At 47.2% G+C, this 66,293-nt stretch overlaps 3 protein-coding genes and 1 long non-coding RNA gene across 10 annotated transcripts; 3 read left to right on the top strand and 1 right to left on the bottom strand.

Moving 5' to 3' along the window:
- Positions 1 to 2,918: 2,918 nt before the first annotated feature.
- CHST3 (carbohydrate sulfotransferase 3) lies at positions 2,919 to 11,963 on the top strand. Of its 2 annotated transcripts, none has more exons than XM_030488579.1 (3): positions 2,919 to 3,043; positions 9,428 to 9,662; positions 9,805 to 11,963. In XM_030488579.1, the coding sequence occupies exons 2-3, from the start codon at positions 9,526 to 9,528 to the stop codon at positions 11,033 to 11,035; spliced, it is 1,368 nt and encodes a 455-aa protein (XP_030344439.1). In that variant the 5' UTR covers positions 2,919 to 3,043; positions 9,428 to 9,525; the 3' UTR covers positions 11,036 to 11,963. The 2 variants fall into 2 exon arrangements, with proteins under 2 accessions (XP_030344439.1, XP_030344440.1); XM_030488580.1 differs by lacking the exon at positions 2,919 to 3,043 and adding an exon at positions 4,168 to 4,344.
- An 8,236-nt stretch (positions 11,964 to 20,199) lies between these two features.
- AIFM2 (apoptosis inducing factor mitochondria associated 2) lies at positions 20,200 to 26,646 on the top strand. Its single transcript, XM_030486360.1, has 8 exons — positions 20,200 to 20,602; positions 21,451 to 21,566; positions 23,006 to 23,125; positions 23,527 to 23,619; positions 23,933 to 24,041; positions 24,229 to 24,381; positions 25,138 to 25,338; positions 26,187 to 26,646. The coding sequence occupies exons 1-8, from the start codon at positions 20,428 to 20,430 to the stop codon at positions 26,339 to 26,341; spliced, it is 1,122 nt and encodes a 373-aa protein (XP_030342220.1). The 5' UTR covers positions 20,200 to 20,427; the 3' UTR covers positions 26,342 to 26,646.
- A 432-nt stretch (positions 26,647 to 27,078) lies between these two features.
- Positions 27,079 to 55,781, bottom strand: LOC115608120 (core histone macro-H2A.2). 6 transcript variants are annotated; one of them, XM_030486365.1, is made up of 9 exons: positions 55,514 to 55,781; positions 48,818 to 49,049; positions 40,592 to 40,698; positions 39,049 to 39,246; positions 37,346 to 37,456; positions 35,776 to 35,875; positions 34,747 to 34,836; positions 32,632 to 32,806; positions 27,079 to 27,788 (listed from the first exon to the last, which is right to left on the bottom strand). In XM_030486365.1, exons 2-9 carry the CDS (start codon positions 48,987 to 48,989, stop codon positions 27,623 to 27,625), a joined length of 1,119 nt encoding a protein of 372 aa, XP_030342225.1. In that variant the 5' UTR covers positions 48,990 to 49,049; positions 55,514 to 55,781; the 3' UTR covers positions 27,079 to 27,622. The 6 variants fall into 6 exon arrangements, with proteins under 6 accessions (XP_030342225.1, XP_030342223.1, XP_030342221.1 ...); XM_030486363.1 differs by lacking the exon at positions 55,514 to 55,781 and adding an exon at positions 55,208 to 55,421; XM_030486361.2 differs by lacking the exon at positions 55,514 to 55,781 and adding an exon at positions 55,074 to 55,269.
- Positions 54,588 to 56,612, top strand: LOC115608121. Its single transcript, XR_003991442.1, has 2 exons — positions 54,588 to 54,984; positions 55,947 to 56,612. It is a non-coding gene; the product is annotated as an uncharacterized LOC115608121 (long non-coding RNA).
- The last annotated feature ends 9,681 nt before the right edge of the window (positions 56,613 to 66,293 follow it).

Genomic DNA, 66,293 nt, shown 5'->3' with positions numbered 1-66,293 from the left:
TCTCCTTTTGCAGCTGGCTGGTTGTCCCCCTGCCATGCACCATTGCGCCTCTGAGGAATGTACCCAAAAGCAGCTCACCATGGCATGGGCACTTGGCCATGAAAAGCAGAAGGAAAGCTACCAACAGGTTTCCAACTTTCTAGGGAAATAAATAAAGATACAAAGAAAATAAAGGGGGGGTTGGGGGTGGGGGAAGAAATCCGAAATGAGTCCCTGCGGATTCAACCTTGAAACGAAGCCAGGGCACCTTCTCCATCTCATAACATCTGACAGCAGGCATCCTTCGCTGTCTTTCGCTTCCAAGGCATATCATGACCTTCTGGGAAATAAGATCTCCTCCATAGGAAGCAGAAAAGTGGAGGAGAGCTGGGTTTCCCTTGCACTGCAGCTGCCAGACTGTTTCCAGGTGCCCCATCACCATGTCCTTCCTGCTGCCAGATGCCTCCAGGCAGGGAACAGAGGGATGTGGGGACGGAATTTGGTAACATCTAACCCACAGGCAGATTTCTCGACAGACACTGCCCTGGCTTTAACAGAGCAAGGACCAGTGGAGGCTTTTTTAAATTGGAGCCTGACCCGGTTTAACACCACATTATCAGCTTGGACTGGGTGGAAAATGAGCGTCAGATGCCTTTGTTCCCCGAAAACCCAGAGCATCCTCGTTGCTATAGCAACATGTCCCCCTTTCCTTGCTCCTGATGTCATTCTGCTCCCCTGCCTCCTCTCGCATGGCAAGCATATATGCATGTGTATATGTGTACACGCTCATGTGCAACATGGGGAGCAAGGAGAACAGTCTCTCTTATCCCTGGGGGCAGAGGAGTGGGTGACAAAGGGAATGTGATCCCACAGCTAGTGAAGGGCGGAGGAAACACAACTCCCTGCCTTTCTCATTGCCTCTCTCGGCAATTTACAGGAAGGAGGAGGCACTTTGTTCCTCCCTGTGCCAGCTTTACTTATTGATGAAGCAGGAAGGTGATCTCCATCCGGAGCTCCGCGTGTGCCTGCAGAGGAGGCAGGGAGCACACCCCAGGCTCAGGTGGATGGGCTTCAGCCCAGCATGTGCCCCACACCACAGCTGCGTGGGGAAGGGACCCTACTCTGCTCTTGCCACCTCCCTGCTACCACTGCAAAAGGCAGTGACACCCCACTCCCCACCAGCCTCTCTCTGCTCTCATCTGAAAATTATTTACATATTACAGACGTATTTCACCAAGATTTCCTCTGCCCACAACATCTGAGGCAGAATTCCCCATTTCAATTGAAAGAACAAGCGAGGAGCTTAAAAATTCTTCACCGTGTTTCAAAACCCCACGAAACTCCAGCAGTGTGCAACCAGCCAGACTTATCCACTGTTTGATGTGATTAACCTGACAGCCTGCACAGGCCTGACCCTGCAAGCCCTGGGTTTGCCTCATTTAGGCAGAGTTTGCGAGACACTCCACCACTGATGCTGCAGGAGCCAGTGCTGTGGCAGGGGTGTACCGGAGTTACCATGCCGTCTGCGGCTGGATTGTGGAATTACTGGCTGTGGGATACTCACTAAAACCAGAAAAGCAGAAGGATGTATGGACAGATGGAGGCTATACCATAAACATCACACCCAGCCTTTCCTGCCGCTATGTTTGCATACGAACTGTGCCACCAGCTCCACATGCCTCCAAGCAACACCAGGCAGGTCCACGACATCCCTGTGTTAATGTATGTATCTACATATATATGAATACACACGCACGTTTGTGCACACCCACTGTTGCTGCAAGCACAGTGCTGGGTGCTGTCACTCTGTGTAAACCTGTACATACTACCTTTGCTAATAGGAAGCCACTAATGAGCTATGCAGGTCATTGCACATGAATGCCAAGAAAACCTGCATTTTTTGCCTATGCCACATGCGTAGCAGAAAAGCTATGCCAGGAATGTGAAAGAGAGCTGAAACTTTTTATGGGGACTACTTTTTCGGATTGCTCTCTGCCTGCAAAGCCAGATGTCTTTTAGGTCCTTGGTGTCTAACGTTACAGAGCTCTGAGGGAGCTGTGTAAACTTCTGCACGTAAGTCAGAAAAGGCATTTCGATATGATTTAAACCCTACGCCTGCCCTGCGGGGACAGTGACAGCTGGTGTCCCCCAAAGCTCCTTGTGTGCTCCCAGGAAGATGCTCTCACTCCCTGCCCTCACAGGGCACACAGGCACATGCTTACCAGTACTTTGCCACAGTGTATGGCCGTTGCATGGGGCAAACCCACCCGCAGCTCCTGTATGGGGAGAAAACAGAGTTCAGTGATTTGGGAAGAAAGGTGCTGACCCTGGAGCCAGTTTTGGCTGGGGATAAGAAGAAGGAGCCCTCCCACGCCTGCGAGGTGGGCATGGAGAGAGGATGGAGCTAGGTTCCTTAGGTAGTGGAAGGATGAGAGCTGGGACCGGGGAGGTTCAGAGCAGATATAAGGAGAAACATTTTCCCCACGAGCACAGCCCGGCAGTGAGCAGGCTGCCTGGAGAGGTTGTGTCGGCTCCATCCGTAGAGGTCTGCAGGATAAAGCGCTGACCACCCTGATGTAGCCTCGCTTTGGGCAGGAGGCTGGACAGGAACCTACGTCCCGAATCGCCCCACGGTGCCCGTGAAGGGGCTCGCCTTGGCCCTGGTGGGACACTTTCGCGGGATGTTTGTGCGCTCCCGGCCCCGCATTTTCCCCCTCAGCGCCCAGGCGGCCCTTCCAGCCCGGGGCGATCCCGGGGCTGAGGCCGGCAACTCTCGGTTTCCAGCCTCGGTGTGTCGAGGAGGTATCAGGGAGGCAGCGGGGAGGCTGGCCCGGGGACCCTGCCCAGCTCCGCCCCGGGACCCGCGTCCAGGCGCCGGGACCGCTCCCCCCGCCGCCGCCCCGGGAGGGAGGAAGGAAGGAAGGAAAGAGGGAGGGAAGAGGGGAGGGAGGGAAAGAGGGAGGGAGGATGACAGCGCCGTGAAGAAAAGCAGGGGACCCGCTGCCCTCCCTCCTCAGGCACGGCAGGACCAGGCGAGTTCGCCCCGCGGAGCGGCCGCCGCCGGGTAGGTGCAGCGGGGGCCGGGAGCGACGGGGTTGGAGCCGGAGCCGGAGCGCGGCCGGGGGCCGGGAGCGATGGGCAGCAGGAGCCCCGGGAGCGGGAGCCCCGGGCCGCCCGGGGGCGAGAGGGAGGATGGCGGCGGGGGTCGGGCCTTTCTCTCCTGGCGCGGAGGGGAGTTGCGGGAAGTTGGGCGTGCGAGGAGGGGCCACCGCCGCGGACCCCCCCCGGGTAGGGGGAGCGGGGCCGGGCACGGGGCGGCGGGGTGCGGGGAAGCCGGGGGCTCCGCGGCCGCATCCCCCCGCAGGAACGGCCCCGGGCTCCGCCGGCTCCTTTGTGCTCCCTCTGGCCTCGGCCGCTCCTTTGTCTCCGTGCGGGGCCCCCCGCCTCCCGCGCCCGCAGCGGGGCACCGCCGGCGATACCTCCCCGCCAGCGGGGCGGCCGGATCCCAGCGCCTTGCCTTGTGGAAGTCCTCTCGGGACATGACCGCCCGAGCAGCTCTCCCCGTTGCTTGCTTTCGGGGGAAAAAAAGATGAAAAAAATAATAAATGAAATAAGGGCGAGCTCTCCAGCTGCAACGCTGAGCTTCCGTCCGGAGCGAAGCACGTCTGGGTCGAGAAAAGGAGACTTTCTCAGAGCTATCCCGGAGTTGCATCATCCGGCCTGTCAGCCTCTCCAAGGAGCACTGGAAAGTTGTCCTCAGCCTTTCCCCTCCTGCCCGAGGGCTGCTGAGGCACCCTGGCCCTCGGCTGGCTCCGGTCACCAGGAGCCAGCAGCTTTTCTGCAAGAGCTGGGGCGCTGGCACCCTGATGGCCCCAGATGCCCAGATGGGACCTGCCTGGTGTGGGGTTACCTTGCGGGGGAAAGGGCCGCTGGGGCAAAGACCCCCGCTTACTGCCTGTGGGGATTTTGGCAGCCACTCCCAGCCACGTTTGGGGGAGCTGCCCACACCCCACTGCCTTTGAACTGGAGGACCTGAGCCAGGCTTCGGTCCCCAGGGGAAAGTGTCTCCTTTTCCACAGTCAACAATTTACAACACCATGCCAGGACAGAGATCTAACTCAGCAACTTTCCCACATCTGCCATGTTTCTTTGGCATTGGACTTGTTTTCACACCCTCCGTGTCCCTGTGCTGCCAGGACCCAGGCGTGATCTGCGTTTTCCCAAGGGTGGCAGGGATTCGCTATTCCCCCCGTGAACACCTCTCACCACCAGTCCCTCACGGAGATCCCTGAGGGCTGCAGATGCCTGTCTTGGGATGAAGGGAGCGGAGCAGGACACAGAACGAGCAGTGTCCCTGCTTTTGAGGTGGGTTTGACAGAGGAGCTTCCAAAGTAGTGTGCAGTTGTGGGGAGAAGGAGTGTGGGGCAGTGGGGGTTCCATGGGCTCTGCGTCCCAGAGGAAGGGCTCACTGGAGCAGGGACGGGCACCTGCGGTTCCCAGAGCGGCCAGGGTCTGATGGCATGCACAGTGGCCAGCATTGTGCTGCCAGTGCCAAGCAGTCCTCTTGCCCGTCTTGGTGGTCTGCTCTCTGGAGCCCCTCGCTGCTCAGCAGGATGGTTAGCATGTTCTGTCATGCACCTTTACTGCAGGGCGTGCTGCAAAGCCCACCCCACCAGTGTCTGTGGTTTCCAGCAAGGTTGTAGGTATTTCAACCTTGTAGGTTGTAGGCTCAACTGGTCCCACTGACTCCAGGTCTAGATCAAATCCCAGAAGGCCGGTCCCTGCCTGGCAGTGCAGTATGGCATGCCTGCAGATGTGCATGTTTTACCCCATGTCCAGTACTGATGTCTCTGAAAGCCCCATCGCATTCAACAGGGGCTCAGGCAGTGGCAGCAGCCTTCCTCACTGCTAGGTCAGGAGAAAACACCTCTCTTTGGACACTACCCAAGGTGAGGGAGAGCAAAGACTGGTCTGTGCTGGCCACAACGCCTGGGCTGGTCTTGTCACCAGCATTACTGTGTCCTTCACCAGCCTTGAAATCCATTCTGGGCAGCACTTTTTGGGACACGAGGAGCAAGGACAGCTCATCTGGGTCATCTCAGAGCTTAGCTTGCCTCCTCAGGGGGATAATAAATAGTGGACAAAAGACAACCTCGTGCACCTGGAGTTTGAGAGCACATGAAGTGAAAAACAACTAGTGCACGTTTGTACCAACACCCGCTGCTGCCGCTCCTGAGCATAACCTCCTGTCTCTGCCCTCACCTGCATGCTTCAGCTCCTGCGGGTGCCTTTGCCCTGGGTGCCCAGCAAAGAGGAGAGCAGAGGACCAAGCCAAGGCGGGTTGAAGGACTGAGAGGCAGAGCTGGGAAGGGAATGGGGAAGACAAACGAGTGTGGCCCCTGCATTAACTTGAGGGACCAAACACATGGAGGAACAAACCCCGAGGTGTGTCCCCGGAGGGGTGGTCAAGGCCAGCAAGGGGGACAGCATCTCTGTGCCCTTCCTGTCCTCCCTGGGGGACATGGCCCCTGCTCATGCCAGGGTTTCTCTGTGCTGTGGCAGGATGGGCTGGGGCTGCCGCAGGCACTGGAGCCCCATCCCTGCCCAAGCCAGAAGGACTTTGCATTCCCAACTTTCTCCTCTGATGGACAGTTTCCTGACTTCAAGTTGATGAGGCTTGAGGCTATTCTAGGCAACTTTATAAACATCATAGGAGGTGACTTCTTTTTTCCCCACCTTTTTTTAGCCTGAATACACATACTTTTAAGCAAGGACTACCTGCCCGGGCAGCCTCCTTAGCTGCGCCGGGAGGCAAACCAAAGCGATGTGGCGCTTGTGCCATGCCTTGGAGATAAGCCAGGGTCACGATGAAAATTGCTGGGAGATGAAAAGAAAAGTGGGAAGTGTCAGCAGTGCCTTTCCCAAGGCCAACCTCAGGAGGAAGTCAGGAGCGGAAATAGTTGATAGAGTAAATACAGAAAGGGCTTTTTTCCTCAGATTGCAGACAAAGAGCAGGAGGGAGATCAGATAAGCCCCTTCACCTTATCTCTTTGTTATTCCGCCCGTGTTTTGCTGGCCCACGCTGCTGCTGTAAATCTGATGAAGCAAAGCATTGTGGAGGGAATTACTCAGAGCAGCAGTGCCGGGTGCACCGAGCTCAGCCGAAGGTCCCTGTGGTCTGCCCTCCTCTGGGAGCCAGGCAGGATGCACAAGAGCAGATGGGGGGGATGGGTGGACAGAGGGATCTCAGGCGAGGAGGGAGCTTGTAGATGTTTCACTGCCGTTCCTTGTCCGGAGCTCAGTTGTTGCCTGTTGAATCACTGGAGGAAAATGTGACTTCATCCAGTCGCACCTCCAGCTGGCTTCCCCCCACCAGCCCACAGGCGTCTTTCCTTTCCTGGATCCCACCCGGTACATGTTGGGGCAGCTGGAGGAGGGAGATGAGAGAAGAGCCCCAAGGCTTCATGAAAGGCCTTCCCTTTCCCAAAACTGAGCTGGAAACCCCAGCTCCACTCTCCCCGGCAGGCAGTCCTGTGAAACGCTCTGCAGAAGGGTGACAAGAGCTTCCCTTCCCTCCTTCCTCTCACCACAGGGCCTTGCCACCCTTGCTGCTCTTCTCACCCCACCTACATCACCAGTGGGAGCATCTATCCAATGAGCCAACTTGCTGCAGCTGACTTGGATGATACAGCATCTCCTTTACTGTCCGAGTCCTGCCTTCTTGCTGTGGCAGGTTAAGTTAACTTGCTAGTAGTGGCAGATATCCGCACAAGCAGCTTTGCATGGGAACAAAACCCCCCACCACCACCCAAAAGAAAAAGTCCCTTTGCTGGCTTTGACTCAGCTGGGAAATCTACAAAGCCATTTATCATCTCGACAGTGGGAACTGTAGCCATCTCTGCTGAAATGAGAAACATTTCCAGCCTGAGGGATAGGAAAACGCAGGGAGTGGTGCCGGGGGAGTTCTGCCGCCTTCTGGGGCACCTCAGTTTAGTGCTCGTGGAAATCATTCCGCCTGGCTTAGAGATGTGCAGAGTAAGAGGAGAGTGGCTGCCCAGCCACTGCCTGCCATTGCCAGAGGTGATGTCTGTCTGCTTGCCTGCCTGTCTGTTCATCGCACATCCCCTGGGAGCGGATGCTGGCGGTGCACCCCAGGGTGGTCAGCCCCATCCCCGCCGCTCTCCTCGCACCTCCCGGCCTGGCGGAGCCCCGGCAGGCACCTGGAGGGGAGCGCACGGGGCACACAGAGCCCCTCTGTTCCCACTCACAAAGGGACGCTTGTGGCTTGCTCACTGCCCCGGCTGCGCTGTGCCTCGTGGGCCCCAGTGAGGAAGAGCTTTAGGATGCCAAGCAGCCCCAGCCAGCCTCGCCAGGTCACCCCGAGTGTCCCCCAGCCCCATGGCTAAGCCCCGCAAGGGCCCCCATGCCTGTCGCCGCCACCCTGCAGGTCCCAGGCAGGACGTTTGCAGCCAGCTGTTTATTTAATGAATTATGTCTGCCCCGGGCCTGGAATCAGGGTTTTGCCAGCACTGCTGGAAATGGCTCTCTGTGTCATCCCCCTGAATAATTCCAGGTCTGTGGCTCATTTGTGGTTGGTTGGCTGGGGGCATTAGAGGGGGAAAACCCCAGGCTGGCTTTGCCCAGGGATTTTGTTTGAGCAAGTGGTTGATGCCATCCTCCTCTGCATGCGTGCTCCAGGCAGCAAGGGGGTGGTCTCCAGCACCAGGAGGGATGCAGACCGCTGCCACTGCTCCCCAGAATGCCATGAACCCAGAAGTCCTTTGCAGCAGCAAAGATGGCAGCTCTGCCAGGCGCTGAGACATGTGACCACACACCAAGGGCTTTGTGTATTTTACTTCTTCTCTCGGTTGCTCAAATACTCCGACAAGTCCTGTCGTCACAGGGGCACTGAGCAGGACTGAGGAGGGGGGACTCGGGGAGCAGCATGTCAAAAGGCACCTGCCCACCTGCTGGCCTGTCCCCATGGAGCTCTGTGTTGACAAACTAAACTAACAGGACTGTTAAACACACAAGTATGTGTGTGAGGGGATGTCAGTGCTGCTTGCTGCAGGGAAAGGAAGGAGCAGGGGGAATGCCGAGGAAGGGCTGGGAGCTGCCGGCTCTCCAAGGCCTCTGCATCCCACCAAAGCCTCGTCTCCTGGGTGCATGGGTGTGAGTGTGTCTTTTTAGCCTTTCTTGCTGGGAAGGAGATGGCTCAAAGCCAGGCCCTGGGAGCCGAGTAGTTTGCTCAAGCTGGGAAGCTTCTGGTCCTCCCACAGAGAGGGTTAGGGACCGGGCGAGCTGGGATGCTGCCCTGGCTGTGGGGCACATCCTTCTCCTCCTGCTCATGCTCCCTCCTTCCCAGCGGGAGGGGCATACAGCGAGCAACACCAAAAAATGCAGATTTTGGTTGAGGACAGCGCTGGGTGTGACGCAATGCCTGGCAGGGCTTCCCTGCTCCACACCCTGCAAAGGGCTGCGGGCACCGCGGCTTAGCTGGGGCATCTCCCCTCCGGCAAACCCCAGGGGCCTCCCATAGGATGGGGCTCTGTCAGGCTCCCCTCTTCACCCCTGAAAGCAGGGGCAGGATGGGCTGCCAGGGCTGCGCTGGCAGGAGCCAAACCAAAGCTAAATAGACTTTCCCTGAGTCACCGAAAGTCTGGCCAAGAAAGTGGGACGAGCAAACAGCATCACCCACGTGGCCGGATGGATGCTGGGTGTGTGAACCAGCAGCCAGTTAGCAAGCACCAGCAAGCCCTGCAAGTGTAAATCTGCATATGCAGCATGTGCTGGAGACCTGCCCTGGGGTTGTGAACAGCCCCCAAAATCTCCACCATGTCCCAGTTGGGATGTTGGTTTAGTGCATCTCAGAGAGGGTCCTGCCATCATGCTTTTCTTTTGGAAAAAGCCCCTAGGAGCATTTTACAGGACTGGCAGCAGCAGCAGCATTTTCTGTCCCACCGTTGTTTCTGGAAACCCTCTGGGTTTCATTTTCATGGCTGAGCAGCCGCCGCTGCTGTGCTGCAGGAAGGCGGAAGCTGTGCGGCCCCATGCCGGGGGAGCCTGCAACCCTCCTCAAAAGTAGCTCTTTCCAGAGGCTGGGAGCCACGATGCCCCATGGATCAGGATGAAGCAGCAGGTTTTTGGCCAGCGGGGAGCAGGCAGCTGTCGGGGGGTGGGGATTGGGTTTCAGGGCTGGCAGGGGTGGCTGGTGGAGCCGTGGGAAGGGGTCCCATCAGGCAGAGGTATTTTGGGAAGGAGGAGGAGCAGCTGATGGGGGCTTCAGGCAGCTGCTCCTCACGGGTGGCACGGAGCAGCAGGGAGGAGCTCCCCAGTTTTTACTGCTCTTGTCAAGACATTGTTGATTGTCCCTTGTGAAAAGGGTTAGCTTCTGACCCCTGCCCGCTCCCTGCTGCCACCACTGTGCTGACCCTCCTTCTCCCTGCAGGCAGGGCTGGCCCGGGCAGGGCCAGCAGGGCAGAGGATGCCAGGCGGCTAGGCCAGGATACCTCCCCGGCGGGCAGGAGGGACCTGCGTGTCCTCCCCATGGAGCTCCGACGCACTCTGCCCCAGGATTTCCGGGAGCTGCTGCACTGCTTGAAGATGAGGAGCAAGTACGCAGTCCTGCTAGTCTTCGTAGTTGGCCTCATCATCATCGAGAAGGAGAACAACTTCATCTCCAGGTAGGGAGTGGGTACCTCAGCCACCCCATGCTTTCAGCCCTTTCTCTCCCCCACATCCCAAGGTCCTGTGCAGCAGGAGCCCCTCCACCAGGACATGGGGGTGTTCCCGCTGTCCTCCAGGCTATGCTGGGTCTCCCCACAGGGTGTCGGACAAGCTGAAGCAGTCCCCACAGGCACTGGGAGAGGCCAACGGGACGGAGGCCAGCCCGGCGCCAGCTGAGAATGGCTCCCTGGCCTCGCTGAGAGAGCTGGATGCTGCCTTCTCCCAGCTGAGGTCCCGCCTGCACAACGTCACCCTGCAGCTGGCTGGAGACAGGGACCCCACACCTCGGCGGCACGTCCTGCTGATGGCCACCACCCGCACCGGATCCTCCTTCGTGGGGGAGTTCTTCAACCAGCAAGGCAGCATCTTCTACCTCTTCGAGCCCCTCTGGCACATCGAGAGGACGGTGACCTTCGAGCCGGGGGGAGCCAACGCAGTGGGTTCAGCCTTGGTCTACCGGGATGTCCTCAAGCAGCTCCTCCTCTGCGATCTCTACATCTTGGAGAGCTTCATCTCGCCGGCACCTGAGGGCCACCTGACACCCTTCATGTTCCGGCGGGGCTCAAGCCGCTCGCTCTGCGAGGAGCCTGTCTGCACACCCAGCGCCAAGAAGGTTTTTGAGAAGTACCACTGCAAGAACCGCCGCTGCGGCCCCCTCAACATCACCCTGGCCACCGAGGCGTGCCGGCGCAAGCAGCACATAGCCCTGAAGACAGTGCGCATCCGGCAGCTGGAGTTCCTGCAGCCGCTGGTGGAGGACCCTCGGCTGGACGTGCGCATCATCCAGCTGGTGCGGGACCCCCGGGCTGTCCTGGCCTCCCGCATGGTGGCCTTCTCCGGCAAGTATGAGACCTGGAAGAAGTGGGCATCCGAAGGGGAGGCTCCCCTCCGTGAGGAGGAGGTGCAGCGGCTGCGGGGCAACTGCGAGAGCATCCGCCTGTCAGCTGAGCTGGGGCTGCGGCGGCCAGGCTGGCTGCGGGGCCGCTACATGCTGGTTCGCTACGAGGACGTGGCACGGGCGCCCTTGCAGAAGGCCGAGGAGATGTACCGCTTTGCTGGGCTGCCCCTTACCCCCCAGGTGGAGGAGTGGATCGGCAAAAACACGCAGGCACCCCGTGACGGCAGCGGCGTCTACTCCACGCGCAAGAACTCCTCTGAGCAGTTTGAGAAGTGGCGGTTCAGCATCCCCTTCAAGCTGGCGCAGGTGGTGCAGGATGCCTGTGCCCCGGCCATGCGCCTCTTCGGCTACAAGCTGGCCAGCAGCCCCGCCGCACTGGCTAACCGCTCCCTCAGCCTGCTGGAGGAGGCACAGCCCTCCTGGGTCACATAACAGCACGAGGTGATGGCAGCGGGGGGGGGGAAACGGGGGGCTGCAGCCATGCTCCTGGCTGGCCCGGAGGAGACCCGGGAGTCCCTGCTCCCAAAGGTGCTCCTCACTGCTGCCAGGTGGAGATGGGCAGCCCCAGGAGCTGAAGTGTCCTGGCAGAGCCGACCTCAGGGTCCTGCAGAGCCTGAATTACACCGTTCCTCCAGGAATGGGGAAATTGCAAAGGTGGCACCAGGGCCCCCTCCCCAGCTCAGGGGCTGAGCCGAGGAAGAGGAGGGTAAGGGGGAGCAGAGGGCAACAGGACCAAGCACTTTCACATTGCCACCACCCCAGCTAGGACGAGGCAAGGATGAGACCCCCGTGGTGCCAGCAAGGACCCAGCCCCCAGAGGCCTTACTGGTTTAGTGCCTTCATACACCAGCATAGACTGGGAACTGCCCCAGAGGCATGCTAGGGCAGGAGTCACACACGGAGCCCCGGCTGGCACTTGGGCTGCAGTGAACTGAGGTGACTTCGTGGTTTGGTGCTCTTCAAAGTTGGTTTGAGGGGTTTGGGGTTTCCTTTTTATCTTTTTTTCCTGTGTATTTGCATACCAGGGTCACCAGGTGAATTTATTTATTTATTATGTGAAAAAGAGGGGGAGGCAGGTCAAGAAGCTAAGCCCAAAAAACAGAGCAGCACAACGTACCTCACAGAAACTGAGAGAAACCCAGAGCTGAGGTGATGGAGGTCAGATTTTGGCCGGAGTCCACTATGTCCTGCTGCATGATCCCAGGAGTGCTGCCAGGGACCAGCGGGCTAGAACCCCCCATATCCCCAGCAGAGCGTGGCCATCCCGGTGCAGGAGCGACTGTGAACCCTGGCACCTGCTGGAATATGGTTGGACTTATTTAATTAAAAACAAAAATACAACAGCACAGAGTCCAAAGCATCTCCTGTCTCCTTGGTGTTTGTATGTGTCCTGGGGAGCCCCAGGAATACCCACCAGCGGCACCGGTGTGTGACCAGTGATGCCTGGTAAAGGCATGGGGAGTTTCAGGGTGTTTGCCACGTGCAGATGTTCACCCAGCAATAGCCTGGCGCTGAGCTGCCCCCTCCGATTCCCATTTAATGAATGCAAATGCCTATTTTTAGCCTGCTTTGCAGCACATCCTTTTACTCTCCCTGTATTTTGGGTTCCAGCAGCCACCCAGGGGAGAAGCCAGGCATTTCGGTGGAGGGCAGCAGTTGTCTCCATGAGCTGGGGGAGCCCCGAGGGGTCCCTGCTAGCCCCCAGGTGTGGCCAGCAGCCACACATCACCTCCTCCCAGCCAGAGCTGTCAGCCAAAGGCAAAACTAAGTAAGTAGAGCCAGCGGCTGGCCACAGCTGTGCTGTGTGTGCGCTGGCCGGGAGGAACGCGCCGCCACTCTGGCGATGAGCAGTGCCGGGGCCAAGCTTACAAAAGCTGTGCTTTTGACCCAAGAGGGAGAACAGAGGCAGCATTGAGGAGTGCGGGGCCGGCCAGTGGGGAGCAGCCATGCCGGAGCCCCGAGCAGCCGCCTGCCTGTGCCGGCTGCAGAGGTTTGCGAGCGCGGTCGCCTTGTGCACTGGGGAGCATCTGGCCTCAAGGTATGAACGCAGGGTGCCCAACACCGGCTGACTGCAGAGAGTGCGCAGAAGTAGGTTTTCCTTTGCACTGAGCAGCATGGGTGATACCCTCACCCCTTGCAGGCAATGGAGAGCCATCAACACCCTCCTCACCTCACACGCAGCTCTTGGCATCACAAGCAGCCCTGGGTTAGAAGAGTGAATTGGGTTTTGTTTGGAGGCTTCCTGCTGGCGGGGTTGCCGAGGTCGGATGGATACTCCACAGCTGCGTGCTGGAAAAGCCACGGAGCTTGGCCAGCATGAGGGGGAACGTGCTGGACACAGGGCAATGGTAACAGGCAAAGGCTTCTCCTGTGCTTCTGTAGAAGTACCTATTAGTTGGCTTTTTCAGAGCAAATAACGTTTAAACTGTTGCTTTGCAAAACAGCATGAGGAGTAGGTAGCTGCCCTGCTACCAGAGCAGGGACGGGGATGTCAGAAGAGTGCCCAGCATTCCCTTCCCGTCTGACCATGCATGGAGGAGCCTTGGGTCTTGATCAAAGCAGGAACAAACAAAGGGAAATACAAAGTAAGAGGCAAAGGAAGAGGGATCTAGGCTGAGCTGAGCCAGAGGGGATAGTGACAACTACCCATTCTCACCTGCACTCCATGCATGGCCCTAGCCCTGGCTGGCTCCAGCCTGTCATTCCTAGCTAAGCATGAGCAGTTCTTCCTGGACGCCCTCCAGCTTCCTGTCAAAAACATCACAGGGCAGAAAGAAAACACACCCCCAACCCGTGCAGATTTCCACAGGGGCTAATTGCTCCCATTAAACCCACATAGCCATGACCCCCATGCCGTGCCAGACACACTGGGAAGCCACAAAGGACACGCAGCTTCTTCAGACACTAAAACAGATGAATTCTGATGCTGACTGGGGGAGACTTGTCCCCCAGGTTTGTCCCTCCTGCTCACTCTGCTTTGGCCACTGCCAGGCCTTGCCCTGCTCCTTCCCTGTAGGAGGAAAGGCATGGATCTGGGAGAAAAAGCATGCATTGGGAAAGCCTCAGCAAGAAGCAATGCCTTAGAGCAAGGACATACCTGCATTCAAGTGGGCCACACAGGAAGACTACAGCAAAGGACAGATGCAGCCTTGCCCTTCCTCCATACACACCAATGACAAAAAACTCCATCCTCTTTTCAAGGGATTCAAGCTTTCAGAAACAAAACAGCTCCCAGAATGACCAGGCTTGCCTTAACACAAGCAAACAACTTAAAAAAACAACAACCACCCTCCCACTCACACCCCTTGCTTCCCTAACCCAAGGCCCTTCTATAAGCTGCCCTGCATGGGTCAGTGCCTGCAGCTGTGCTGCCTCCGGGCTCACCCACTCAGCCACAGCTGTATCTGGGGAGAAATTTGGGCACGTTGTTGTGATGCTTACTGTCACCAGGGAGACATTTGCTTCAAATGGCCCAAAGCAGTGAGGGGACACGTGTCCTGTGGGACAGAGCAGAAGCCTGCTTCTCCTTAGGGTTATTGCAGGTAACACAAGATGATGTAGCACCACTGAAAGCTTTAATAAATTATGTATGTGCTGCTCCCCTCTAAATAGGATCTTTCTGGTTAATGCTTCCCTAAGCTGGTCTAATCCAGACTTGACTTTGGACGGCAGGTACACCCTGCTGGTTTTTCGCCTCCTTCCCATACACATTCGGCACTCGCTGGGGCCATGCTGGCACGGATGGCCTTGCTATGGAGAGGCAATTCTTGCTTGAGTCAGAAGATGCTGCTGCCCACCAAGTAAGAGAGCACATTGAGACAGGCAGGTCTGAAATGCCACTTTAGATAACATGCAGTTTAATGCATGGCACAGACAGCAAACTGCTACCAGCAGCTGGCACGGTGGATGTCTGCTAGGCCATGAAGCCAAGCCACTGGGCAGGCCCACAGAAATGCATAAAAAAGCCTTTTTCCAGCTTGGCACGAGGTTTGTCCCAAACATCAGGTGTTGAGACTACTCTGGCGGCTGTCCTGGCCCCCCGTCCCAGTCTCCTCACTTGCTCTAGCTCCATTTAATGGGATCGGACAAGCTAATCCCCCGTGTCCCCCCACAGCTCTATCAGATGGGATTTCTGCACCAGAGCTGGAGGGAAACCCATCATCCAAGCAATTGCGTGCCCTCACCCGGCACTGCTGGCTTCTGCTGGAGGCCAGATCTGCCCTTGCCCTTCACTCCATTGTGGAGCTCAGTGTGGTTCCTGCATGGAGCATGGCTACAGCTTCAGTCCCTGAACCCTGGGTTAGTGGTGGGACCCATGGGCCAGTGAGGGACCGGGGGCTACAGCACACATGGACATTTCAGCATTTAAATACAGCCTCGTTTTCTGTTGCATTTTTTTTAAGAGACTGCATGCCTGACCAGACCGCATTTCTTGGTCTGCATCCCATATTTATCCTGTAATTACACCTTTGGACAAAGGCTGCCTGTCTGTGAGACTGATTTTTTTAAGGACACAGTTTTATTATATGCTGTGCTTTCACTGTAATGAAATACGGGGGGGGGGGGGGGGGGGGGGGGGAGGGAAGAGAAAACTCCCCACAATTTGGGAGTGAAAGCTGTTCTTTCTCAAAATCTGCCCCAAGACCAAAGCAGCTTGCCCAAGCCCTCTCCTTTTCTCAAGGAAAACCCAACTGCTGACCTCCTTTCTACTCCACCTGTACCACCCCACAAGGATTAATGCCACAAAGCCCCTCTTCATGTTGTCCCATAGGAGAAAGGTGCCACCTCCTCTGCCACAGGAACAGAGCCTTGCCAGAAAGGTCTTTGCAATCCTTATAGCCAGCTGGCTAAGCTAGGTAAAGCTGATTAAGCTCCCTGTTGCACCTGCCTGGAGCACAGCACAAGCGACAAATTCCCACAAAGCGGGATTTCTGTGGCCACCACGCACTTGGCTCTGGCGGGGTAGGGAAGATTTGTCCCGCATGAAGACCAAAGGCAGCTGCTGGGGATGTTTGAGCAGCAGTTTCTCCCAAGGGGAAGGAGAGCCCTGGCTCTGTCTGTGCTCAACCTGGCCACACTTTGCTTCTCCAAAACCTGCATGGGGCTGAGCCTCTCCAGAGCCCTCAATTGTAGGTGCCTGATGAAAGGTGAAGTGAACCCTGCTGCCAGAGCACGCCGAGCCTGGCAAACTCACACCACATATGGCAGCAGCTTAGGTGGCAAGCAAGATTTTCACTGTGCCCTGCTGCATTGTGCAGGGAAGAGGAGTTAGGGCGTTAGCACAAAGCCCATTTCAACCCCAGGAACATGACAATAGCACTGTGGCATGGCCACGGGACAGGGTGGATGTCTGCTGCCAGCTCCCCATGGCTCTTCTTTTGGATACAAAGATCAGCAGAGACCATTGCATTTCACCTTTGGGGTTTTCCTGAACCCCTTTTCCACGTGGGATCTGCTACCAGTTTATGGGCTGGTATGTACAGAGGCACTGCCTATAAATAAAAGTGACTGGCTGGTCCAGCCTGGCCAAAATAAGGTGACTTTGGTGCTGTGGTTTATGGGAAGCAGCCAGAAGCTAGTCTTCTCAAGTTGATGTCACTCAAAAACTGGACATGAAAAATGAGGTTGGTTGGGGGAGAACATATAAAATAGGACCTAGTTCATTTTTGCTAAATTTTGTTTACAAGGTATAAAATAGTGTTGATGTTTAAACACAGCCAGGAGCTGGTCTGAATTGGTTTTTCCAGGCAATTCTTTGTCCTGAACTGACCTAATTCCACTCTGGCTGGGGCAGAGATCCCTGAGGCATGTAGGGATCACCAGGGAAAAATGGGAAGCCCTGGAGCAGGTGCCAAGGATGGACAATACAGTTTGTCTAGTGAAGAGCAATCCCTCACCTCACCCCTGGGAAGACACAAAATCCCCTTTCCCTGAAGTGCAGCCTGGAGCCGCACGGCTGGAGGGCTGCAGCGATGCTGCCACTGCTGGGCCTGTCGCAGGACGCTGTGCAGGCACTGTCTGCAGGCAGAGCAGAGGGAATGTGGTGCATGAGGCTGCTGATACAGAAGAGGAGGAGCATGCTCATCCTAGGGTTTTGCAGAGCTAGCTGCTAGCCAGACACACAATAACAGTCTCCTTGGGAGCAATTACTCTGCAGCAAGTTTGATGATATTAATTGTTAAGTCCTGAATCATCTGTTTATTTTGTGTTTGCGAGGGACATTTTTCTCTCCAGCACTAAGGCCAGGAAAAGCTGTGGCTGGGACAAGTCTCCTTTGGTTTTACGACAGACACATTGTCAGTGGGGGAACAGATCCCTTCAGCAGCTCAGACTTGGCCGGGAGGAGTATGGCCTTCAGGCTGGTGCAGGAGGGAGAGCAACTCCAGAGGAGAGTGCAGGGAGGGATGTTAATGCTCTGCCAGTCTGTGAGGGCTGCTGCAAACTTAAAAGAGGCTAAACCTGCCCTAGTGTTCATGGTGGCCAGGGTAAGGAGGCACAGGCTTACAGGGGGTTCAGGCAAGCACAGAGCAGGGACACTTGTGGCATCCTAAGGTTTTACCACGCAGTACTGTGTACCCAACCTCTGATGAATCATACTTGAAGGGATGTCTATTAACTCTGGCTGATGTTGGATTAAACCTGATGAGGGGAGGATGCAGAGACAGTCTCAGAGCTGGAGACGTGGGCAGGAGCATCCCACAGAGACCCTTCCCTACATCCTTTTCTTCCCATGGGAGAGCTGTGATGAAAAGGCCAGGGAGCCTGGAAGAAGCCAGGGCAGGCGGATTGCTGCACCCAGCCTCTCCACGTGCCTCTGCTGTGCAGATCAGCAGCAGAAGACAAAACCCTCTCTGAAGCTGATGAGCTTTTACTGCAGCTGGTGTGCTTGCAGCCCACTGGAGAAATATCATCAAAACAACGTATTTGCCAATGCTGAGCACGCACCTGCACGCAGAAAGCTCCCTCCAACCACAGTTTTGAGCATTCAGAGTTTCTTCCTGTTTGCCTGGAGGTGGATGCGAGGTTCTCACAAAGGCTCCTTTTACCCCTCGTGTTTGCTTTGGGCACTCTTCTGGCCACTGACTTGGTCTTGCTCATTGGTGCATCTCCAACTTGCCAGCTCAGAAGTTTTTTACCCTTTTTTTGAAAGGTGACCCTGATCTTGTGTTGTACGACCATATTCACCGGATGGATGCCCTCACTGCCTGGAGGCAATGCTGTGGAGGGCTGCCCTAGCCAGTGATTTTGTCTCGATTTGAAGGCAAGCAGAGGACAACCAAACCCACCGCTAGCAATGCCTGGAATGCTTTGCCTTTGTCTTGGAGGCAGGATGAAGACATTTGCCTTGTGAGCAGCAGAGTTAGAGCAGGAACAGGATCTTTTTCTTCGTGCAGGTCTGGTGCAAATATTCCTGAAGGGGGAAAGCACCACATGATAGGCGGAAATAGAGGAGTACTCTTGGAGTAATTGATTTCTCCCAGCAGTGGGTATGTGCTGTAAAATATATGCAAATGCCTGGCATGAAAAGCCAAAAACTTCCTCTGTAAAAGCCAGAGCTGGACACAAAGGTGCAGGGGAGGGGGGAGAGGGCAGGAACACATGGGAAGGGCGATTCGTCCTCAGCCTGCCCATCTTCTAGGACTAGGCCTTTGGTCCACCTTAGCTCCAGTGGGATAAAATGCCAGGGGAATCATGCAGGTAAGGATAACCCTGCCAGGAAGGGAGTGGGTTGACACACACTGGGTGTGAAGCGAGCCTGTCCCTGTAATTTGAAGGAAGAGCTTATATCAGGATTTGATTGCCGAGTTCATCTCTTCAGCAATGGAAGCAGGTTTGGTTTTTTTACAATTTTTGCACTGAATTATCCTTCCCCAAAGCCAGCCATCGCCAGGCTATCCCAGCAGCCTCCTCACAGATCAGTACCCATGCAGGTACGAGGAGAGAGGACAGGCAGCAGACCTGGAGCACTATTACCCTGGGGATACTTCCCAGCTTCTGGACATTCGAGCTCCCGGATGCCTGGCCAGAATGGGTGCCTCTGTGTGTAGGCACCTGGATTAATCAGAATTATTTTCCTCCATTGACAATTTTAGCATCCTCCAGCCAAGTCCTGTGTAACAAAAAGCACAAACCTGCCCTCAGATTATTTCAGCTGAGGCCATGGGCTTTCCTATCAGGGACCTTCCTCCACTCCCGGCTTTATTGTCGGCTGTTCCATCCCTCCTCTCTCAGCTCTCTTCCAGACTGAAGAGGGTGCAAAACTACTCCTTGCTTTCACCCCCTTTGTCACCCTTCTTCCCCAGTCCCCCAGCCCTTCCTGTGACGAGGGGAGGGTGTCCGGTGCTGCACGCTGGACTGGGACAACCGCATCCCATGTCCCCACGGCCGAGCCGGCTGCACCCTCTGGCGGCGACCCTGAGTCCAGGCTCTGCTTTCCCTGGAAAAGATGCAAATTCCTTCGTCCTCTCCCATCCATGAAGTTGGGGGGAGTTTTGCTAGGGACACCACTGGGGGGGAGGGCTTCGGCACCGGGCCAGCATTTGCTGAAGGAAGAATGAAGAGCAGAGGGCGCCTTTAAGCCATCAGAGGAAGGGAAGTGCAGGGGCAGCTCTACCAGCTCACAACACTGCAGTGTGCACAGCAGCTATATTTATCCACATGGCCGGCAGCTATATTTATTCTGAATGCCACAGGAGCCAAAAGTCTGCAGGGTAATTTCCGTGCTGCAGAAGAACACGATCTGGATGCCTTCTCACTGCAAACCTTCTCTGCTCCCTGCTCCAGCACCCTTCACTACCTTCTCACATCTTCCCTGCTCCTCCTTTCACCCCACTATCTCTACCATGGTGATGCTGGGCTCATCTTCACTCTGTCCGTCTTGCACAGCCCCCTCTGGGCTCCCTTTCCCGCTGCCACTTGGAGCAGACACATCTTCATTTTTCTCTCCAAGGGAGCCGTTTCTCTTGGTGGAGCGGGCCATCCTCAGGTGGCATTATTCACCCAGCCTGCAGTCTCAGCCAGTTTGTGGGTTTCCCAATGAGCCCCTCTAAGCCACAGTCACTGAGGGCCACAAAACATGAACTCTTCCCAACAAGGGCAGGAGCAGGGCACCCCTCTGCTGCCAGCCCTCAGCCGTGCCCTGAAAGAGGGAACATGCACTTAGCCAGCTGACATGCATAGCTGACAAAGGACAAGCCAAGGTGGACGGACAAAGCCATGTGAACTTTCCAAAACAAAACTGTCTCTTTTTTTGTTTGGTTGAGTTTTTTTAAGGATGAGCTCATGACTTTTTAATGCTGGGGTTTGGCAGGACTGACCACATCCTTAGCATTAGCAGAGCTTCTTGTCTCGCGCAGCATCCTTACCCACTGCCAAGATGCAGCTGTGGTCCCCGAGCTGGTTGGCTCAGCTGGGACAGTTTCCCCGGTCTCTGGGTGTTTCCCCATCACCCTCAAAACACAACCCTTGGTGTCCAAGATCCTTACAGCCCCCTTCTCACGTAGAGGATGTATGAGGGGGAACTTACCGAAGGTGAAAGGTGAAATACCCTGTACTTGGACCTCTGCGCCCTGGCAGGAAGCATTGCCCTACTGCCCGGGAGAGCCAAGGTCCGCGGGCTGGACTCAAACCGCGAAACACCCAACCCCTCCCGCAGCTTTACGGCTGTAGCAGCAGCTTATGAGCCGGCAAACGAGACTCCGCCCGCCGCGAGGGGAGGTGGGTGCGCAGCCGTAGCGCTCCCGCTGCCGTCGGGGGAAGGACTTGTCCCACATCGGCCCGGTCCCCCAGCCCGGCCCGGCGCTTTGCGGGTGCGAGGCGGCGCGATGGGATCCCGCTTGTCTGTGGACGACTCAGTGCGGGTGGTAGTGGTCGGGGGCGGCTTCGGCGGCACGGCGGCCGCCAGCCTGCTCAAGTCCTGGGCCATCCCCTTCGTGCTGGTGGACGTGAGAGATGCTTTCCATCACAACGTGGGTGCCCTCCGTGCCGCCGTGGAGAGCGGTAAGGGCTCAGCTCATTCCCTCGACCTTCCCCCTCCGAGGGTCCCTGTTGCTCAGTGCTCTTACCCCCACCAGTGACTGCAGCAGCTCGGGGGAACTCTGGGAGTAATGAGGAACAGTGAAAGTGCTTCTTCCAACCCATTGATGGTGGAATACTTGATGTTTTCTGTCTGGAAAACAAATACTTTGGCTCTGGGAGGACTCACAGACCGTCTGTGTTAAGCTAATTGCATGTCTGTGGAGAAACCTGAGCAAAAACTACTCAGATTGTCCTTGTTTCTTATTTCAAGTGTTTAGAGGATGACTAAGCTAAAACTAAGCAGCAGTTGGAAGGGGTGAATGAATGCCTCTCTGTATCTGGCCCTGGATGATAAACTGTCCGTGAGCTGCTCGGACTTGTCTGGGATTTCACTTGGGAGGCTGTGCTAACACCATTACTCCAGGCGCTGGGGATTTAGGGGGAGAAAATCTCATATTCAAGGCTGGGAACAAGCATCAAAGGTTCTCAAAAGCTTGGTCTGAGGGGCAGATAACGTGGCAAAAAGCCACTGACATCCTGCCTGAAATGCCCCAGACCAGGAAAACTAGTACAGGAGATTCCACATGGGGAGCAGAGACAAAGCAATCTAGCCACGCGTCACTTGGCCTCTGAGGAGATGATCTTGTCAAAACCGAAGCAAAGGCCCTGAAGCTCATTGTTGGGCAGAGATAACGCACAGCAGAGGCCTAGCCTGTAGTCCCAGGTGCATACAATGCTTTTCTGTCAGCAAGGATGGCATGAGGGGATAAGGGAAGAGAGGTCTGTTAGCCTCCACAGAGGGAGATTTCTGTTCTCTCTTCTTACCACAGGATTTGCCAAGAAGACTTTTATCTCCTACTCCGTCACCTTTGGGGACAGCTTCCGACAAGGCAAAGTTGTTGGCATAGACCCAGAGAGACAACAAGTCTTGCTCAGTGATGGTGAGGTGGGTGATGCAATAATTTGCAGTGAGTAACTTGGCTGCCTTATGGGATCACCTGCTGATGTGGCAAGTCAGTCTTCAGCAGGCTGTGTTGTGAATCTCCCCTCCTTAGGGTTTTTCTTCAGCTGTGTTGTGGCTGTGAGAATGCAGTACTCCAAATCTAGGCTATTTTGGCTTTGACTGGTGATGTCTGTTTGGAGAAGTGACTTGGAATTTAGGTTTCAGACTGCTGTCCATGCTTGGAGTCCTCGAGGGAAAGAGAGAGATGAGCAGGACCACAGGGCACCTACAGAAAATGTGGCTCTGAGCAGGAGGAGGAGTGTAACCCTCATCGGCCAGAGAAGGAGGTGTGCGTGTGCAGAACAGAATCATGCTCTGGGAAAAACAAACTGGACTCTTGCCCTTGAGTTGGATGAGAGCTGGGAGCGCTGTCCAGTTGTGGCAAACACCTCGCATCTCCTGCAGTGCAGGCCAGCTGAGCCCACGAACCCTGGACTGATCCAGTAACCCCCAGGCTCAGAATTCACACACACATACAGGGTTCCTGTTCTGATGTAACCCTCACCTTGGCTGAAATACCTGACCCCAAACAAGCCACAGCCCAAGCCCTCGGGGAAGGCACTGATTGCTTTCCTCTAGGTTTCTCCCATCTGTGGGCAAATATACAAATGCTCATGCTTAATACTGGCCCTGTAACTCTAGGAGGTAGAGAGGAATGAAACCAATGACCTGCTTCTATGGAGGGCTGCCCTAGAGAGAAGCAGGCCCCCAGAAATCTCCTCTAAAACCAAGAGGCAGTGTTGGGAAAGACTGTAGCATTTAATCACCCTGAAGAGCTTGGCAAGAGACCATCTCACCCCACACGTGCTGAATGGCACCATCCCTTCTAACCAAGCTTAAGTGGCCTAGAGCTGTGTTGGGATGTGGGTGTGCAGCAAATAAATCACTCCATCTAGTGCTCAGATGAGCTTTTACTCTTAGAGAGCTGGATTTAGAGCTCAGCAATTAACCCTAGAGCTCAGATCCTTATCGAAATGCAGGAAGAAACAAGGGCAGCAGCTCTGCTTTTCAGCCAGAGCACCTCATCTCTGTGATGAGGGTGAAGGGGAGAAGTTAAGTCTCTGGAGCCAGCTGTGATGGTAGCTTCAGTGTCTGGCACAAATATCAGATCATTTCCTGCAAACTTATGGTAGTGCCTTTAAAGGTCTCAGCTTACCTGAAGAATGGTGCTTTTCTCAGACCCTGAGGCTGGCAGTTACTTGATGTCACTTGGATCAGGTCTCTTCCTAAAGTAACTTTCTGACAGTGGCAAGTACTTGCCTAGTTATCAGCAAGAGCTGGAGGAAAGGGAATGAGTGAATAGCACCTAGGAGGCAACAACTGTGTTCTATGCTCTGTTTTTATGAAGTCTTAACATCCTATTCCATCTTCTGCCCTCCCAGGAACTTCACTACTCCCATCTCATTCTTGCAACAGGCAGCGATGGGCCATTCCCTGGGAAGTTCAACAAAGTCATTGATATGGAAAGTGCCATCCAGACCTATGAAGACATGGTTAAAGAGGTGAGGAATCAACTTACTGCTAGGAAGTGTTGCCTGCCTTTGTTCAGCTTCCCTGTCTGGGACAACCACTATGGGTATCTGGAGCCATCCATGCCCAAGGACAAGAGATCTTGATGCCTGCAGGAAGAGGCCAGGACAAGGAGCTTGTCTAGCATTCTTTATGCCCCAGGGGAAGATGAACTGTCTGCGCAGGAGAAACCTGAAATGCTCAACAGTGTTACAACGTACACAGGAAGAGTGCATGGGGTTCTCATTGTTTGTTTCCTCTTAATGAAGGAGGTGGTTTATTGCTGTTGGGCCAGCGCTGTACCTCAGAAGGTCCGTTCACAGAGTGGTGGAAGGTATCTGACTTCCTGCTCCAAACAGTTCTTTTATAACATGAGTTTCCTCTTTACTTCCAGATTGAGAAATCTGAGCGCATCCTGGTAGTGGGAGGTGGTGCTGCTGGAGTTGAGATGGCTGCAGAGATCAAAACAGAGTACCCCAACAAAGAGGTAGTAGAGTATTAGTCACAATTAACTTCATCCTGGTTTCAAAGACTGTTCTTCTGTGATGGTCCTGCTGGAAGTACCTGAGACCACTGGAAATCAGGAGTTTCCACGCAATGGCAGCCTTCAGCCCTACTGCCTCCTCTTCTGAGAGCACCCTATAGCCTGCCACCACAGTTATCGGGACTAGATGCCTTTCACCAGCCCACTCTCCTTAGACATAAAGCAGGGTGGAAGGAAGCTTAGCTATATCTGCTCCCCGCTTTGTACCCCCTGTCCCATCCCTGTGTCCACCTGTTTGCTGTTTTGTCCCCAACAGGTCACCCTCATTCACTCAAAAATTGCACTAGCTGATGTGGAGCTGCTAGCTAGTGTCCGTCAGGAGGTGAAATTGATTCTCCTCAGAAAAGGAGTGCGCCTCTTATTAAGTACGTACTTAGACTCTGAAGCTTTATAAGCTGCTCTTTAGCCAAAGCATCTCCTTCCAATGTCTTCTTTCTGACTTTTTTGACTAAGCATGGCTCCCTTGAATTCCTGTTTCTCTAGATACCTCTGGGTTAGCTGGCAACGGCAGCCTAGTAAAGGTTTGTGACCCAGGGCTCTCTGTTGCAACAGGTGAAAGGATCAGCAATGTGGAAGATCTCACAACAAACCAGTTCCAGAAGGACATGGTAGTAAGGACGGAAAAGGGCACTGAGGTGGTTACTGACATGGTGGTTATGTGCACAGGTATAAAGATTAACTCTTCAGCATATGCTGCTGCATTTGGTAAGTGAAAAAACACTGGGGTGGGAGAAGCAACACAGTTCTTCTCAGTAGTTGAGTACTGTGAGGTTAGCAATCCACCTTATACAACTTACAGTGGTTATCCCATGATACAGTAGATGTGCCAACATCACATTAAATACTTAACTGTGAAATGTGACCATCAGAAACTTACAGACCACAGATCAAGTGGCTAAGTCTTCTCCAGCTCCTTCTGCTAATACTTCCAAGGAGCCTTAGTGTCCTTGTTCAGCATGAGGCAGATGACACCTAGAAATTGATGGTAACTCCTGCTGTCAGGGCCAGGATTACATCCTAGATTTGTGCTGAGTTCTGAGCAAAAATAGGCTCAGCACATTCAGCGTTCTTGCTGAACTATCCATGTCATAGGGTGTTCAGCCAATGAGTTGGTGGTGCATCTTCAGTCTAAGTCCTCTTACAGCCCAATTTCAGTCATGGCACAACTATGGAGCAGTACAACCATTCTACAGTCTATTTCTCAGGCTGTATACGCTAGTTCTTAATGTTTCTTGATGTTTTTACTGAAATATCAAAGGATGATTCACTGCATGAGATTGCAGTAATTAACTACAGCAAGGCAAAAAGTATATCTTCCCTGGCATGTATAAAAGAGGGTGAATAAACAGTTCCTTGCTTTGTGTCAATGACATGTTTGATAACATCATCAGCATTTTGGGGTCTCAGGCCACAACGAGCAATGCAGAGCTCCTTCTGAAAACTTGCTGTTTCGCAAAACAGGGGACAAAATGGCAAGTAATGGTGCTTTGAAAGTCAACAAGCACCTCCAGCTGGAAGGCTATGAGAACATCTATGCCATTGGGGACTGTGCAGATCTGGAGGAACCAAAGATGGCCTACCACGCCGGGCTCCACGCCAACATCGCAGTGACAAATATCATCAACAGCCTGACGCATAAGCCTCTTAAAACTTACACACCAGGTAAGGTTATCTCCTAGCACCTGCCTTAGATCTTGGGCTGGTTTTATGTAGGGAACAACTGTTTAACATATGACTTGCATGTGACACTGATCAGGGGTGAAGGAACTCATGATTGGGGTTGACTATATAAGCTTAAATCTCAGGCTTCATCTTAGTTCTTGCCGAAGACACTGTAGATGTTAATTACCTGTGCCAGTCTATGGCTGTGAGTCCTTTCTTCACTATCTTCCTGATAAATCTGCTGGTGGGTGTCTGCTATTCATCAACCTCATTTCCTTTTCTTTAAATTGCTTACTGTTCAATTGAATCCTAGGAACAAGGAGATGACTCGACTTTCTCCTTCTTTCTCCCCTTAAATTATACAACAAATAAACTGAACAATCTAGTCTCAAAAATCTAGCTAGGTGATGGGTTTCATTAATAAGCAACTGATGTAAATACTTACCATAACTATGTTGAAAGCTGTTCCACATGGTTATCTGGACAGCAGTTTGGTTTTTAAAGGCTGCTCTGCCTATTTAGATTTCTTTCTACTTACATTTTGTTGTCTATGTCTTGGACTCCCTCTTGGGAGGAGAAAATCATTCTTCTTATGCATGTACAAATACAGCCCAATCCTTCAGCAATCTCATTACTGAGAGGTAGAGCAGATTGTAGAAAGAAGAGAGTTGTAAGTAGTTCTCCTTTAGCCTCTTTCCTTGTCGTGCAGCACATGAGTCATATGCTTAGCAGCATGTGTGGGTAAGAAGGGAGGGTTTGGACAAAGTGCAACACCTACATGCAGTAGGGCTTGATAGTTAGGTTTGAAAGTGCTTAACTTAACTTAAACCTCTACATCTTCTTTCCAGGGTCGCTAACATTCCTGCTTTCAATGGGCAGGAATGATGGTGTAGGCCAGGTGAAGGGTTACTATGTGGGACGTCTCTTGGTGACCATTGCTAAGAGCCGGGACCTGTTTGTCTCCAAAAGCTGGAAGACAATGGGACAGACAATGCCCTCTTAAGAGGGGATCAGTAACAAACCGGCAAGGAATACAGCAACAGGAAGAGAGTGAGGGTGCACTTTTACTGCTTCGACAGACTGATACTGTCTCCTGCACCACCACTAAAAGACACCCACTAGCATGCTGCATTAAAGGGGTGCCCTGCCTTGCTGTAAAGGAGGCACTTTGCAAATGAAGTGCACAGAAGTTCTCATGGTAAAAACCAGGGAACAAATGTTTCTTTTACTTTCCTGTTGAGACAGCTTTGAGCAAGAAATGTGGTTTACCTGGATTTGTAACAATAAACACTGTGGTTTTCAAAATCAGTGGTTTGTTTGTTATGTGGTTTTTCCCTGGCTTTCTCTACTCTTGCTCTTCTAAAAAGCACCTGCCTCTTGTAGATCTGGAATCTGCTCTGCAGCATGCTAGACAAATGGCTTGCAGCACTGTGGAGGAAAGCCTGCCTAAAGCCTTGAAAGCATTATAGTAATCCTAGAACTCAACAGAGTATAATGCAGCTTTGTGTGAACAACGCCATGGCAGCTATAATCAGTTCGCTTACAGGACTATACTTCAGCCAGAAAAGCTGGTTAGCTGTGTGCTAAGTGTGATACAGCAAGCACTCCATTACAGGTGCTCTCTTTTTTTTTTGTTTTTTGTTTCTTTTTTTTGGTTTTTTTTTTTTTTGGTTTTTTTTTTTAAGGTGAGCAATTGGCAGAGCAGAAGTAGGTTTTATAACAATAACCACACTTGACACATCTTTTTCTTTTTTTCTTATAAAACAAACAAAATCACCATGAAATACTCTTAGTAATTACAGATATTATTGTGAGTCAAAAGCAAAACAGAAGCTCCTCATGCATCACTTCCAAATCCTTTTCCCCTCTCTGTGGGCTGGAGGCAGAAGTTCACCATCTACCCTCCAAGGAGGGGAAAACAGAGCAGAACATTTTTAAGAGCTTTCTTTAAAGTGTGTGTGTGAAAAAATCCTCACTACAAATCTAAAATGAAGTTACTCTTTAAAAACTTCTAAACTAAAATAACAAGGGACACTAAACAAAGTCCTGAAAAGAAATGGTAACTCAGTTGCTTAAGGTGATATAAATGGCTAGAGTATGCTGACAGCATGAAGAAATTGGACTAAGCCCCTCTCATCTCTAGTCACAGCTCTTCATCAAGTCACAACACATCACACTACTACCACTCCCCCTCCTCATCACATTGAAAAAATAAAACCCACCTCTAATGCTTTTAATGCTACTCAAGTTTGTTGAAAAATAAAGTTTCATTTGGCTGCCATTGCTACTTAGTGTCTAGCTTGGCCATTTCTTGCACATAGATGCCAATACTTTCACTGTCGAAGAGCAGAAAGTAAATGTTCTTCAAGGAGGAAGAGCTGGTGCCGTCAAAATGGGTGGAAATAGCTCTTAGAGTCACCTGGGCTGCCGTCTGTTTTGGGAAGCAGTTTCTATGTGGTAGGGGAAGAAAACAGAACAAGTGAGTGTCAGTCACCTGTGCAAGCATTATGCACACATGATGCTGAAAGGATCAAGCCACAGCTGTACCAACTACAGGCTGCTGTTAAGATAGTCCCATTTGCAGTTTTGCTATGTGTAAATCCTAGAAGAAACCCCAGGGTTTTGATAGCAATATTCATCTGCTGCTGTATTAGTTTCCTTGCTGGCATAGTTACTCTTTTCTTTTGCTTCTACTTTCTATAACAACACAAAAATTTTTAGTACCCTCACTCAGAATTAAACTTTTCCATACTGTGCTGGGCAGGGTAAAAGTTAAGGGGATGATTATTTTTTAGTTGAAAACTCAAAGAATAAAAATACATCAACTACTTAGCTGACTTCCTCATGCTGTCATTAAAAATACTTTGGTTGAGACTTCAGTGAAAATAGTTGAAATATAAACTCAAGCCAAATTAAGGCCAAATCTCTTTAATTCATTCATTTTGGTGGTCATAATCTCTAACCTACAATTTTAAAAGCTAGAAGCTACCAGTCTTTACAGTAAGTGGACTTTTCAACTGTGTTGACATCTCTTGCGGCACCTGGCCCACATCCTTGAGATTTAAACTTCTTGGCAAGAGCATTTTTTCCATCTTAATAATTCTCATAGTCCTTTTTCAAGTCACAAAACCATTCAGCTGCAACACAGTTCCTTCATCCTCATCTCCATGCTACAAGGAAACTGCATGACAGCACATTGCAAAGAGCACAGTTACTATGAAGGTCAGGTGCTTTGCATAGAATCATAGAATCGACTCGGTTGGAAAAGACATTTAAGATCATAAAATCCAACCATTACCCCAGGACTGCCAAGTCCACCACTAAACCATGTCACTGAGGGCCTCATCTACACGGGTTTTGAACACTTCCAAGGACAGTGATTCCACCACTTCCCTGGGCAGCCTGTTCCAATGCCTGACCACCCTCTCTGTGAAATCTTCCCTAATATCCAATCTAAACCTCCCCTGGTGCAGCTTGAGGCTGTTACCTCTTGTCCTATCACTTGTTACTTGGGAGAAGAGACCGACCCCCACCTCACTGCAACCTCCTTTCAGTAGTTGTAGAGAGCGATAAGCTCCCCCCTGAGCCTTCTGTTCTCCAGACTAAACAGTCCCAGTTCCCCCAGCTGTTCCTCATAAGACTTGTGCTCCAGACCCTTCACCAGCTTTGTTGCCCTTCTCTGCACCCGCTCCAGCACCTCAATGTCTCTCTTGTAGTGAGGGGCCCAGAACTGAACACAGGATTCGAGGTGCAGTCTCACCAATGCCAAGTACAGGGGGATGATCACTGCCCTGGCCCTGCTGCCACACTGTTGCTGATACAGGCCAGGATGCTGTTGGCCTTCTTGGCTGCCTGGGCACAAGCTGGCTCATGTCCAATGGCCATCAATCAGCACCCCCAGGTCCCTTTTGCTGAGAAGCTTTACAGCTACTCTTCCCAAGCCTGTAGCGTTGCATGGGGTTGTTGTGGCCCAAGTGCAGGGCCTGGCACTTTACCTTGTTGAAACTCATACCACTGGCCACAGCCCATCTATCCAGCCTGTCCAGATCCCTCTGCAGAGCCTTCCTACCCTCCAGCAGATCAACATTGCTGCCCAACTAGAAACTGTCTGCAAATTTACTGAGGGTGCACTCGATCCCTTCATCCAGATCATCAATGAAGATATTAAACAACACTGGCCCTAACACCAAGCCCTGAGGGTCACCACTAGTGACTTGTCGCCAACTAGATGTGACACTATTTACCGCCACTCTTTGTGCTCGGCCATCCAGCCAGTTTTCAACCCAGTGAAGAATACACCCATCCAGGCCATGAGCAGCCAATTTCTCCAGGAGAACGCTCTGGGAGACAGTGTCAAATGCTTCACTGAAGTCCAAACAGACAGTGTCCACAGCCTTTTCCTTATCAACCAGGCAGGTCACCTTATCGTAGAAGGAGATCAGGTTGGTCAAGCAGGACCTGCCCTTCGTGAACCCATGCTGACTGCGCCTGATCCCTCCATTTTCCCGCTCGTGCTTTATGATCTCAGGATCATCTGCTCCATGACCTTCCCTGGCACTGAGGTCAGGCTGACAGGGGTCTTCCTTCCTGTCCTTTTTATAGAGAGGCATTTCTCTTTACATAAAAATCTGACTGTTATAATACTGGACAGAATTTCAAAAACTGTTCTACAGTTTGGACTCGATGCTCATCTAATGAAATACTCTGCCTTACAGCATCCTCATACTTAGGAAGGTCTCCACATTGTTCTACTTGTCTAACACTAAGCAGATTTCTTGACCTTAGAAAGCATCCCTTCCTGAAGTGATACATGTGTGTGTCTGCTACTGACATCTGGAGAGAAGGACACACTCCTGTATTGCGTGCTGGAGTTTCTCTGCTCCCTGACAATGCTTACAATAGTTCTGCTGGCTTTGCACAACACTGAAGAGTATCAATGAAGTGCTTGCTACATGAGCATATAGGAAGCCACGTACCTTGAAGGGTGTGGATGAGACTTTACTGTGACATTGAATTGTTTGAAGGTGAGTTAAGACACAGCTGAGATTTCAGATGGGTTTTTGGGCATAACTCTTCTTGCTGTTCTTGAGTTTAATGCCTCCTATTTAGATTCTACTGCATAATAATGCTCCAGAGAAAGTCAGATCCATGCCCAAAAAAAAGAGCCAGCACAACCTAGCCCATGTCCTTCCTCTGAGGCAGGATGACACATAACTTTTCTGCTTCTGAAAACAGTTTGTCTAACCTATACTTAAAGATCTTCAGTGATGGGTCTACATCAGAATATAGAGATAAGCCATCCCAGTGCCTAACAATCCTTACACTTACAAAATTGTGGCATTGCTTTTAATAGCATCCGGAGCAGCCTTTGCAGTGTTTTTCAGCACACCCCCCCGATAGCACTGTCATGTGCATTCGGTTTTATTTCCTTTTCTAAGGTTAGTACTACTGACTTCTAATCCAATTTTATGTTAGTGATTTGAGATACTTATCATACTTATATATATTAAAAACCACCCAAAAAAGAGCTTGTAAACTAGTCAACAATAACTGCCTTACCCATAGTCACTGTAATCTAAATGAGTACTAGCAAACATATTTTCCTATTTTTAGTCTCTGGACAGCATCTGCAGCAACCCAGCTAATAGGCCTTTCTGGCAGCAAGCTATCAAGCTATCAATAAGGACTTTTTGAAAATGTTTTTCAGTTCATTTATATCTGCTTCACAGCACGAGTAATTTCATCTAAACTGCATTTCTCTACTTTTTATTGACAAGATCATAAAGGTGGAAAGTCCTGGCACAATTGAGTATCCCAACAAGAACAGCATTTTGTGATTCTGTGATTTCTTGTGCAGACGTGTAGGTGGAATAAAATGACAGCAAAACCATTAAGTCTTATTTGAAAAACTGCCATTTTTCAGACAACTTTGAAGTCCTTTGATTAAGTGTAAACTAGCAGCACCTGGTAAGACTTACTCTATTTTCAGTTAGCAGGAGTAATTGTAAGAGCAACAGAGAGTGAAATGGAACTAAGCACCAGAAGGATCAGCACTAAGACTAATGGCCCAAGACAGGATTATTCTTAGCTGTTGCTCATAGGAGACATGAGATCCATACAGACCATTTCTATTGGTATTGAAAGCTATAGTTCATTTCTGAAAGCTGAACTTTATTATTAAAGAGCTGTAAAACAATTTATCACATTTTGCTTTGACAACGCTATAAACAAAGATCTGTGTATAAAGGAAGAAAAGTCATGAAAAATTGCACTGTCCCACTATTTATTCTTTTGTCCTGATCCACAAAAATACTATTTTGTCTTGTAAAGTATCTGTGTAAAAAAGGCATTTTCACCTCCTGTGTATTCAGTGATGTGTGGCGATTTCAGTGGTCAAAATGCAGTTTTACTTTCATTTTATTCGCTACAGGGCCAACACAACTGCACTGTACTACGTACTCTACTCTTTGGGCATTACTAACAAAACCAGTAGTTACATTTCAAATTAAACATAAGTGTGTGAACTACAACACAAAATAACAAATTCTGCAGCTAGCCAGGCTTGTGTAAGTTTTCTTGTGATCAGAGATCAAGCAAGATTAACAAAGTGTCAGCTTAAAAAAAAACAATAAATAAATAAAAAAAATAATTATAAGATGCTTTGGATAAAAAAAAGATGCTTTGGATTTCTTAGTCAAGCACATTTTATTTGCTAGTTATTGAGAAAGAAATGTGTAGTTTCACAGTTGGTTTCATAGTTCACTTTTTAAAGCAGAACTATATTTGAGAAACATTTTCTCAAAGAAAATATTTTCTTTGGAAAGAAAACATCTTATGTGACTAGTCTGTTTAATATATATTCTTAGCATGAAGTGAGCACCCCACATTTACCTAACACAGGCTGCATCACTGTTATTTGCCTTCAGTATTATGCTGGTATAACCTTATTAGTACAAATGTAGTTTTAGTAAGATTCCGCACAGCAAAATGAAGGGACATAAAAACAGAGGTGGTGCAGGCCCATAGTAGAAGAATGAAAATTACTGCCCAACAATAAAAAACACAGCAAGTCCACTCAGCTCTCCTGTGGGTTAGCTAATTTCTAGAAAGGCTTTCCGGTCGTTCCTTGCAAACACTGCACTTCAAGCTCTAATCTGGAGAAGCATGGTGGCAGACAGCAACCCGCCACAGCCCTCTCTGGACACCACAGACCAGAGGGTACCTCTTCATCACAGCTGCAAATTATACCATTGCTACCTGACACAGAATCCTCCTATGCAGAAAGAGTCATACCTGCCACTGGGAAACGGGGGGAAAGCCACAGACTTCAACTTCTTGTCTTCTGCGGCTGTTAAGCAGTTCTTTACAGTCTCTTCAAGCTGCTCTTCACACTTGTCTGAGCCCCACTGTGGGATGTGACAGTGGATGACAAACTTTGCTGCTAGGCCGCTAGACTGAGTAAGCGCAGCTAACACAAATGAAAATATAACATTTAGTTTTGAATAGAAACCACCCTGCAATGACCTCTCAATCCAAAGAAATACATTAGGAATGAAAATATGCCACAGTGACTCACTTGTAATCATAATGTGACTGTCTTATCATTACTTTTGTGATCACTTATTATCTCTTTGGAGACTAAAGAATACAAGGCTCATTTGGTTAACACAATTACTCAATAATATTTTTTAGCTTTCTCATTCAGCATGACCTCTAGATTTGTTTTCTGCAAAGTATCAAAACTTGCACTGAACACAGTATCACTGATCCTCCAATAGACATTTCTACAGTGCTGTCACAGCCTGAATGCTTTTCACAAATACCCTGCATCAGCATTACAGCTCCAGAGTGTTAGGAAGTAATACGCAGACCAGCTTCACAGTTGGGTAATTTCAGACAATGACATGAAAATCAAAGATGTTTGTTGAAAGTCTCCACAAGTTATGACCAATTAGGAAGCTAGATTAATTTTTCAGAAAGCCTAATATCAGTTTGCTTTTGTTGCAATTGTGACCATTAGCACTTCTGGAAATCTAGGTCTTGGGAATCCCAGGTTAAACATTCTGAAATTAGCTGTGCCATTAAAGCCCGAGGATGAAAAACTTGGATTTATTCACTTGTCCACCACCACACAGGAATTCTGTGGCAGGCACAGAGGAATTCTGCCTAATGCTTCACTGTGCTACCGAAATTTCAGCCAGAAGAGAAACATCAGGCCTTTAACCGCAGGAAGCAAACTGACTGAAAACACCACAGGTATCCCGTGAACAGCACTTGAATTCAAGCCCATTGACTGGAGCTCAAGTGTTTGCAGCAGACCTGCAGTGATTAACAACCATTTATTATCACTTGCCTCAAAACCAGAAGGGATAATGTCAAATACAGCAACGCAGTGCTTGAGAGAGTACATTTTCCTATCTATCAAACTAAGATTATCTTCCTTCCTGGGACTGCCTTAATAGCGTAACAGGAATCTATTACCCAGTTAGGTAGTGATTTTGACAGAGACAAGTAGTTTACTTTGATGTTCAATGCAAAAGTGAAACAAAACATCTTGTACAAAAATTTCCCTGTCATTTGAGACTATAAAACTGGGCTACTCATTTAGGAAATTTCCAAAACTACACTATTTAAAGCATTTAGTTTCTTGAGTATTGAGATACCAAGCCAAATGAGGCACTAGAAGATATATTGTAACTTCTCTCTACCTGCCCTCCAGCCACCTCCAACCCTTATGAATTGGTTTAATTTGTCCACAAAGGAAGGAGGAAGGCAGAATCCGAAATGATGCACTACTACAGATATGTTAAATACTTGAAGGGAGCTCTTCTGTAATTTGTATTTCTGTAATATAGCTGTAGTGCCTGGGAGACGAGCAGCAATTGCTCTTCCAAAAAGCATGCCAGTTATAAAGATCATATCACACCTTTATTTGTGTTCAAAGTAAGGTAATTGTTTGGATTATATTGTTCATCAAATATGCATAAAGCAGAATAATTTATAAATTACTACTGTTCATATACCTTATATGTCAGACTGAGAGCCATTTCTGATTCTCACTACAAAATGCAGTACAAACAGGTCATGAAAGATGGCACATAGGTGACAGCACAAATTTTCCTTAGTTTTTGGATACCCACAGACAGAAACTGCCTAAGATAAAATAACCAACTTGCTGTAACTTAGGGTGGCACCTAGGAGCCCAAGAACAGAAACTGCACAGGACACAGCAATCCTATTCATTTTTTTCCCCCACTGCCCGTATCAGCAAGAGCTTTGAAAAAGAAACAGAAACATTTACATCACATAAGCAAAGGCATGTATACAACCAAGGACAGATCAGAACGTCCAGACAAAAGAACATATGAAATAAGCTGTTTCCAAAAGAGAAAGTACTGTCCTTTTTACCTTCGGCAACTTCCAAAGGTCCTTGAGATTTGCGAAGCTCTTTCACCGTTTCTAAAAACTCTTTCCCTCCAGCCTTTTCCAGTGCCTTACCTGCAAGGACAAAAAGCAAAAGGCCTTGGCTTCAAAGTATCAGCGTGAAAAAACAACTCCATTTAAAAGAAGAACACTGTATACACATCCTGTTTCGCTCTATCACCAGGAGCTGGTGTTTATACTCACCACTCTGTCTAGCCATAGATGAACTTTACATTCTATTGGTTTTGAAAACCCCTGTATGTTATCATTGGAAATCACTTTAATTTACTTATCTGTAAGAAGACTATAAGGTAAGAAGACTAGAAGACTATGGCTAAAATAGCAAAGAATGGGGTTTTCAGGACTCAGATTTCCAGCCTCCAAAATCAACCCAACATACACACCCACACTACTTTCTGAAATAAATACAACTGGGATGCCAGTGAATATCTGGATGACTGACTGTATAAAACAGTGATCCAAAAGCCTTCTACTAGATTCTGTGCCTCTCTCTGCAACTGACTGAATATCCTTTTTACCTCCCTCTTGCTTCAATTTCAGTATTTGTACACCAGCAGTAACAGTATTTCCTTATTTCACATGAGCAGTATAAGGCTTTATACATGAGTGTTTCTAAAGTATGTAAAATCCTACAGTGAAAAGCATAATTAGAAGTGTTATTAATATCTAATTTTTGCCATGGAATTTTCAGAAGCAAGTGTAAAAATAATCCAATGAAGACCACAATAATGATTATTTACACCTTTGCTGCTCATGTGCTTCAACAAATTATCTGTGTTTTGATTGTTGTAAGGCATCATTGAAAAAAGATAAATTAGTGATTAGCCTGTTATACCTAGTCAGATCCAGCCTGATTTTCAGAAGTGTTGTAAGTGATATTTTATGGCCTGGGGAAGATTCAGATGAAACAGGATGGGATCTCAGCAGGCAGCTAGCAGACCAGCTGCTGTTCCAACTCTAGATCTGTGTTTTCTGCTTGTAGCAAAGCCTCACCTATTTCCTCCTTGAGGTCTATTTCAGCAGTTGTAGGGTGAACAATACCTTCTACTTTCATGGAGCCAATATGGCTGATGTCACTCTGTGTCAGAGAAAGCTGTAAAGTAATAATGGGGGAGCAAAAAACAAAAGTAATTTTAGTGCGAAATTATTTTCATACAAAAAAACTAAAATGAAAGAAGGCTGGATTCAGTCTTTCAGAGATCAGTAGTTTTACTGTGGTCAATATGTGTGATTCTGATTTTTAGCCTCTAATTAATTCATTTTCACACCACTTAGGAGTATTTTGCCCACAGCTTAGGAGGGCATCCAGAGGAAGTGACTGCTAGAAAAACATCGTATTCTAGCATCACACTTTGAAAAGAAAAGGCTAACTTTGGAAATGCTTTTGCTTCAAGAAAAAAACCAGTAATATTAAAAAGTTTTTCTCCTGTCAAAACATTTGCCCCAGTAAACTACTGTTGGGGGCCAAGAAGAAGGGCTGAACACCATCCTGATCTATAAAGGCTTCACAACCCAAGTAATTAATTACCCTTTCAGTTCCTGGCATAAATAAGGAATGCTTTACCCACCCAAGCATGTGGATATAGGACCTGACAAAAATAATGAATAAGACTTTACAGCTGCTAAACATGTGCCCAGCACACTTCACTTCTTCAAAGGTGCACTGCAGTATTTAAATCCTAACCAGAACAATAAGCACTGCCCATATAAGAGAAGAAAGTGCACAGACTCTAGAGGGACTTAGGACAGGACTGAACGCTTAAGAGAGGACTGAACGCTTAAGAGAGGAAATCCAAGTTTCATCTACCTGGCCAGATTACTGCTTTTAGCAATCTTTTGGATTTAGCGTCTGTCTGGCCCATTCTAGACTGCTGTTTCAGCAAAAGGAGAGTTCAGTCCACCTGATCCCATAAGTGCTGCTTCATACAATAGGGTTACACATCAGCACAGGGGGCATACAAAAGCAGTTTCCCGAAGAACACCTTTTCCAGATGACCTTACTATTTGAAATAATAACAATATTAAAAAATTTTGACTATACCTCCATAGTTTAATCTGTAAGAAAAACCTCAGTTTCATTCAGAAGGTCCAAAAATTAAAGAAGGCAAAAAACCCTCTTCCTCTTGGTGAGAACAGAGGAACAGCAAACAGAATCAAAACAAACAAAAAAAAAAGGGACATACAGTTGGCTGGACACCAAGAACATGCAGGCATTTTGGTGGAGCAGTTTTGTAATTCTGACCAAGCACAGTGTCACTGTCTGTGCTGAGATGGAGAAGTAGGCATGCCCTACAGCTCTGGTGAGGTTCCCAACTTGAACAGTGAGAGAGTAGTACCCCGTAGCCCACTTTCAGATGGAGAACCTAGGCTTCTGGGACAAACCAACATGTGAAAGTTCTGGGCGATCCTGGGACCTGGCCCAGGAATACTCTTTTATAAATAATAAATTTGGGACTGCTAACGGAGAATGTAGAGGTTTTGTTCTGGTGTTAGATCAAAACCAATCTTCCATTTATGCTAGGCTCCATTGCTATGATCCAAATCTGTTATAACTTTGTATTACCTTTTGTCCTGGCACAAGGCTCTTGGAGGACAATATAGTGAAACCATCCCCAGGTCCATCTTCAGATGTTGAATTTGAAGCTCCTTCTTTTTCATTGTCCTTTTGTTTGTTCTATTTGAGGGAAGGAAATAAGAAAAAAAACAACTCTCAAAGGGAAAAAAAAAAATAAAAAAAACATTTACCATTATTCAGAAATTGATAGATTTTATCAGTTACTATACATCTCACCTTTCCGGATCAATATATTATTTATAGCCTTTTAATCCCCAAAGATTATGTAACAACAGGTCTTTCCTGTTTATATAATGCTAAAACATCAGTGGCTCATCTGAGGCATTACATACTTTTGTAGTCACATTAAGAGTCAGGGTATCCACACATCCATCTGTAGTTTTATTAACAATTAAGGGTTTATTTATGGGCGGGGGTGTGCTAGTTTATTTTTGCTGCTAACAGAGCAGAGCTTGTACTAAATTAAACTTAGTAATTTAGTAACCTACTCGAACACTCCAATCTGAAGGAAAAAAAAACTTGATAATCTAAAAAACCCCATAAGTTTCAGCTAATAAATCATAGATTTGAATCCATATTGACAGGAGCAAGCCATCACGCCTACATACAAGCAGTCAGAATGACAAAATGAAATAACTAATAACTGAACTTTGACTTCAAAATTCTCTTTGTGGGACATACCCCTTCTTGCAGCCTTGCTCCAGGAGTAGCAAATCTACTTCTACCAGGACTGCAGAAACATCCCACATCTCTCAGTATTTGCTTTAAGGTACATCAGGAAGCTAACTCTTCCTAACAAGTTCCAAGCACTGGTGGTAGCTGAGATCAATACACAGGGGCATCCTATTAAGCAACTCTGTTTTCTTTTAAAAATTTGTTTCTGGATATTCTCAGCTATGGAAATGTACTAAAGCCTAGAGGCATGCAGAAATATATGCTTAAGACAAGTTTAAAAATCTTAGGTCAAAGCTTAATATCATTTAATCCTACCCAATTAAAAAAGTAGTGTTTTAAGATGCATGGACTGGAGCACTGATCTGATTACTGCTTTACCAAATTAAACCAATTTGGATGGTGACAGAGGACTGGCAACTGTAAGGGAAGGTGCAGTGGTCAAGTTCTGATTAATTTCTTCTTGCAACTCTTTTTAAAAACATTAACAGCAGCACACCTAAGAACACATGAGATCAAGAGCTTGTCAAAACGACATTTATGTACCATGTTGAGACAAGCTCTCTGGATAGTGAAAAATCTTCAACACCAACCCAGTAACTGTATAAGGCTGAAGGTATGACATGTCTCAAATAGAAAGCGTTTTAAAACACAGCTTCCTTTATCCAAAAGCTAGAGTTCACTGCCACACGGTGTGGAGATGAAAAGATTCTACGCCGTTATCAAGTACTGCAAAGGGTGACATGGAAATCTAAAAAGTTTCCCTCAAAGCTTTAAGGTTTTGTTATGAAAATTGATTTAAAAAAAAAAAAAACAAACCCAAAAAACCTGTTTGCTTTATTTCTAAAATTTAGAGAAAAAAAAATTATCCTGCTGTGTTTATTATCAACTCTTACCTCCCATTTCTAGTTGTTACAAACAATGCTGAAGTGCTCATTTATTCCTCCTAATAATCTTAGTCAGTTTTGATCCAGTTCCTCTCCCACACCTCTGGAATCCCATGTCTGCCTCATACTTACCTTTTTGGGTGTCCGGGCCTTGGTAGACTTTGCCTTCTTCCCACTCTTTTTGTTCACCATCATTTTCCTTCCCTTCTTCTCAGGAGCAGGTGAAAGGATGCTCTCAGATTTGCCTTTGGCACCCCGTTTCTTGGCTAGAAGCTCTGGCTGAATTCTAGGCAGGACACCTCCACTGGCAATAGTCACACCTTTGAGCAACTGCAAGGAGCAGCAGTGTAAAGAAGCACATTACACATTCTCTTAGCTGGCACTCAAGCTATTTTTGCTGACTACAATTACACATATGCAAGTAGTTCCCACACTTCCTAAAGCATTGCACCTTGCCCCTTTATCATGAACAAAACCAAACAAAAACTGTTAAGGGGAAAATCCACAACTATAAGAAACCTGGCAGTGACGGTGAGGTCAGCCAGCACATCGCACAGAACTCCACTACTTTACCAGTCTCTCTTCTCTCTTCCAGTGCTGGTCCTTCTGCATACCTGTCTTTGGTGCCTCGCAATCAGTGAGCAAGGGTAAGAGAAGATAAGTGCCTGCAGGCTACTTAAAAAACTGCACCACAGCCCTGCTCAAAGGACTGGTTGCAGATCTCTTTGGTAGGGAAACAGATTCAGTGAAAGCAAGCATGAGTCTCAAGAACCTGCTTTGCAAAGGGGAACAACCCGAATGGGCTGTGATATTACGTAGTGGACAAAGTCCAGCTAAATCCTAATAGACACCACTAGATCTAACCCCCAGTTTAGAGGCCAGTGACCAGTGCGCCACAGAGCAGGGAGTAGGCTGGTAGCGTTAGCATGCTTTTCCCTCTCTCTTGGCCTCTGTTTTGACTTTTTAGTCCACCTGACTGGGAACAGGGCTAGATGACTTCATGGGCACCACATTTTCATTATTTAAAGCAGTCAAATAAAGTGCAGGAATGTTTTAAAGTGTGAATGATGTCATACATCTTCACATGAGGCCAACCAAGAAGAGATACTCTGATGCTGATGGAACCTTTCCAGTACCCCTGAATTCACAGCCCATGCCATGATCTCTCTTCTCAGTCAAGTTCAGCAGAAGTGATCCCAGAAGTGATCCTCAGGGTCAGAGCATTGCAAACCACAGTCTGGTTGCTAATGGAACTTGGGCATACAGACAGGGAGGCAGTCCTGGAGGGAGCAATAGTGAGTGAGTGAGACACATCTCTACCCAAGATGGGCCTCTCAGCCAACGTAACAGAACACACATTTCTACAACTTTTGAGAAAAGGTCTTCCATATGGCACATTTTCTTTAAGTATTGGATCTTCCAGGGGAAAAAATTAAGCATCAGGTTTACCCACTTCAGCAGGACTCACAGGCTACAAAAGAAGCAAAATTTATATCAGAGAATTTAAGATGAGATATCAGAAAACCTTTTTTGTCTGCTTTTATTGAAGCGAGCACAATCTTGTCATCTTCTGCTACAATAATTGTGTTCTCATTCACGTGTCAGACTAAACTGTTTCTAAACTTCCATGATACCAGCTTCATTCATGCCACAGCACTGAAATGTAAACAGGTACCTGATTCAGTTCCTCATCATTTGCAACTGCTAGCAGGATGTGTCTGGGGGCAATTCTTCCTTTCTTGTTGTCTCGTGCTGCATTTCCTGCTAATTCTAGAATTTCAGCTGTAAACACATGGAGATAAAAATGAGTAACAAAAATGCAGCTTATGTACACCCTGTATACACATTTTATGTTCCTTCTTCATATCCATTTCCCTTTGCAAGGGTGTTTCTTGTTTTAAATGGTCTTTGCTACAGAAAGGCAGAAACCAAACCACATACTCCATGTATCTGTAAATTTACATAAAATAAATTATTCTTCCTAATTCCCTAAAGGATAGCTAGCAGAAAATATGCTAAGATTTGTTCACATAACTTCTTTTACAAGCCAGTCAGAATTCTCTCTCAAAAAAAAGAAAAAAAGTAATACCCTATAAAAACATACATCAGTAGTCCAAAATTGAGCAGTAGTCTGTAAACAATAAAACAGTAAAGCATGCAATGAAACCCCAAACCTAGTACAGACAGTTCTGACAAAACAGCAAGGATTCTCAGGACCAGGTAAGACAAAGACTGAGGTGCATTTAAAGAAATACTTGGAAAGCCAACAAACTAACCAGGCAATGCTGCAATTCTGCATTAAAAGGCATCGAAAATCCATGAGAAGCTTCATTTCAGAACAAGATATAAGAGGTTTGACTTAGATGCAAGCAGAGACAACGTAAGAGCTTCAGTACATGAACTATTGGTAGAAAGTTTCTTCTACAACTCTGGGAACAGGAAGTCACTTTAAAAGTATTTTCCCTAAATCTGCGGTAACATTTATACTGTGATTAAAGTTGCAGAGCTTTTTCTGATTGTTATAGAGGAAACACAGACACATCCTTCTGAGTTTATTTGATCTGCAGCAGTCACGATAATTCATTAACTGACACAGTTTAGCTCCTACTCAGAAGTTATTTCTCATGTAAGAACTCTACTGAAACACTGAGTAGGAAGGAAGAAGGGAATGTTTTGCTCCAAATAATCATAAAAATAATATTCACACTTTCTTTCATTTGAAAAGTATTCAGTGTCTCTGTCTTCTGGTTTTTGGGTTTGTTTTTACATAACAGGGATAAGAAAATTACAGCCCATCAGTGCCCTTTTAATGATATCTTACTCCTTTTTATAAACCAAATAAAGAACTGTAGCTATTCTTAAAAAGAAGAATTTCCATGAAAAATCTAGCTGAAATCTACATAATGCTCTCTGGCTAAAATTCAAAGGATTTCAACATGAGGTTTAGCTCTCAATTCATAGGAAAAATACAAGCTTTCAATTTCATTCAGTTAGAAAAACAAAACTACATACTTGTCATCCAGTTTTGACTACTATACGGCATACATATTTAACTGAATGTTGAAGATGTAAAAGCCGTTTTTTAAAACCATGTGCATATTCGTGGTGAATTATTTAAGAAACAGCCATTGTCTGTTGAAAATCTGAATAATTATTCATGCCAAAGTTTCAAGAAACATTATCAAATTTGCAAAGACAAGCACTTAAATTTTAGGAAATAAAAGAACTGTGGTTGTGATAGCAAGGCTACTGCCAAGAGGAAAAAGCAGTGTGTGATGAGACAAGCAGAAACAGTATCACACCACAAACACACGGTCTGCCTACATTAAAAGTTAGGGCAGCAACCTCGGCTCTAGCATTTCATAACTTTGAACCATCTGACTTGGACTTTAAAGGAGGAGACTGAACAGAGATCCTGCATAAGCCAGCTATATTCACCCCAGCAGGGCTGCAGGGCTGGAAGTTTCAGACCCTCTTCTCAGACCTCTGCCAGTGGAGCTAATACAGCAGCAGATAACAGGAACAGGTTGCCATCCATTGTGCAGACCAGCATAAAGCAAGAAAAGAGACTCAGACTTCTCCAGTGGATTTTGCAGATGTGTGCTGATAGCAGAGGAAAACTGCACAGGGAAATAAAAAGGCAACACATACTTACCTGTGTGGTAACTGAAGTTCTTTCAGATGTGCCAACAGGCACATCCTGCTACCTGTGTGCTCACCCCAGTCCCCCAGGTTCTGGGTCCTTTGGTCAGCAGCATCCTGATGGTGCACTCAAATGTCCTCTGCCTAATGTTAAGAGCAAAAAACGCAGAACACTCAAATGCCAGCCATCAGAACACTCAAATGCCAGGACACCAGAGAGAAGGGAATCCAAGGCAGAGATGATGTATGGCAGACTGCGGAATATACACATAACTTATCAAAGGATGTCAATTGTTTGCATAGGTGAATAATTGCCTTACCTCCCTCAAACGATTGTTTATAGCTTATTTTTCTTACACTGGAGGAAGGGACTTACAGTCTTCAAAATATAAAATGGCACTTGCAAAGTTCAACATCAAATCTGGAGGGTTCAGTTTTCACAGCCTCTGCTGATAATAACAGATTCCTAAAGAAACTGCTTTACATTTCAAGTAGATACATTGTGACAGCTGGGGTTATACACTCCAAGAAGACTAGTATAAGAATATAGGTCCTATAATAAAGTCCCGTACTATATCAAGCCATCTTGAAATCGGGCATCTTGATATTCTCAGATGTATGTTGGTTTTACTTTACGTGCTCTTAGCAGAAGACATTAAGAACTAAAATGAAATACGAAAGTAATCTTACTTCCGTCAAGATTCAAAATGCAGAAAAATGCCTTCTACACTGGAAGCATAACTTCAAATTCAGACATCTTCAGTGCAGATGGCTACAAGCAAACTAGCTCATTTATGCACTGCACAGTTTACCTGGGCCTCAGATAGACATCAAATGCTGGTCAACTGGGTAATGCCCAGAACTACCCACTGACTCTACACAACACCTGGTATTTTAAAAGGAGCCTTTCTCCTGTTTGATAAGCACTCAGGACCAGGGAAGAGCATAACTGTACTCCAACTGTCACAAGCAGCAGCCAACCTATGACCTGAATGGGATTACAATTTCTTATCCTGTGACATACAGAAAAAAAAGAGGTTTCTTTAGCTGATGGATCAACAGATTTGGGAGTGTCTGGGAACTAAAAGCATCCCAGCCAGGCCAAAGCTATTTGTTCAGCTGACCTCAGCCTGCTTTTGAGAAGTACTCAGCTGGACTGATAAGAAAGGTGTACAAGAACTATTGATAGCAGAATTGGAAAGATTGCAAAAAGGTTATTTTCCAATTCTCCTTCAGGATAAATTGTAACGGTTCCTGTTATGCTACCACATACAAATCTACCAGTAATACCTTTGGTACGAAAGATGGATCAGATGATGGAGTCCTTTGTCCTCCATTTGCAAGTGAAAAAGTATTTGCTTGATTTGTCTCTTGATGGCAGATGAGTACAACAGACAGAAGAGTGTGGCACTTGATCTCCTTTGAAGGAGGAAGTATTTGCTGGTGTTGTGTTCTGCCCTAATTTAGAGAAGATGGCTTACCATTGACATCTTCCATGAGTTCTTCTGACCAGCACACCATTCACATGTCTTCTGCTTCCTAATCAAGAGGCATCTGTATTCTTTGCCCACATTTTGGAAAGGTGCATTATGGGGCACATGCAGTTGATGTTTGATTTAGATGATGATGATTGAAGTCAGCCCCATGCACACTCAGAGCATAGTCTGGCATGCATCTGTTGCAAAGTCCATAACTCCGATGGGATTGAGGCCCATTTTTCATGGAGTTTTAACTCCAAAGCCAGTGGAGCCCAACACTGTTCCACCAAACACAACCTTCTGGATAGGAATTAAGCTGCACTTTTGCAATATGATTTTCAAGCCTAAGATATAAAACAGCATAGAGAGATTATGGAAGAAAAAAAAAAAAAGCCTTAGAACACCGAAGAGATCTTCCTCACATCCTCGCAGTAGCAAATCAGTCAAGGTAAAAGTACCTCTTCTTGAGATACATTGTGGTGATAGCTGGCATTTTAACAGTGGGGTTGCTAAGTTAAAGCCCAGATTTGGCATTGATAATGGTTTTGGTGCAGCCACAATCAATTCTGCATACAAGGGGAAAAATGGGGATCTAGTGGCTCGTGACAAAGAACTTGTACCAAAGCCAAGAGGCAGTCTGAAGCACATGGCAACTGGGAATAAGGATGCTCAAGACGTGTATGCACCACCTGGATGATGCTAGTCAAAAGGCTCAGTGCTTCAGGGCAACACAACTATAAGCCGTCAACAGACCACATGCACAGTTGATGGCTCGCATGAGAATTGCTGGTTGATGCTAGGCCCTGGATGTATGCAATCAGATAGCCCTGGTCCTGTTTGACCCTTCCAGCCTCATCTACCCAGCCACAACTTGCTTTCCCAGCTCCATAGCCCATTCTCCTTTCCTTGACAATCCACACCTGAAACTTCTATCTCAGTTGCCTTTCCTGGACAGTCTCCATTCCCCTCTCCCACCTACTCTTCTCAGTTGTAGTAATACTCAGGCTCAATCTTCCTTTCTAGGTTCTTCATTCTCAGCACCCTCTCCATCCAGTCCTTCATCTATGCTCTGTTTTTCCAACTTACCCTGCAGAATCCTGTCAGGATTTTTGGACACTCCTTCCCTCTGGTCATCAGTTCAGCTTTCCATCCACAGCTCTGTCTCCAGCATCAATATTCTTTTCCCACAATCATCATCTCCCCAGAAGGTTATGATCTGTTCTCAGTTTCCTTCTCTCACCAGTGTGGAACCTGTTCCCAGCCTCCTAGTCTGCTCATCCAGTTAATTCCAGCCTGCCCTTCCCACCCCACATGTAGTATTAGCCTCTCCGTCAACTCCTGTTCATGTACTCCCTGCTGTCAGTCCCAGACCTCTTGCCACCCACCTCTGCGTGGCTTCTGCCTTCCCATCAGAGAGCTTCCTCCTCTGTGCTGCCTGGTACCGCTGAGACCACAGAAAGCCCACTCCCTGCTCTGTGCTGTGACCAGGAGCAGCCAGGGGCAGCAGTGAAAGTTCTGAGCACCAGCAGCCATGGGCTGAAGCATGCTCAGCCACTGTGTGGAGTGGCCCATGAGCAGCCCTGCCACACATTGGAACTGAAAGGTTGAGGCATGCTCTGTCATTCTAGGGACACAATGAATAGGCAAGCCTGGGCAGCACCAGGTGCTGAGAGAGGCTGGAACATGCTCAGTGAGGACCAAGTCTCTGGAGATTTTAGCTGTTAAAAATCAAAGAAGTCTCTGCTGAGCATAAGCAACCTGTGTATTTTCAAAGTTACAGCTTGACCAAAGAGAGCAGATTTCTCTGAGACAGCAGAGACTACCATTCCCCTTTTGTAAAGCATCAAGTCTCTGCTCAAACACAGAGAAGCAGGCAGGCATTTAGAGAAGTCCTGACTAATGTTTTCACATAGCACAAAAATATGGTTCAATCTGCATCTGTGAAACAGTTAAAGAGCCAGACTCCCTTACTCCCGCCCTCCCAGATCTAGGCTGAAGCAGTTCCCCTGTATGCAGGCTTTCAGCCTGAGTAGCCATTTCATAGTACAACTCCATGGGAGAAAACTGGAATTTGTAATAGGAAGTATCAGATAAAGTTAATAAATGTTACCAGTTTGGCCTATAATACCTCTTTTGACAACAGCCTTGGAAAGCACATTTTGTTTCTAAAGGCTTCACAAAACCAAAGACTATATTCACATAAACATAGAGGGCTTAATGTTGCAACAGTGTTTTTAATTAAACTATCCACCTTTGTAATCTTTTCAAACAAAACTGTGGGTAGGGCACAGAAACTTTGGTTTGGAAAGACCACTATCCGCAAGCAATAGGTGTCCGCTCAGAAACATGATTCCATCCTATTACAACAAATACAGGGTTGGGACAAGATAGGGTTCTCTCTCTGCTGAACCAAGCAGCTTAAAATAGCATTTCCTTACAATTTATGTGGGCCCCCAGCCTACAGCTCTAGCGATTTCCTTGCCTGGTTGACTACACGTTCTTTTTCTCTAAAACAAAGTGTAAGCCCACACATAATCTGCCCATACCATATTAATGATTTAATTTAAACAGCATTTACTAGCCAGAAACAGAGCCAAGATATACACGGTTCTAATTCAGATAATAGGTAAATAGTGCTGCACTGTGTGTTATAAAATGATTACTATAACTCAGTCTACAGTACCAAAGTGCTGCGCATACTAGATGTGCTGTTGACACTTTATTATTACACCTTGTAATAATTGCCAGAGCTCAGAACAAGTATCCTCAAATGTTTATCCTAGAAACTCCTTTGAATGCTATGGACCCCTGGGGAGTGGGAAAAGACAAAACAAATATATTCCTCTCCAGACTGAAGGCCAGCAGAGTCACTATGCAGCACCCTATTCAGTTATAGAAGTTACTGCAGTTTCCAAACCCCATGTAATATGGTTTTCATCTTGCAATATCAGACATCCAGGAGTCTGCAGGTGAGTTCTAAGTGACTTATAGTTGATGATAAAGTCAAGCAAACACATCTTACTACAGAGAAATTCATATTTATGACATTCATGGAGAAGCCTGAATCACCACTAGAAAACATCGAGAGGTACGTCAACAAAAACAAGATTGAAAATCACTGTGGTAGAGCAGGGGAGCTACAAGAAGAATCCTCCGTCTCCACTTTTCTCCCTAAGTCTCTGCAGCCCCTGAAGCATCCTTGCTGAGCAGCGCTCTGTTTGCAAACAGCTAAGCAAGCTCTGTAAGCCAAGGACTTCCCCAGTACAGCACAACTGCACCAGCTCCACTGAGAGAGATTTCTGCAGTTACAAGACTTCATTTTTAAGGTATGAAACTGGATTGTGCAAATACACGTATGCTCTTAATGAAGTAAAAGATCTCCTCCAAAATCACTTAGAGAACTGATCTTTCTGATCAAATAATATCAATGTTTGTTCTTACACAGCAAAAAGAAAACAAAACCACAAAAAAACAAAAAAATCAAATAAGTGGAAGAAATGCTCATCATCTTGGATTTTGATTCTGCTTTTCAGTGGTGTTTTGTTTTATTTTAAAACCAGCTCATTTTCTGGGCTTGGCTCTTGAAGGAGCTGGGGGTGAGCATAAATGCAACCTTAAACATTTTGCTTGCATTTCTTTCGCATAAGCAATACTTTTTCACTTCAATTCCAGAAGTAGCCTCAGGAAAAAAAAAAGAAATTAAAAAAATCAATTCTCATCCTGCAGTTAATCAGCAGAAATGTGGACGTTTCTGTAACATGCTATTAGGTATCATCAGAAATTTAGTTTTAATAGTGAAATTATCACTATTTCAGATTTTGAAAGAAAATACTGCTTTTTATTGTCTGGTAGCAAGAACAGGCTTTCATGTGTAAAAAACAGCCAGCAATGTTTACAGAAAGACTGGCATGCTGCTATATGGACAACCGGGCTCCATGCAAGCTTCTTCCATGCCACTCTAGAATAAACTATGCTCCTGAAACACAACTCACTCAGCTAATTTCATCCAGGCTTGTGACTCCTCATAGATTCTCTAATGCACCTCAGTCTTGATCTGTAACACCTAAATAACCTGAACCAGAATCCTCTCTGCACCGGGAGTTGTAACAATTTGCCAAGGTGCCATTTTCCACAATTAAATAAGAAACCAAGCAGGTATGATCATAGGCCAGTGAAATATTACAATATACATCACAGTATATCGCAGTATATTGTATCACCATGTGACATCTGCCCCTTCCTCTGAGGTCAGTTTCAGAAAGCGAGGAAAACCTCCAGTATGTGGGAAGATTTAAACCCTGAAACACTTTTTTTATATACTTAGGCAAGCCAAATGAACAACCTCCATATTTCATAACACTTTAACACTGTTCTGCAAGGAGAAAGGCAGACAGAGAAACAGAGTTTGCTCACTTAAAAAGCACAATAGGTGCACAAGGTGAGTTTGCGCTCGTTTTTCCTGTTGTATCCAGGTGTATCAAAAGCCTAATTCACATCAGCTTTCTCTTGGACAGAAACTACCTAGATGTGACTCCTCACTCTGCAAAGCAATAAAAAAATAATCCTTCCAAGCATGGTGCCTCTAAAGGAGAAAATTTCCATCCTCAGCCTCTTCAAGAAGCAAATTCATCTTCTTAACATTTGAAGTGAATTTCAACAAATCAGTACTGCACTTGCAGAGCCTGAGTTTCAGAAGTGCTGAACACGTTCGTATCCCATTCCATGGATATCCCTGGTTTCTTTGTGTGATCAGCACTTCCAGGATCAGGTTGCTGGTTTACCTGCTAGGTACTCTATGACGGCTGCCATGTAAACTGGTGCTCCAACACCTATCCGGTACTTGTATGTTCCCTTCTTTAGGTAGCGCATCATTCTCCCCACAGGGAAAATAACACCTGCCCTGCTTGAGCGTGAGAGTTTGGACATTTTCTTCTTCCCACTTCGGCCTGACATCTTGCAGCTTTGTGCTTTTCAACTGCTGGTGATTCTTAACCCCTTGCTCCAATCCAAAAGCTGCAAGACAAAAGAAACAGGATGCGTGTTCAGCACGTGCGAAACAGCTTTATACATTATCTCATTCTTCCAGAAGAAAAATCTAAACTCATTCTCAATACCTGTTCGAGCTGAGGCATTACTCATTAAAAGCAGGATAACTGGAACATTTGATATTCTTTGCTGTACTTTTGATTACTGCACTTTCAGTGTAGCAATATCACAGAAAAGTGGTCTGGATAATATATATATATTAAAAAAAAATAAAAAATGAATTTTACAAAAAAACCCCAAAACCGAAAAAACAACACACAAAATCCCACCAAAACAAAACCGAATCACACCAGGGCAGATTTCCATTCTGATTGTTAAGTTTAGCAAGTTATAAACAGCTGAGAAGTACTGGCACAATGGACAGCATTAGAAAAGCTGAAATCCAGACACTGGTGCCACCTGTAAGTAGAGAAAGTTGTACTGCTTGCACGGAAGATAAACCCTACCTACAAACACACTGCTTCTTCACAGGCATTTTATACAGGGAATTTCACATGCAGGGCTGAAGCAGAGCAGCAGGCAAGCAGCTACACTTCAAGCACCTCTCCTAGGGTTACTCAGGCCACAGGAACTGAGGGCCAGCTCAGGCTTCACCACTTTTGTAATTCTCCCCAGATCACCCTCACAGCAGCTCCTGGGAGCCCCAGAACCTTCCCCCACAGAGCAGAGAGGAGATCTTTAATCTCTCACCTAAAAAGGACTGACTACCAGGTTTTTCTGTCCATCAAGCTCCCTGAAGGTGTGGGGTTTTACTCCCTGCATTAAGACCCAGTCTAGTCTATACATAGGAGCAAAAAGAACAAATCTCATTTTCTCCTTGTTTTTCTGGCAACTGTGAGATTGCATGTAAACAGACAACAAACCCTGGTGTCAGCCACTCCAAAGTGTGCATGCGTTTTAGTTACACCTCTAGCTCTCACTTGCAGTCAAATAATGGTGAAGTTTTAACTCTGCTTACAAAAATTAACTCCATTTCAACAATTATGATCCTGGTTACTCCTCTGAAGTAAACAAAAAGCATATCTGCCACAGTTGGTATCTCTGCTGCTCATCATCCCACTCCGAGTTCCCTGTGAACTGCCAGCCTGGAATCATGAGCAGTGGTAAAAGAGCTCATGAACTGCCACTCGCAAGTGCTGATTAAAGGCAATGGCCACTTGAAACAGATACAAGTGGAAAAAAGTCCCAAGCAATCCATTAATTGCATTGATGCAGAAGAAACCAGTTGTGTAGGACAGAGATTACTAGGAAGCAGCTCCATTGATTAGGACCAGCAGGTTATGGGGGGGAAAAGGGGGGAAAGAGCTGTTGTGAAAAGGCAAACCTTGCATAAAGGTGTACAAGCAAGAGGACAGCCAGCACTAAGCTGAGGAGTTGTGTCCAACCACAGATACCACACTTCAGGCATGCACAGCAGCGAGAATCCAAAGGAGGGAGGTAAGAACAATTGGAAGCTGAAAAGAAGCAGGGAGACACGATAACGGTCTTTAGAGATGCTGCTTCGAAGGTGGAGGGAGTGTTCCCTATGAAAGTGACAGGAGAAGAGCAGGACTCTTATAAAAGCTGTGCGGCAGGGAGGAGAGTAGAGCACTGGGCTCAGTCAGACAGAGAGGTGGCAGAATCCTCCCCCAAGGACAACTTTAAAACAGTTACAGAATGTATGCCAGAAATGGCACAGGCAGGGCTGGATCTGCCTTGGGATGGAGGCTGGACTAAGGTGGTCTCTCGAGGTCCCTTCCTCCCAGCCCTCTTGCTAAATGAAATTTGCGATTTGTGATAAACCCTTTATAAACTTTCAATTTCATATTAAGCTACCAATTAACATTTATAAAGCGTCCTTTTCAGTTTGTGATAACTGACATTCAAATTAATGAATAAATGTAGGCTGAGAATTAGGTTTCTAGCCATCAGAGGAGCAAACTTCTGGAACAGCCTTCTCTCACGAGTAATATGTGCAACACTAACTCATTTTAAGGTGGAACTTAGTAAACATATGCACTAGGGTGCGATCTGATTCCTGCAATTCCAGCAGGACGGTTTCATCACCCCAGAGTTCAGTCCTGCGCTGAAATCCCTACAAAGAGTAGGGATACTACAACGAACAATGTATCAAAATAATATTAAGGTGACCTCTGATATATTTGCTCCTGTAGTACCAAATCTCAATTGCCTGTAAATCAATTGGAAAATAAACCCAAAGCAAACAGCGTAAGATTAGATTACATCCACAGAAAATACTGTAGTTGCACTTGATCTCTGGGATACAGAATCAAAACGTATTTGTATAACTAAGCACACCACCCTGGGGCATGCTATTGCATTATGCAACTTTCTGTTTAACTAATCACTTCTGTTGTCTCACTGAACTTTCCACCCCTGCCTACCCCTTTATTTTTCCCTTCTCTCTCACGGCAAGTCTCAGCTTTTTTCCCCTACTGCCAAGGCAACCTCTGGAATCCCAGAACATTTTTCCAAATACACTGCAGGCAACAGATCAGGTATGTTTGCGGAATGATGTGAGAGTCTAACTACAAAAGAAGTTTCAAAACTCTGCTAACACTCTTCTTTGCAACTTACGTGGACCAGGGTGTACTGGGGAGACACATACAAAACAGTGTGTTCTTGCCTCATCTTGAATGCTATGGAAGGCAATTTTTGGTAGAAAGCCAAGCTATGGCATAGTCACATCCATTAAAATACAGCTCCTGTGGACGTGGCCGAAGAAATGTGGTACACTGGGGTTGCCAGCTGTCTATACTAGCCACCTTGAAGGGTGGACACCAAGCTCAGGTGACTGTCAGTCTTTGGGATCTCCAAGTTCTCTTGCACAGAAGAGCTATACCTGGTCTGCAGCAAGGCCCAGCAGTTCAGATCCTGCTGAATCATTCCTCCCACAAGCAGGCATTTGGTTTACTTTGGAGGAGGGGCATCAGCTCAGCCCTGACACAGTTACATGATGCACTCACTTGAACTGCTCCAAAGCTGCCAACAGCTGAAGAGCTACAAGCTGAGCACTGCTGTCCTAATTGTTCTCTTTGGGTGATACAGCTAAGCTCCAAGGGCTTGTCAGTTGAAAAGCACATTAGTTCCCTCTCTGCCAGCTGATTCATCATCTCCAAGTATGCCCTTATAAACTACAGCCTCCATTAAAAAATAGAGCCATGCCATGTACGTGAAGTCCATCCTCGCTGTGTTGGAAGAACTGCATCTATATCTGGCTACCATGACATCATGAGGCTTGGGCAATTTAAAGCAATTAACTTTTCCAACCTCTTAATTGGTCACGGCACACTCCTACTCTGCCATGACTCTAACATCCCTGTGTTGCTATGGGGGATTTAGTAGCTACCGGATCTCACAGAGCTCTCTACAATAGCATCAAAATAGGGTAGACTTTTTAAGCGGGGCTTTCCTCTGTTGAGCTGTATCTTCTTCAGACTCCAAAGAATCCAGAAACACTTTCTTTCTGCCCGCTGAAGAAAGAGCTGTACCTCCTCACCTCTTTCAGGTAGTCTGCTTTGTCCACTTGGAGGGTCTCTCCATCACAGACACTACCATCCCATTTCCTTCCACCACCACTGTCAGCAGAGGGTGATAACAGCTTCACATGAGCACTGGAACAACAAACCACCCTGGGACATTCCCTTCACCATTGTGCAATTTGCATCCCACACCACATCCCAGTGGATCACACTTTACCAAAACAACCTTCAAACCCCTTTCCAGTCCTTCCTACATGGATACTCAGAAGAGCAAAATCTCATAATCATCTTTAGGCAGTAAGGACACATGTAATTTTCAGAGAAGTAAGAGCAATCTGCAGACACAGAAACAGATTGCAACCTCCAAGTGAGCCTGAACTTGAAAAGCTGACCAGGAAACAATTTCAGACATTGATATGTCGAAGTCTAGTAAGAAAGCATGAATGCATATCAGAAAGTTCAGCACAATACAAAATGCCTAAGATAAATCAAATCTAAATTTTTCTCAAAGAAAAAGTCACAGAAAATTATTAAAGAAAACTTAGTTTGCACAATGTAGCTCCAAAACTGTTGCAACAGTGGAGGAGAAAAGTAAATTCAGGCTGTTCCTCTTCCCATCCCATAACATACACCACACAGAAGCAAGCTAAGGTAACAGCTATAACAAATACCAAACGCACACCAGCAACCAGTTATCACTAAATATTTGAGCAATGGCTAGGTAAACACCCAGTCAAATTAAAACAGCTGGTATTGCAGCTTATCTTGCTGGACCTTACATGTAGCTACAACGTAATTTGGCAGAGAGAATTTTGCACAGTGTGCCTAGTGGCATCCCTCAGACAACTAGAGGTTCAGAAGCGGACATTGCACTGGGAGCTACACCAGAAGCTCAGACTGGCTAAAACGCTTGGGCATGACTGGATGCCAGCCTCGGCGGCCTGGCCCACGGAACTAACACCCCTGGTGTCCCCAAGGCTTTGTACCAGAACCATTTCTACCAAGTTTATTCACCAGTGGTGCCTTGGACATTGTTTCCAGATGGCTCACATGTGCTTGGTGCCTGGGGTTCTGGACTTCCAAATACTGAGGAAACTTGGACTCAGCAGGCAAAGACTGAAGTCAAGGACATGCAGGACTATCAACACGTCTGCACTTTCCTCATCTCCATCTTAAGATCTATTTGAACAGTTAGGAGTTGACAAATAACCCAAAGACATTGTATCTAGGTGCCAACTTAGGCTGTGCACTCACAAAAGCCACGTTGCGCAAATAACTCAGAAGAGCTAAAGCAAAGCCTGTTACCCGAATAAACTGGTAAGGCACAACCAATGCATGCACACAGCACTCACTATTCAGTGGAGAAGCAGCATGTGTCCTGGACTCAACCTACTCCAAACCGATAGACACAGAGTGCGTCCCTACTGCAAGAAGCTTCACAGGCACGCCGAAGCCCGAAAAGCCCGAGTGTCCTTGCAGAAGCATCTTCCCCTCGCACACCGCGGGGGCTGTCTCCCCCGTGGCACGGCACGGCTCACACACCGACTCTTCTTTTGACCTTCCTGAGAGCTGCCGAGCTCGCGGGGGGCCGACCCGGTCCCCACGGGGCCCCGAATGGAACCGACTCAAGCCCATGCAGCCCGCCGTGCCCCGCCGTGCCGTGCCAGCAGCCCTGCGCCGCCCGCTAAGGAGCGCGGCCGCTGCCCGCCCCGCCCCGCCCCGCGCCCGCCCCGCAGCTGCCTGGACACATCCGCTCCTCCCTCCGAGCACCGGTACGCGCGCCCACCACCGGCACTCTTGTCCCGGAGCGCGACCCGAGCTCCGCTGGCCCCGCCCCGCTCCTCCCGCTGATTGGCCAGCGCGCCCACCCCGCCTGCGCGCGGGCCAAGAGGGAGCGCGTTGATTGGCCAGGAGACCGTGATCGACGGGGAAGCGGCTGGGACGCGCGGCAGTGCCGCGTGCGCGCTCCGTAGCCGGCCGCGCATGCGCCCTTAAGGCGTGGCGCAGGGGGGGAGTGGCCGTTGGTTTTCCCGCGCAAACGCTCACGTTCACCCCCCCCACTACCATCGTTCTCCCCTCAGCGGGCTCGCTGCCGCCGCCACGGAGGCTTCGCCGCTGCCTGCGAGGGGCGCCGGCGGCCGCCTTGGAGCGCGGCCCCGGAACGGGAAGCGCCGCGGCTGCGCCTGGCTGCCGGGCGAAGGGGGAGGAACGGAGGCCGTGGGGAGGCCTTGCGCCCCCACCTCCCCGCCCCCCGGGACGGCCCCCGCGCGCGCCGCCGCCTCGCGCCCCAGCCGCGTCCCGCGCCGTCCCTCCCCGAGGCCGCTCCCCCCCGCCCCTCACGGCGGCCGCTGCGCTGCCCCGGCCGTGGCCGGGCCCGCCCGGGCGGCCGCGGACACCGGCAGCAGCGACGGGAGGAGGAGGTGGGTCGGGCGCCCGGGAGCGGGAAGAGGGAATGAGAGGAGCGGGCCTCGCCGCGGCCCCGGAGCCCCCGCGCCGCCGCTCCCCTCACCTGCCGGCGCCCGCCGCCGCCTCCTTCTTCTGTTTCCGTCCTCTTTTTCCTTTTTCTCCCTTTCTTTTTCTCCTCTCCTTGCCCCCCCTCTGCTCCCCCCTTCCCTTTTCGGCTCCCCCACCCCCCGCCCTCACCCTTGCTCCGCCTCAGCCGCCGGCTCTCCTCCCGTATTGTATGTTTCAATGGCGATGGCGGCGGCTCCTCTTGAGGGGGGTGGAAGGGGTTTCTTCCAGCTCCGCATACCGCCTCTAGGAGGAGTCACTGCAGCCCGGGCCTGCAACAACCCCCCTATCGCTGCTGCCCTCCCAGGCATCGCGCCGCTCCTCCTTGCCCGGGCCCCAGGGCTGCTGCTGCCGCCGCCTTCCCACAGGCACCCCCTCCCCGCCTCCTCCATCGCTGCCCACCCCACGCACGCCTAGCAGAGAAAGGGCTGCCCTGACCCCGGTCCGCGGGAGCTGCAGGGTTCGCCGTGGTCGGGAGCGCAAATGGAGAACGCCTGGCTTCCCAGCCGTTCCCTGCTCACAGGGTGAAGGAGTTAGGAGACGTAGAGGTTTCACGGGGGTCCTAGCTTGGGCTAATGCGCAGGGATGGGTTTTGAGGTGCCCTCCCTGGTTTTTGTTAGGAAAGGAGCCGCCTATCCTCATATCCCAAGGCAAGGTGACCTCCGCGTCTTGGTACGGTGCATCTAATCCAAGTGTTCCAGCATCCCCAAACTGGCTTAAAACGGCCGTAACAAAGAGTACTGGCAGCTCTTTGTGTCATGTTGCATTGGAGCGTTTAAGGCGGTCACAAGCTTTTCGACTCAGCCAGGAGGGCTGCAAACTTAACTTGCTTTCTGAATGAAAGCTGAGGTGGTTTTTGTTTTCCCCACAGTTGCACGGATTCAAGAGCTTGAGGTCCAAGACACGCAATAAGTGATTGTATTATGAGTCTCACAGCATGTCTGTTGGCAGCGCCAAGTACGTGATCGCAGAACTGATGCAAACAGAAGAGCGCACGGCTACACCTCTTAAACTGATCTCAGGGATATTTTTACATGCAAGTGGGTTTATATCGTCATTCCTGTAAAAGCATTTTGCATCATTGCACTCATTTCACTTGAAAAATATTTGGGGGCTGCTCTAATGCACTGGGAGATACGGTATTAACCCAGACCAGCACAACTCGCATGCAGTGTGCAGGAGGGTGTCTGGGAACAACAGAACAGAGTGATAAAGAGGCATCCATGTTTCCAGCTTTCCCTTTGTCACTGCAAAAAAGTCATAAAGATTCACTGGCTTCCTGGAGTTTGTTTTAGGCTTTGCCAAAGTAAACTTTTATGTCTGTATGGAATTGCATTTGGTGGGGAAAAAAGCAATGAAGAATTTCTTTGGGTTATATTAATTGTGGACCACACTGTCTCCCAGAGAAAGAGGGCATGAACTGAGGACCTACGGTTTTCTCAGCTGCTCTGTGACCCTGGGTAAAGGATTTCACTAAACATGACTGTATTTTGACTGTCACTTAAAATGGAAATAAAGATACTTTCTTGTTAAGCAATCCATTCAGTGAGTAGGAGATCTAATACGCTTCAGTGGATTAATGCTTTGGAGTCTATTCTCTTCCCCAGTTCTTTTTGAAAACAGGTCAAAATGCTTTGAAACCATAGGAAAAAAGCTCATGTGCATGAGTTTGAATTATTTTACATGTAAAATCCTTACTTGGATCTTCTCTGTTGAGACTTTGAACTTAGCAAGGGAAAAAGATCTCTGTAGCATCTAAGTGTGTTGAACCATATTGGGAGGGTAGGAGGAATACAAAGAAGATTTTCGAATACTAAGCATAAAAATGAAAGACGACGTAAAACTCCTGTGAAAAAGAGGAAGAGCATTTACATTTTTCTACTTCCAGATACAAATAATTGCATCTGATAATCCCAGCAGTTATGCCTGTGGTGCATAGCTTTGTAATTAATTTGGGATGAGACAAAGTAAACATCATAAATTTTTGACAGCATGCCCGGTTTGTTTCAGATTAACATCAAATAGTTACTGTATGTTACCACCACAAACATGTAGGAGGCCTTCAAAGGAAAAAAAAATTGTCTTCTACATGAGGCAAACTTTCAGCATTAGGACCACTCATTCTGTTTACAAGATCATTTCTCTGTTTACAAGCAACATTTTCCTTACATTTGGGCGTATTTCCAGCTTTCGTTTTGTGGTTTTCACATCCACCACGTACGTATATGCCATTCAGATGGATCAGGTGAAATGAACTGGTGTAAGCATGGGCCTCCTCTTCACATTTGACTTTTGTATAACGTGGTCATCAAACATCACAAGCTTAGAAGAGGCTTACCACATCCAGTGTGGGGCTGTGGCCTCCTAACACAGCTTTTGTGTTCCTTGTAATGAGAATCTAATTCAGCAGAGCAGCTGTGAGAGAAGGGATCTCCTGTTCTGCAGCTCGTTTCTGCTGTTTATGTTATTGCTACCTGGGAAGAGTCTGTGTTCAGGGAAGCAGCACCGGGATGGAGAAAACCCGGGTGCTTCTCTGCCCTTGCAATGGCCAAAGAATGGCCATCAACTCACAAATCATAACTCAGTCTCCCTGCAGTAGGAGACTGAAGGAAACAGGAGTGCTGGACAAGCGTGAGAGAGGAGGAGGGCAAAGACCTTCACAGTGTACCACCTTTTTTTAAGTCAATCATAGATGTCTGAATTTTAATACCAATTTTCCTTTTTGCCTTTGTGGTTTTTAATTGTCCAACTGTAAAGTAAATTTTACCTCTTTATTTCTTTCTCCAGTGGATACAGCTTATCTTAACCTTAATGTTAACAGCGTTACATGTATGTTTTATATTGCTTCAGATATTTCTGGAAGATTCTGAGTTGCTTTGTCACACAAGAATAAACAATTTTTGAGTAGAAGAGGTCAGAGCAAGGCAGGATTTGAACAGAGAGTTACCACATGTGAATTGTTCTGCAGCAACTGCATGTTTGGAACTGCCTGCTTTTTTAGAGCCACTAAGATATATGGGGTTTTCTCTCCAGCCTCGAGTTCAGTGCTGAACACTAAGACTGCAATGGAAAAGTGATAAGCAGTAGGTCACCTAAACCACATGGTGAGAATTGGCAGGGTGGGTATCCTTACAAATCCTGTAATGCAGAAGATGACTGGAAGTCCAGTATTTTTGGTCCCACTAGCTGTATGCTCTGGCCACTTCGATGTAGTTGTTCAGGGAAGAATTGCTGCTAACTAGTGTTCTTCAAGACAAAAAATTGCAATGCTGGATTAGAGCTTTCCCCAGTCAGCGGGAGCGGAGCCTGCCCTCGCTAGGTTGTGCAGAGACCATCTGCTGGTTGACTTCCAAGTGCAAATACAATCTGTTACTCTGTCAAAATAAACAACATAGCTATTGATGGGGCATTTATAGACTGCCTAATTCTCCAGCTATTGGAAAAAACAGCCTGTTTATGGCACTCTCACTTTTGGGCAGAAGCTGTTATGTCTCAAACATTGTAATGAATATTTCATAGCTTCAGAACCAAGAGATACAGCTTTGCTCTCGCTTAGGCTGGCAGGCATCCAGGGTTGTCCTGGCAGTACAGTAATGTCAAGTACTCTGAAAGCTCTATTTTATGGGCATATATAATCCAGGAATTTTATCAAATCAGTGTAAGCATTGTCATGTCATTAGGATAACCTAATACCGTCAAAGTTGATGTGTGTCTATATTGTGGCAGTAAATAACATATGTAATAATTGAGTTCTGCAAATAACCTATGTTTCTGTATTGACACCCCCTCACCAAGCTCTTTTTTAATCCCTCTTCCATACTGTTTGTGGGGTTATTATGCTAGTAGGTTGTGTACAATGAGCTTTTCTTCCTAAAGAAGCCAGAAAAGCTAAAACCCAACTTTTTGGAGAACTCTCTTATAGTAGTATTATTAAAATTAGATCATCCCGTGTACTTCAGAATAACACGTTTTTGTGTCAGTTTCTGACGTTGTGTTTAAGGTAGACTGATGGTTAAGCTGTCTTCAAGCATCACAGATCAGCTAACGCACAAAGAAGGACGAGAGAGATCTTTCCTACCCAAATAGCAATGATTCTAGAAGGCAAATGCTGCTTAAAAAAGTAAATAAAAGAAGCTAAAAAAGAAAAAAAAAAATAATCAAAAGAGCATTTTAATCCTTGTTGTTTAAAAAGGAGTATTTTAATCTTTGCTACTTATTCTTAAACGTATCAATGGAGGCTGCAGAGATCATTGTCTTGATTCAATTATTTCTTAGTCATTCACGTAAAAATACTAATTTAATACAAATATTTGAATAATCATGTTTATTCACAATAATCATGTCCTTTTTTTGTCAAATGGAGATTTATGAGTCTGTCACCATCACAGAAAAAAGAATAAGGGAACAAACCCCAGAAAAGAACACTGTGTTCAATGTTGAGAAATTCCTCTCCACAGCTGAGAAACAGTAGCCAGAAACGAGTAAGGTACAGGGAAAATTGTGGCAATCACACATGTGGGATGGCTTTTCTGAAGAATTAAACAGGTTAGGACTTCTAGCTGAGGGGTGATAAGAGAAAGGACACAGCTGATTCCCTTGATGCTCTGTGCCTCAAAGGGACTGCAAATTTGATTATTAACTAATAAAAAACCTATTTCAGATTCTGAGTTTAAGGAAAGTTGGATGGATAAAGCAATACATTTGTGAGTGATGCATTTGGCCACAGATTAATATGATAACCAAATACTGCCAATCTAAGAGGCAGAAAAGCATCTGTCTGTAACACGTGTGAATTTCTTGAAGCAAACTATTTGCAACAAAATGTTTGTTTTTACCGTAGCACAGTATTTTAGTGCAGAAAGTGACACATCCCAGCAGGTGCCTGGGAGGCATCTGATGCAATCATGTTTTGGTTTTGGCATTTGTAAAACTACATTTCTTTGTTGGAAGAGCAAATATGTAACATTGCATCATTGCACCGTTTGATCATCAAGTCACTCCCCTACAGATCACTCCAGATCTGTATTGCAGGATTCTTTCTTAGCAAACTGGCACCTCACAAAACTAGGATCACATTTCCCACTTCTCATGATGTTGCAATGGGATTTTTTGTAGTTATGTCTGATCATTTTTTCCTGTGCTTGTAGAGATATTTGTCCCTTTGCAGTTATGCTCTTTGGTATAGTCTGGAGCTGACACACCTTTCCTTTCTCTGGTGAGATTTACAAGCTCATTGTCTTTCATTAAGCTGCAAGTTCTTTTCAGAGAAACTTCATGGGACAGCCCTGCTTGTTTGTCTGCTTTCGTCATTGTTTCTGAATTTGATTTAAAACAGTCAATTTACATCATTAACATAACGGACTATTTTTTCCTGCTTATGACAGTCCTTGGAGGGGAGAGGGCAGGAATAGTTGAAAATCTCAAACTGTGACCTGTAGGTAAGGAAGATGCATTGACATAAGCCTGGCTCTGGGTCTCATGTTTGTCTGAGGCAGTACTCAGCAAACTTCCAAAACATTTATTTATTGCACAAGTGCAAAATCTTACTACTCTTCCAGGGAATAACAGGATACATCCAGGAGCCATCAGTTTTATAAAGCAAGAGTAACCTTAAAGCCTTAAAGTAAGGTAGAAATAATATGTTTCAAACACATCCTCCTTTCACAGTTGGAGCATCCGAACATGGTCATTTTTCTATCTAACTTAAGGCATCAGTCACTGTTAAACATCCAGCTCCTTGAGGATTTTGCCTCACGATGCGTGTACCCAGAGGAGATCGGGAGCAAGGCATGTGCTTTTCCTGTCTGGCAACTCAAGAGCTAAAGTTTTTCAGCAAATCGCTTTCATTTCAAGGAATCACCACTGTGTCAGTGCGTGTGTGCCCTCTGGGCTAACACAGGCACAAACCTACATGTACAGGAGATGAGGAGTAAATAGCAGTCTCTAGTCTCTAAGCAGAGCGGGGAGGGAGAGATGGATGTTCTTGGGGCTGCCTGCTTCTCCCCTTTGGCTGCAAAGGAGCCAAGGGAAACTTGCTCCAATGCAGATGTCTAGTTTTCAGATACCTAACGTTAGATGAGAGGAATATATCACTGTGGGGTATAGCGCAATCATCGTTATAACTGTCATGGCAATTGAAGCCAAAGGCACCTTCCCCCCGTATTACCATGCCTTGCTAAAAACAAGTCAACAGGACATATTCTGCTATCCCCAGACCACTCACCAAAGGCTCAGCCAACTGATTTGTCCCCCCCCCCCACCTCCCTCATGAGCAGGGATGCTTAGAAACTGAGTAAACACTTTGCCTTAGATAGGATCCCTTAGCAAATAGCCGTTAACTCTTGGCTTTTGAGGTAGATGGACACCGCCTTATTGATTCTCTCAATTTTGAGGAAAGACAGACAATACACAGAGCTGATAATCACAATCATTTCAGCATGGGCATAACTGGAGAGTCAGTCTCTACAGTCCTCTGGTCTTGGCTCTGCCCCCTCTGCACTCACTCTTTCAGCTCCACAATTTGTGTAGCTTTGTGTTTTATGGTTGATAAATTCATGTCTTAAGAAAGAGCTCTGATAATGCTATCGATACAATGGGAGGCTTCAGGCTCTCTTACTCCCATACAGATTCCCCAGTGTCCAGTACGAGAGCTCGGCTGATGTGGCTGACTTTCCCTTAGCACAGGCACTAACTGGGACTGTCTGCTTTCATGGAGCTGCTGATAACAGTATTTTTGAGACTTCTGTCCCTCTGCCAAACCGGTTGAAATTGCCACCTCGTTCCGTAGTTACTGGGGCTGACTGGCAAACAGCAGATGGCGTGATTGCCTTAGGATATTAACCTAAAACCCATCCCCAAATGGAAAGACGATGTATAAGTGAATTTATGGTTTATTGTTTGCATGAGCTGTCATTTACAAAAGACAGGAACTATGTAAGTAAACAGGTATTTTTATAAAAGGGAGAAGAAAGTATGTACATCATATGTAACAAATGCAGATTGTACTGGAATATGTATGGCACGCAAATTAAAATAGAAACCTCACTAAAACACTGACACAAAGGTGTAAAGCTTCAACACAAGGCACAGGGAATTCGTCAGACTCCTCTTGGAAAATGATGGGATGACACTTTAAATATGGTGCCACATTTACCGTTGTAACAAACATCCAGCCCAAGACAACTTCATTACCTCCTGCCTGTTTGGCTTTTTCTATCCCTCCTTCAGTTTTCCAAAAGTCCATTCCCTAAACTAACTTCATCCTGGAATCTCCCATCTGTATTCTCATAATGATGTAGTGAATAGGCTAAGCTATTTAAAATAGCAATATACAGCTCTTGCATAGCAGTTTTCATCATAATGTAAAACATCACTTCTGAATAAGATGAGCACCATTTCTTTATCTGATAAATGGATACTCACTGATTAAACATACAAACTCTCCTTCTTTTACAAGAAGGCGGAAATGCTTTCAAGGTGCTATAATTAAGCAGCAGCTTACTTTTACAAAACTGAACTTGATTTACTACTGAGCAGTGATTCAGGGAGTTCTTTAAATTTCCCCTAGTTCCAAGGACAGGTGTGGTTTCATCAAAACCACTGGATTAGGTAATGGACACAGGAAACAGGTATCGAAGGCACAGGTTTTGTTCTGACATAAAAATTCATAAGCTATTTTTCATTCATAGAGATGGAAATAGTTTAACTGAATCCCATTCCTTGTACATGCTGTTTAATCCTTTAGTGTCTTTTCAATTTTTATCACACTTATCACTTGCTTAAAAACTTAATAGTAGAAAAATATTAGTAAAGAAAAGCAAAATATTACAATATTTTAGTCTGTTATGATCAGTAACTTTATGGAACAGCTCTCTCTCTTTTTCTACAATATTGATAGAAATTGTTGACATGGAATTCAGAATTTACAGGATAAAAGACAAAGCAAATCAATGTTGTTATATGACCAAAGAAAATGAGGAAAAGAAAAAGCAAATGCTCATTTTGGCTGAAGAAGCTCCTACTGAGGTTGAAAAGATTGTGGGAAAGAACAGCCCTTTGTTCTCTTCATTCTAGGAATTATTTAGTATGGAATTTTCTTCAAGGCCAAAAAATTCCAAGTAGGTAAACTCCATCAAAAGAAGTTGAAATAACGTCTTAGAATCAATACAGTGACAGTAATAATTACGGTAACACAAAAGTATATTACAGCACTTACATTAATGAATGCTAAATAACACTGGATATTTAATATACAGGCTGAAAAGTTCAATATAAAAAAAAGTGTAAAAAGTGTTTTCAGATTTAAATGACTCAATCAATCAGTATTTATAAGAGAGATGCAGAAACAATGCCCTGTCAAGATCTACTCACGACTCATCACTTTACTACAGGTATATTAAATATTGTACATTCTATGCCACCAAAGGGGGAAAAGTAGTAAAATATCTTGTAAAATTCAAGGAAACCAGATATGTAACAAGAACAAATTGCTTCAGAAATCCTTCTCCTGCAGGTATTAGGTCATTCATGTTTGTCTGATGTTGGCTGATCTTTGATAGAAAGTGTCCTATATTAGAGAATTTGGTGTCCAAATTCTATAAAGATGAGAAACAGGGGCAGTGCCAATGACTCAAGCATTCCAGGAGTGGGGAAAGTACATCAGGGAGACAGTTTTCTATTGCTCTGAGGACTCCAAATGCTAATGGGGTGTCTTGGCACCACACAGCTTGCTTGCTAGAGCTAACTCACGAGGGTAGGGGACATTCTCCTCCCACCCACCTGGCAAGGCAGGCCATCGAGAGCAATGCCTCCACACAGCACAGCATGGTGCCAGGTAGATGTGCTTTAGAGCAGGTTGCAGGCTGCAGCCTGGCATGTTGCATTGGCACCACGTTCCAGATCAGAGCTGTACCTTCAAAGCAAATCTCTAGATCGTGCCCACATGTTGTGCTTTGGATCACAGCACGGAACAGCCTCTGAATACACCAACTGGGTTCCCACTAGATGAAACAGAACCAGAAAGTGAGCTCCAGTAGCACACCTCCTATGCCCAAACCACTAATGGGAGTGATTAGTGGTTCACTAACCACTAAGCCAGACTACAGCAGTCAAAAATTAAGCTGCCTGAAACCAGATAGTTCCTTGGCAGGACTTGTTTTGCTCTTTAGGCCTACTCTTCTCATACTGCACCGATTAGTAACGTAGGTATGGCCTGCAACTCTGGCACTGTGAGTTGTACCGCTGAAGAGCCCATGACATCTGCAGGCTTTCCCCATAAATCAGAAACTCTCTCCCATTACTGTGCTGTTCAACAATTGGAGTCAATTTTGCATCATTAAAAGCTATGAGACTGTTGTGGAGTCAGGCCATTACACCCTGCATGAAGGGGATGCTCTCAGTCCTCCTTTTATCAGGGCAGGGGGAAACACGACAAGGACAATATTCTGTCCCAATTTACCCTATATTTAAATTTAAACAGTGAGGGACAAGAAGGAATAACAGAGTAATCCTGCTTGGTTAAAGTAGAAAGAATGATTTAGGGTAAGTGCATGCTGCAGCTGAGAAGCAGCCTAGATTAGGCCACGTAAGTGCCTCTGCCCTTAGTGCAGTCACAGACTGATGGTCCACATGCACTTCTGTGGCCATGCTAGCGTAAGCTTTCCCTTTTGCTCTCTCAGTTTAGGTGCTCTGTTGTTTTGAGGGACTGTTTTTCAAGGTAGTTCTTGGCAGGGTCATTCTGTGACCACACAGACAGCTCTGTTGGCATAGTGAAGGGAGCGGTAATGGAGACAGTAACGAATGAATGGCTAGGAACCAGGCTCAGAGAAGGATTCTGCTTATGGCAGCCTACCCAGTCTTGCTGCCAAATGTCTATTTCTCCTTTTCATTGACATAATACCGCTGCAGAAACAGCTGTGGCATTTAAGGACCTAGCACGGCTCCTTTGGAAGACTCCCAAAAAGGGTGAAACTGCTTGGTCTGTGGCACTGCTGGTGGTGTGCACCATGAGGGTAAAAGCAAATCTTTGCAGGACAGTAGAAGGGAAGATTTACTGAAGCAATATTTTGAAACATTACTGTGAAAAAACAACAGAATTATCACAAAATGGAATTTCACACTCCCGGCAACCCCCCGCCAGAAACAATGGACTGACAAACAGCGTGCAATGGAAAGCAAGAATACTAGTTCCACACCATAAGTTTCACAACCAGTCCTCTCATACCTATCCTTAACATGTCTAACCTACTAAACCTTGTGACAGCAGGTCAACAAAGTCATGTTTTGCAGGGGAAAAAAAAAAGTGTTAGCAGTTTTTTTCTGTAAAAGAAAAAATCTGCAATATTTTGACTAATTCTGCATCTGTTTAAAAAAGAACAATTTTATTTAATAACTTCAACAAGCAAGCAAAATCATAAGAAATCTGCAAAGCTAAACTGGTCTTGCTACCTAGCATTTTAAACAGTAGAAGCTTTACAGTCAACTCCAAAAAATACCAACAAACATCCACAGATTTAATTCATGTTTTGCCCTGGTGTTTTCATCAGGTCAAAATGTTTGACAAAGAAGAGGTACAAGAAGGGAGGAAGTACAGCAGGAAGGATAGATAATAAAAGCAAGTGGGAAAGTGATCAAGAGGTGACCAACAGACCTTCTGAAAATGCAGAAAAGAAAGTAGCCGTTTTGTCTGGGACAAAGACATCTGGAAGCAACAGGGACAAAAGCGGGGAAAAAAAACCCTAAACATAAAAGCAACCCAAACCCAAAAAAGTGTAAAAGGAGACCCTCATCCAGCAAAGCATTTGCATATAGACTCAGTGTGAAGCAAAGCCTAAAGATAACAGGAGTGCATTGCTGGATTTAGAGGAGGTAAAACAACAGCAAGAGACAACAATACTTTCGTAGGTACCTACCAAGAGCTTGCCATTTTCAAGAAAAAACGTTTCTTTTAATTGCTCTTTCAGAGCAATTTCTAGCTAAGCCTGGGAGTTCAGGCTGTAGAATGCTGCTGAAGAGGACACAGCGACTCTTGCCAGACTAACTGCTTTCTGACAGACCACCTAAGATCGGAGGAGACCACTTGCAACCGAGTGGTCCTTGCCATAGCCCTTTGAGTTTTGTAAATGTAAATGAAGCGTTTTGGAGAGACCGTTTTGTCTGGGAGAGGTCGCTGGTACCTGGTCCCTGGGTGTGGCCTGTGTGGATTGGATTATCACCACTG

The sequence above is a fragment of the Strigops habroptila genome, chromosome 5, assembly GCF_004027225.2.
Source record: "Strigops habroptila isolate Jane chromosome 5, bStrHab1.2.pri, whole genome shotgun sequence".
NCBI classification, from domain to species: Eukaryota; Metazoa; Chordata; class Aves; order Psittaciformes; family Psittacidae; genus Strigops; species Strigops habroptila.
The sequence above is the reverse complement of the archived record's forward strand: the minus strand, read 5'-3'. Positions and strand labels throughout refer to the sequence as shown.

Bases quoted from the DNA above. Each gene is read 5' to 3' on its own strand.
- CHST3 (XM_030488579.1), top strand. From the start codon at position 9,526: ATGGAGCTCCGACGCACTCTGCCCCAGGATTTCCGGGAGCTGCTGCAC. The intron at 9,663-9,804 runs GTAGGGAGTGGG...GTCTCCCCACAG, and splicing joins GAGAACAACTTCATCTCCAG to GGTGTCGGACAAGCTGAAGC.
- AIFM2 (XM_030486360.1), top strand. From the start codon at position 20,428: ATGGGATCCCGCTTGTCTGTGGACGACTCAGTGCGGGTGGTAGTGGTC. The intron at 21,567-23,005 runs GTGGGTGATGCA...CTGCCCTCCCAG, and splicing joins TCTTGCTCAGTGATGGTGAG to GAACTTCACTACTCCCATCT. The intron at 23,620-23,932 runs GTAGTAGAGTAT...TGTCCCCAACAG, and splicing joins CAGAGTACCCCAACAAAGAG to GTCACCCTCATTCACTCAAA.
- LOC115608120 (XM_030486365.1), bottom strand. From the start codon at position 48,989: ATGTCAGGCCGAAGTGGGAAGAAGAAAATGTCCAAACTCTCACGCTCA. The intron at 40,699-48,817 runs GTAAACCAGCAA...ATGTGTTTACAG, and splicing joins CGTCATAGAGTACCTAGCAG to CTGAAATTCTAGAATTAGCA. The intron at 37,457-39,048 runs GTAAGTATGAGG...TCCCTCAAATAG, and splicing joins AGGCCCGGACACCCAAAAAG to AACAAACAAAAGGACAATGA.